General features: G+C 39.6%; 1 protein-coding gene across 1 annotated transcript; it reads left to right on the top strand.

Annotated features, from left to right (window-relative positions):
- Positions 1–32,912: 32,912 nt before the first annotated feature.
- Positions 32,913–35,669, top strand: USP26 (ubiquitin specific peptidase 26). The gene has a single exon (XM_005872844.1). It carries the CDS (start codon positions 32,913–32,915, stop codon positions 35,667–35,669), a length of 2,757 nt encoding a protein of 918 aa, XP_005872906.1.
- The last annotated feature ends 36,147 nt before the right edge of the window (positions 35,670–71,816 follow it).

The following is a 71,816-nucleotide window of genomic DNA, read 5'->3' as shown; positions in this document are numbered from 1 at the left end:
AAGTTAGGGGTGACCAAGCTGGTAGGGGGGGGGCTGTTGGGGGCAACCAGGCTGGCAGGCAGGTGAACAGTTAGGAGCCAGCGGTCCCGGATTGTGAGAGGGATGTCCAACTGCTGGTTTAGGCCCTCCCTATTCCTGGGATTGGGCCTAAACCGGCAGTCGGACATCCCTCGAGGGTGTCCTAGATTGGAGAGGGTGCAGGCTGGGCTGAGGGGACCCCCCCCATGCACGAATTTTGTGCACCAAGCCTCTAGTATATATATAAAAGCCTAAGCAACCATTACTACTGAGTGACCGGTTGACCAGTCACTATGATGCAAACTGACCACCAGGGGGCAGATGCTTAGTATGCTCCCACAGCCAACCTCCCAAGGCCAGCCAACTCCCCCCTAGTTCCTCCCCCTGCCAGCAAACCTCCTGCAGTCCCTCTCCCATCCCTCCCGCCCTGTTTGGCAGGTCCCGGCTGGCAGCCAGCAGGCCCCAACCGGCCCGGCCCCAATCAGGACTGGGCAAGATGGCCCTGATAGGCCCTGATTGCTGGCCAGGCCTAGGGACCCCACCCATAGACGAATTTCGTGCACCGGGCCTCTAGTGTTTAATAATTACATGTTTCTGATTTCTTTATAAGCATATAATTAGAAGATAGAAAGCAGTAAGTACTACAGTTGAGGTCTGGATCTGGATCTAATGCTTTAAATCAGCAGTCAGAAGTGTTACTATAAGGCATAGACAAAAGGGAGTGTCTTTCTTAGGCACATGCTTTCTAAGAATTTGGGGAAATCATTGAACAAGATAGGAAATAAATAGAACCATTAGATATACTTATTTCTTTAGATCCCATGAAGCAGGTTTGGACAACCATCACTCCTTCCTTCATGAACTCATCAAACAAGTATTGAGTTCTATTATATTAAGAGAATAGATTGGAGACATTTAATAAATCAATATTTAGCTTATGTACTCAAATGAGCAATGATAGTGAAGTACAAAGGTAACTCTGTGGATGAACTACCAGTTTGCTACTTAGAAATAGTTTCCAATCTCAGCTCTCCCACTAAAACCTACTACATTAGTTTAAATGTCATACACTGAAGATCATACTGCTTGTAGTAAAATACCAAATATCATTATCCCTTAATTGCAAGTTCTTTGACTGTCTTCATTTGAATTATCCTAGTTTTGAAGGAACTCTATGCAAATCAGCAATGTAATAAATGCTTGTATTACTAGTACTTTTTCAGAAAATTATTTCAAATCATTTTATGAGGTGATGTTAAAATAATCATATGACCAACTTGGCTGTCTGTCATTGGAACTTGTTCACAGACTGTCAAGAATGCTGAAAGGGTCTCTTGAAGGGGGTTGGGGAGGCTGTCCAAGATGACCTAAAAAGTCTCTTCTAGCTCAGGAGAATATGATTCAGTAAAAGGCTAAATTGGTGGTATATCAGATAGAAACCATCTGCAAAGGACATTTAAAGGGGTTTGGATTTTTTCTTAGAGCTTGATAAGGACCAAAATTCTTCTTGTCAAAGGTCACAGTTTACCTTCTTGTTTATGATCATCATTATTCATTTGTCACACAGTTTGAAAGAGAGTATTATGTTTAACTTCATGATGATATTGCTTTAAAATGTAATAATTTTTTCTTTATGTTCCATTTACAGAATGCTCTATCATACCTAACCCTGTGTTATTGAAGGGCAAAAGTAGGCAAGGACTTCACAGAGCTTCTATATACATGAATGCACATATTTTAAATGGCTGCACAAGGAGCTAAGGGAGCTGTGACAGTGCCTGTTTGTGGGGAATGTTCTTCCCCATCCAGTGCACGCACAGGTACTCATGCACATACACCGCAGGGTAATTATATGGCAACCTGTACTGTAGGCCATGAGTTCAATTTGCAGGGATACATTTTATTTGTTCTAAAGCAGTGGGTTCCTAACATTTTGGGGAGGAGATGTCATGCATCAATTTGATAAACTGTTGACATCATACCCCATCTTCTTGGGAAAATAAGCTTTTGCACATCTCCACAGAGTTATCATTTTTAGGAGTTCAAGAACTACTTTATATTACCCAGGCTAAAGAGATCCTGCTAATGGTATCTAAGCAATTCTTTCTTTATTTATTTGGTCTACCAGGTACTCTAGACCTGTGCTTGATGCAATTATTACATCTAGCATCAGTTCCATACAAATCGGCCACATGAGTTTGGGGCCATCCCTTGACCTCCTCAAGTCTGAATTTTCTGTAATATAAAATTAGAATTTTCTAATAGGATGGTCCTTAAAGTCGCTCATAGTGTTTTATTTACTCAGCCTTGTTCTTGGCACAGAGGGAATGCACAGTCCAGCAAGATAAGACAGTGACCAGAAGCAGTCAAAAACAAGAAACAGGGAACAAAGGCTCCTAGTAGGTCATTCAAAGCACAGACACTCAGGCAAAGAAACTGTCTCATTCATGTGAGGCTGCTGCAGCATCAAGTCTGCCTCCATATGTGGCACTTGATTTAGAATATAATTAATTATCATGTCATTAATTCTTTGGGCTATTGCATGGTTTTTTACTTTATCGATGGGTTGCGTTTAAACTTTTTAAAATTGAGTCCTTTTCAACTAAGTATTTAATGGGTCAAGTTATTGTTATTGGACTGCAGGAGGTCAGGGAGATGGTACCCTATGTGAGGAAGCTGAATGGAGTTTCACACAAACCATTTCAAGTAAATTACATTTTAAATGTTTATGTTATTACAGGCTACACTGAAAGCATTTCAAAAGCTCTTAGTAAATTTGTTCCTAGGCAGCTGTCTGTCTACTAGTTTGTTTATTTATTTATATATTTATTTACAAAGAGTTTTATTGGGTGTTTAGTTGTCATGCAAAAACTGCACATATTTGAAGCATGAATTTGATAAGTTTTGACATATCTACACTTGTAAAACCAAAATCAAGACAATGCCCCTTTGTAATCCTCATTCCTACTCCTTCCTGTCATCTCCCCTAACAATCTGCTTTCTGTCACTGTACATTAGTGTACATCTTCTAGAAATGTACATAATATATATGGGCTCAAACAGTAAATACTCATTTTTAAAATTATGGTAAAATATATGACACAGAATTTTACCATTTTAACCATTTTAAGTGTATAATTCGTGGCATTAAGTACATTCACAATGTTGTGCAACCATCACCACCATCCATCTTCAGAACTCTTTTCATCTTGCAAAACTGAAACTCTATATTCATTAAATAATAACTCACCATCTCCCACTTTCTACAGCCCTAGCAACCACCATTCTACTTTTTGTCTTTAAGATTTTAATTATTCTAAGTATCTCATATAAGTGGAATCAGACAATAATTGCATTTTTGTAATGGACTTCTGCTATGTCTGTATTTATTTAGCCTTCAAATATTCATTTGCTTATGTTGTGATGTGTGTTTTCGTTTTCATCCAGTACGATTTAATTTTATACTCAAGGTTTGTATAACTGAAGCTTTAAGTGTCAGGATGTCCAAATAAGTTCATTATATCTGATAGATTTTCTCCTTACAAGTAGAAATTCACCAACATCGAATAATGACATGTTAAATCTATTAAATTGAAAATATCTTTATACTCACCCCAGAGCTTAAATATATTAACCAATAATAACCAAATGCCACCCAAACACTCACAATTTTCTGAGAAGAAAAAATTAGCTGGTTTTAATATGTCTGGAAGATAAATTAGACCGTCAACATTCTGTCATTCATACAAGAAATTTATATAACACATTAGATCAACTGGAAAGTTAGAGTAATTAAATGTTATAGGGGAAAGAATTTTATTAGAAGAGCAACAAAGACACTGTTGACATGCTAGGAATGCTGACAAGACCATATCCTAAAGACCCACAAGAGTGTTAGGCTAAAGCATGTGAGGAATGAGCAGATTCCCTGGAATCCTTAGAATAATGAGGGAGAGCCCAAGGTATCTGTATTCAGAACAAGTGGGTGGCTAGGCCTAGACTATGCCAGCATACTGGAGAAGAAGAAGGGTATCATAAGGGCTTTACTTACTCCTTTTTATTTAAAATAAAACATTTTGAAGTAAATAATAGAAATGCTTTAACACATATGGATGGGCTTGTGATGAAGATCAAGAGACTTCTTTCCCATGTTTCTCCACCGCTCCTCCCTAATAACTGTTTTTAGTTCTTATGGCTATTTCACTGTGTACATATACTATATTTTATATTGTTTAAAGTATTACTAATAATAGTACATATGTCTCCTTTTCCTTCCATTAAACTCCCCCTGGCCTCCCCTACCCCCCGGCACATGCCTTCACTGCCCCCACCCCAGTGTCTGTGTCCATTGGTTATGCTTATACGCATGCATGCAAGTCCTTCAGTTGATCTCTTACCCCTACCCCACCCTCCCTTGCCTTCCTGCTAAATTTGACAGTCTGTTCAATGCTTCCTTGTTTCTGTATCTATTTTTGATCACCAGTTTATGATGTTCTTTATATTCCACAAATGAGTGAGATCATGTGATATTTATCTTTCTCTGACTGGCTTATTTTGCTTAGCATAATGCTCTCCAGTTCCATCCATGCTATTGCAAATGGTAAGAGTTCTTTCTTTTTTAGAACAGCGTAGTATTCTATCGTGTAGATATACCACAGTTTTCTAATCCACTCATCTGCTGATGGGCATTTAGGCTGTTTCTAAATCTTAACTATTGTAAATTGTGCTGCTATGAACATAGGGGTGCATATATCCTTTCTGATTGGTGTTTCTATTTTCTTGGGCTATATTCCTAGAAGTGGTATTACTGGGTCAAATAGTAATTCCATTTTTAATTTTTTGAGAAAATGCCATACTGTTTGCCACAGTGGCTGCACCAGTCTGCATTCCCAACAGCAGTGCAAGAGGGTTCCTATTTCTCCACATCTTCTAAAATGCTGGGTGAGTCATGATACTTCCTGCTAAAATGCAGTGCATGAGACTCAACTTATATAAGTAAGTCTGAGAAGTTTCTTAATTTCTTAGTCTCATATTGCTATCTGACCTGCCCTATAAGGAATATTAAAATAAGTTCTTCAGGAATAATGAAAATGATTTAAGTAGAAAATCAGATTTACATAAAAAAAGAAAGCGTATGAGAAAAGGAATAAATGAAGGTAAAGTAATTTTTAAAATTTTATTTATGTATTTAATAAGTAACTGTTCAAATAAAAGTAAAGAATATTACATGATTACAGATAAGGGAAACCATTGACAACAATGGAGTAAAGGATGGGAGTTTGGAATTGGGAATACTCTATAATAAAGTACTTACACTACTTGTGAAACAGCATGGTGTTATTACTAGTAGAAGGTGAAATTATCCCAGCAGGCGTGGCTTAGTAGTTGAGCATCGACCCATGCACCAAGAGGTCACTCGTTTCATAGCCCAGGACACATGCCCAGGTTTTAGGCTCCTTCCCCGGTAGGGTGCATGCAGGAGGCAGCCAATCAATGTTTCTATCTCTTCCTTTTTCCTCTATCTCTGAAAATCAATAAAAACATACTTTTTTTTTTAAAAAAAAAGAAGGTTAAATTAGATTGATTGTAAACACATATTGTAAACTCTAGGGGACTCGCTAAGTTTTCTTTTAAGCATTATTGATATGCAAAGAGAAGAAATAAAATCGAATCATATAAAATGCTCAATTAAAACCAGAGAAGGCAGAATAGAAGAGGAAGAAAAAAAAGAATAAGAACAGTGAATAGAAATCCATCTATATCAATACTTTAAATGTAAATGATCTAAATATATCAATTCAAAACATTTTCAGAGCGCATGAAAATGTGAGATCCAACTATATGTTTTCTATGAGACAGCCACTTCAAATATAAATATTCAATTAGTTCATAAGTAAAGGAATGGTGAAAGGTGCTAACACCAAACAAATGCCTCCCGCACTTGCTCTGACCAGGGTTCAAACCCACAACCCAAGCATGTGCCCTGACTGGGAATCGAACCCGCCACCTTCTGGTGTATGAGACAACGCTCCAACCACCTGAGCCACACAGGCCAGGGCGGTAATTATTCTCAGACTGAGTAGACTTAAGAACAAGAAAAATTATCAGGAATAAAAGGGAGTATTCCAGCCCAGCTGGTGTGGTTCAGTGGTTGAACATCGACCTATGAACCAGGAGGTCATGGTTTGATTCCTGGTCAGGGCACATGCCCAGTGTGGGGCATGCAGGAGACAGCCGATCAATGATTCTCTCTCATCATTGATGTTTCTCTCTCTTCCTCCCTCTCCCTTTATCTCTGATATCAATAAAAAATATTTTTTTAAAAGGGAGTATTCCAAAAAACAGGAGGAGTATTCCATAATGATAAAAAGGAGTCAGTTCTCCAAGAAGATATCACAATCCTTAACACGCTTGCACCTAACAACCATCTGTCATAGTATGTAAGGCAAAACTGATAGAACTTCAAGGAGAAATAGACAAATCCACTACTATAATTGATGGCTTCAATGTCCCTCTTTCATTAATTGATAGATCTAGCAGGTAGGAAATCAGTAAGGGTATAAGTTGACCGGAAAAATACCATCAGTCAATTTGACCTAACTGACATTTATAGATTACTCCATCCAACAACAGCAGAGTTCATATTCTCAAACTCACATGAAACATTCACCTATATAGATAACGCTCTTAACCATAAAAATCACCTAAACAAATTAAAATGAATAGAAATCATGTAAAGTATTTACTTGGGCCACATAAAATTTTTTAAAAAATCAGTAATAGAAAAATAGCTGGAAAGTCCCAAAATATTTGGAGATTAATCAACATATTTCCAAATAACACATGGATCAAAGAAGATGTCTCGAGTGAAATTAAAAATATATTTGAACTGAACAAAAAAGGAATACAACTTACCAGAATTGGTGGAGATGCAGCAGAAACAGTACTTAAAGGAAAAATTATAGCATTAAATGCATATATTAGAAAAGAAAAAAGATTTAATATCAATTAATCTAAGTGTACACCTTAAGAAACTAGAAAAAGAAGACTATTTTGAGCCTAAAGCAAACATAAGAAAAAATAGAGACAATAGAAATTAGAGAAGAAATCAGTGAAATTAAAAACAGGAAAATAATAGAGAAAAAAAATCAAGGAAACCAAAATCCAGTTCTCTGAAAAGTGCAATACTAGTAAAGTTAAGAAACAAGTAGCCAGAGTAATCAAGATAAAAAAGAGAAGCCACAAATTACTAATATCAGAAATAAAAGCAGAGTATCACTACTGATCCAAAGGGCATTAACTCTAAAAGTTTCTAAAATCAAGTTTATTTAAATTATAAACATTTAAATGAATCGTGATTAGGGGTTCACTGAAGGATACAGGCTTCTTTGCAGAGCCAAGGTCAAGCTCATGAAACGTCTCGGTAAGTTTAGGGATCAGTTTCCAGTCTGGTATGATTGCAATCGAAAGTGGGACAAAGATAACATAAAGCATGGCTTAGCCAGACCAGTGAATGCACTTGAAAGCTATATTTAATTGTCACTCACTAATATCGGGAACATGTTTGAATTAATATGGGTGTTCAAAAGAATTGAGGCAAAATTTATCGAGATTCAAACCAACTTGCCTTTTATTTTCCCTTAAGGGAAATGAGCCTTGGTGGTCAGTAAAAGGTAGAAGGATTGCATATAATCATAGCAATCATAATAGTGTCTAATAATTCAGTGCATCCCAAGTACAAAAAAGAAAATCACTTCTGGGTGTTTTTTAAAATTTACAATAAAAATGACTCACCTAATTCAAACCCTATGATTATATGCAATTTCAAATACCACATTCTCATTGCTAACCTCTGCCTCTGAGTCATTGGGCTGCTAGGCTAGTGCCTGATAAAAAGAAAGTCCTTATTTGTCTCTTCCTAGGAATCTCAGAAAATAAGTTAATATGGATCAGAAAGGAGTGAGGGTGAGGAATGGTAAGAGGTTCAGGCAGAAAGGAAAAAAAGGCCCAAACCAATTGCTACCACACCTTCCCTATTGGCAACAAGGGATGTGGAGAGAAGAGGTAGAAAATGGGAGTGTTCAGATATTTGGGAAGGAGAGCCTATGTGTCTACAGTTTCATGGCACCTGAATTCTACTGCCAGCATTCATTAGTTATACTCTAAAAATTGCTACCAAATATTACTGATTACTTTTCTTCTGCATGGACAATGTCTTTCATACATAGCTGAGGACCCCAATTACACCATAGTTGCTTATTAGATTCTGTTGATTATTCCCATGTACAGAGAACAGATCTTATCAGAAAAAAAAATCATGCTCACATCTCCAAAGGACACCACCTTTGCTATGGACTTAATTGTGTCCGCCACAAAAAAATTGATACGTTGAAGTCCCAACCCCCAATGTGACTGTATTTGATGATAGGGCTTTTAAGAAGGTAATACCTAATATATAAAAACCATGGGTCTGTCATGACCAGAGGCTCAACCAACCGCAAGTCAGTCCTGCAATCAGTGCTGGGTTGCTGTGGCGACCCAGCACTGACTGCTGCAGCTGCAGGCGCAGTGACCCAGCACTGACTGCTGAGGGGGCTGCAAATCAGGCCCAGAGAGAGGCCTGAAGAGAGAAGTAGGGTCTGATCCGTAGCTTCTGTGGCAACTGTTGATCAGCACTTGCCTCTCTCCTTCTCTCCACCTTCTCTCCAGCAGCCTTGCCTCCATTTCTCTCCAGGCCTCCACCGGGGCTGCTGATCAGCCCCGCCTTTCTGATCAGGCCCCATTGAAGGGCCAGAGATGCTGACTGGCATAGAAACTGACCAATCAGAACTAAATCTGGGTGAAGTGTGAGGAGCCAATGGCTGCCTAGGAGGCAGAGCTTTGACACTGACATAGAAACTGACCAATCAGAATCAAATCTGGGTCAACTGTGAGGAGTCAATGGCTGCCTAGGAGGCGGAGCTTTTGATGCTGACTGGCATAGGAACCAACCAATCAGAACCAAACCCAGGTGAACTGTGAGGAGCCAATGGCTGCCTAGGAGGCAGAGCTTTTGATGTTGACTGGCATAGAAACCGACCAATCAGAACCAAATTTTCCACCAGAGGAGGGCAATTGGGGGCGAGATCAGGCCTGCAGGGGAGGGCCGTTGGGGGCAACCAGACCAGCAGGGGAGGGCAGTTGGGGCCCATCAGGCTGGCAGGGGAGGGTAATTGGCGGTGACCAGGCCTGCAGGGGAGGGCAGTTGGAGGCCATCAGGCTGGCAAGGGAGTGCAGTTGGGGGTGACAAGGCTGGCAGGGGAGGGCATTTGGGGGCGACCAGGCCGTCAGGGGAGGGCAGTTGGGGGCCATCAGGCTGGCAGGGGATCAGTTAGGTGTTAATCAGGCTGGCAGGCAGAAGCAGTTAGGGGCAATCCGGCAGGCAGGCAGGCAGGCAAGCAGTTAGGAGCCAGCAGTCCTGGATTGTGAGAGGGATATCCGACTGCTGGCCTGATGGCCCCTGTGGGATCGGGCCTAAACCAGCAGTCATACATCCCCTGAGGGGTCCCAGATTGGAGAGGGTGCAGGCTGGGCAAGGGACACCACCACCCCACCCCAGTGCACAAATTTCGTGCACCGGGCCTCTAGTAGTTTAAATAAAGTCATAAGGGTGGGGTCCTAATCAGATAGGATTGGTGGCCTTATAAGAAGAGAAAAAGAAAGAGATATCTTTCTCTCTCTCTCTCTCTCTCTCTCTCTCTCTCTGTACACTCACCGTGAGGAAAGGCCTGTGAGAACACAGTGAGAGGGCAACCATCTGCAAGCCAGGAAGAGAGAGGTCTCACCAGAAGCCAAGCTGTGCTTCCAGAACTGTGAGAAAATAAATTTCTGGTTTTTAAGCCACCCAGTCTGTGGTATTTGTTATGGCAGCCTGAGCCTACTAAGACATCCTCCATTTGTCTTTCCCTAACCATGGAGGGGCTCAGTGGGAGCAATAGCTCGAGTATTGCCTACATGTAAAGCACAGATAAAGAAATTCTCTGTGTGGAAGTTTGGCATTTAAAATTGTTGAAAGAGCAATTCGGCTTGTCGCTTTGTGTTTTAATAGCAGAAAGGCATTTCACATAATAATTCAACTCCATGGCTGACTCTAATCTTGGTCTGCGGGTGGGGGTTTGCATTCTTTGTTGTGATTTACATCACTTGACACCTAATGTAATGACTTTCACTGCAAAGGCCATTGCTGCTTCTGTACAACTACAATCGCTCACTGGCAACATTCTGAGAGCTAGGGTACCCCTGATCCAGTCAAGAGACTAGTGCTATGTGTAATTAATTATATCCTTTCCCCCCAAATCTCACCAACTACTACACATCATTTCTTTTAAAAACTTAGTGCAAGTAGTATTTTTCCCATATCCCCTCCCCCTGTTCAGTAAATGCAAACTTGGCTATGCAAACAATCATTGAGACTTTAGGCTTTTTTTTTTTTTTGCATTTCCAAGTTTTCATAAGCATGTCTCTTGAAAATTTCAAATGCATTCTTTTAAGGATGTCATTAGTACCTGAGCTCCCCAACTAGCTACTGCTGTACTTGAGGGCCATCTTTGAAGCAGGAACTTTAGCCATCTGTATGTAAACACCAGCCATCTCTATGGTTGTCTTCTAGGACTGTAACAGATGTCTTGACTGATAAGTAGCACCTGTAATTTTGTTGTTAACATTGTAGTTCAATGACAGTTGCTAAGAACCAGTTATTCTGTGGGCTAGGTTGAATGGGGTAGAATGTGGGACTAGGACAGGGGTGGGCAAACTTTTTGACTCGAGGGCCACAATGGGTTCTTAAACTGGACCGGAGGGCCGGAACAAAAGCATGGATGGAGTGTTTGTGTGAACTAATATAAATTCAAAGTAAACATCATTACATAAAAGGGTACGGTTTTTTTTAGTTTTTTTTTTTTTAGTTTTATTCATTTCAAATGGGCCGGATCTGGCCCGCGGGCCATAGTTTGCCCACGGCTGGACTAGGATTTCAAGGGTAAGGTTTGATAGGATTATTTAGGTTATATCACTAGGCATTATTAACCAAATAATTTACCCAAATAGATGGTCTTTAATTCTTAAGTCATTCAGATTCTGAGTAATAAATTAAGAGAATAAGGTTCGTTATGGGCAGTAAGAAGGAAAAAGTGCGTCAGAAGTTTGGCAAAGAACAGAGTCTTAAAACCAGCTGCTGAGCCAGTAGTGCTTTCCAGTGAATTGTTAAGATGCTATTATTATGTTAAGATGTTCTCTGCTTTCCTATAAAGGTTTCTGATAGTATTTTCTGTTGGCCATTAAGACAGAGCAAGGCAAATCAGATAGCAATTGTGACTTGAATGCTCAGTGCTGTAAAACTATTATGTGAATCTATTTCAATTTAGGTATGGGAGATGATATGGTACCTCAGTGTTGTTTGCATCATTAAAACTCAGGAGGGAAAATGAAAAGAAAGTGAAAAAGGGAAGTGGAAAAAATTAATTTGGGCTATGAGACCAATGACACTCCCACCCGGTCAGCCCCACCTATAGTTCAAGAATTAAATGTTGTCACGAGAAGTCTAAATGAGTCACTACTTTTGAATCTCTGGAAGGTTTTAATCACTTGCCCACATGTAGGAAACATAGCCCCTGGAACGGACCCTAATTCTGTCTACTAGAAAACAGAAATGAGGATAAGAAGTTCTTGGAGTTTATCCAGCAGAGTTTAGTTACTAAAATAACAAATATCCTCATTACCCCAACTCTCTCCTCCACCCTAGCACAACTCCTTGGACTCTGGGACTTTGTGTTCATTCTCATCCCTGGAATGTTGCCTTTCCTTTCATTTAATGAATAGACTGGAAAGGAAGAGACTGTAATTAGGTAGGAGACTCTGCATTTAGGTAAGTACCTAGGTAGGAGCTTTGGGTTCTAGTCTTGGCTCAGAAACTTAAAACCTCTCTGACCTGAGTGTTCTTATCTGACAAACTTGGCTGTGAGGCTAAGGATCTTTTATGTCTCATCCACACCAAGAATTCTTAAGTTCTTGCATTTACCAACCTCAGAGAAGTTCACTGGCATGCAGATGGAGGTGAGATTTATTTACATTCAGAAAGGATCATTGACCTGGCTCCTGAATTTTCACATGAGATTAATCTTACTTTTTGCTTATCTCAAGTCTGAGTCTGTTTTATATCAGCACTAGAAAATAATAGCTCTCTACCCAGGAAACGAGATAACTACTAGGTAATAAAAGGGTTTCTGGAAACCGCCCCCCCTCCTCCCCATGTACAAGTATGATATAGAGTGTAACGGGAGTATTCACAGCTGGTGTTTTCCGAGCAACCCCTGTACTTTGGGCACTGAGTTCACTCATGTCCCCCAGGCTCATGAGCTCCAGAGGAAGCTTGTTCCTGCTTCAAGTCAGGACTCACAAATGACTTTTTTTTTTCATTTAAGGAGAAAAACACAACTCAACCTTTGCATCCACCTGGAGCATCTGCTTCACCATCCCTGTTTTCTCCTTTGCTGCTGCTAATGACAATATGATGTTTTATGTAATTAATGTATGCACTCTTGTTTACAAATGCCTGATTAAAAATAAGAAAATATTAGCCCTCTATATTTTTCTATGCATATTTTAAGAAGATGTGAGCCCATACTACATTCATGGTTAATGCTTTACTTTCTTAACATATCCATGTTATGGGCCTCTTACAGTGACCATATATTCTGAACCAAGTACTGTACACACATTAATGGAGATGCTTTCAATTGGAGGTGTCAGAAAGAAAGGCAATTCAAAGTAGCTTTTAAGCAAGAAAGAAAATGTATGGCATGTTACTGAGAAATCATGTGATGGCACTTAATTTCACATATAGTATTCTCTTTCATTCTATTTCACAGCTCAACTTTCTCTAGTTTTCTGAGTCTTGGCTCTTCTCTGACACAAAAATGCCCTTTCTATTTGGCAAGAGGAGGCAGTTACCGGTGCTCCCCTTTGTCCACATTGTAAGAAGAGATGCTTAGACTCAGGGTGATCTGATATTTCCCATATGGTTCTCATATGCATTCCCTGCACCAATCTTGGTGGACCGGGGTTATGGGTTACCATGATTGGCAAGCAGTGCTCTGATTGCCTGTCTACTGACAAATCAGTAATAGTTCATTACATCCTATTCCTGGTCTGCTCAGCTGAAATGCACAGGGCAGTCTCCCTGCTTTTCCTGGAAATTTTTGTATAAATAACCTCTGGGCTAGAATCACGTACTCTCTTTCCAACTTAAAATTATCCAAAGACAATCAAGTCAAAGTTCCCAGTGATATCTGTGGAGGGACTTCTTTCCCAAATCGTGAAATTCATTTTGTGATGTCTTTAACAGGAATCAACATCATTTTCCCCCCATATTTTTTGTAGTTGCAGACACATTCACTCCTTTTTCTTCACTTTAAAGTGAGCTCTTCAAGTGCTTCTGAAGCATAAACATTTAGACCTACTGTGTTCAATCGGTCACACATATGGCATCAGCTGCCACTTGTGATAATGAAAGTCATCTGCATTCCCTCCCATGTGTGTTATCTGAGCTCTCTAAGTACATAACCAATTGTCTAGTGCAGCGGTTCTCAACTTGTGGGTCGCGACCCCTTTGGGAGTCGAACGACCCTTTCACAGGGTCGCCTAAGACCATCGGAAAACACATATATAATTACATATTGTTTTTGTGATTAATCACTATGCTTTAATTATGTTAAATTTGTAAAAATGAAAATACATCCTGCATATCAGATATTTACATTATGATTCATAACAGTAGCAAAATTACAGTTATGAAGTAGCAACGAAAATAATTTTATGGTTGGGGGTCACCACAACATGAGGAACTGTATTAAAGGGTCGCGGCATTAGGAAGGTTGAGAACCACTGCTCTAGTGCAATCTCTCTTGAACTCAAACTCCGTCTTCATAGCATTTTTTTTTTCATCCTCCATCTCTGAGACCACACCTTGGTCCATCCTAGTGAGTTATAGCACCAAACTCTTCATCCAAAGGGGATATTAACTGCTCTTGCAACTTGTTCCATGCTTTCCCACTGCCTAACCCTTGTTAATGCTGATTACTCATTTCTACAATTTCATCTATTTTTACCACTCTATCATTGACTCAAAATCCCATCTATTTCATACTAAAAGCAAACTTGAATGTAAAATAGAGACAAGCTATATCAGGAAACCATTTACTGGAAATAACTCTAGTGGCTTAAATAAGCAGGAGTTTAATTATTTCATTTTTAACATAACACTATATCTTGGGCTGTCAAAATTTCTATTTAAAGCTTCTTCCTAACATGAATATGGACCTAGTGATTAAACCTAAATATCATTTAGGCATGTTTGATTATATGTAACAAAAAGTTTTGCTGTATACGATCCCAGTTATAAAGTCACATCATAAAAAAGTGTGTTGGTAGTAAATTCACTTCTTGTGTAAGTAGCTTCAGATCATTAAGGATCCATGCTCTTATGATCTGTCATTTTATTCTGCCATCTTTTTAAAAAAATATATTTTATTGATTTTTTACAGAGAGGAAGGGAGAGGGAGAGGGATACAGAGTTAGAAACATCGATTTCTGCTAGACATTTTCTATAAGCTTTCAGTCCTTTTCCTGAATAATCAGAGTTAAATTACGTCTGGCAATAGGATCTGGGTCTATGACTTTGACCACTTCTAAGACACATGTCTTAAGAGCTTATTAAGAGCTATATTTTCCTCAATACAAATTTCTTTGAGCTAATTCAGGGGTGGGCAAACTTTTTGACTCGAGGGCCACAATGGGTTCTTAAACTGGACCGGAGGGCCGGAACAAAAGCATGGATGGAGTGTTTGTGTGAACTAATATAAATTCAAAGTAAACATCATTACATAAAAGGGTACGGTCTTTTTTTTTTTTTTAGTTTTATTCATTTCAAACGGGCCGGATCCGGCCCGCGGGCCGTAGTTTGCCCACGGCTGAGTTAGGGCTTATTCTGCCATCTTGAACTTTTAGCTTTCTAATCGACTAATCTAAAACAACTTTTCCTCTTTCAACCTTTGGACTTAAACCTCAGGGTATTCAATATCCAGTGGTCCTGGGCTTCTGACTGCAAGTAACAAAGCAGAACTACATTAGCTTAGATAAATATGATGGTTACTGCAGTGGCTAAATAACATCTTCAAGGAACCATGTTCTTAAGAAATCTTCCCACTGTTCAATTCTTGCTTCTATTTCATATTCATACTTGTCTCCTGGAACTAATAAAGCTTTATTGCAGTGTTCATCTTCATATTGTTGTCTCATGAGCTAGGAAGGCTTCCTTATTCCAGCTGTCATATTTGTAGTCAAATGGTGAAAAGGGAAAGAGTGACTGTTGACTGGCAAAACAGATCTTATCAGGCATCTCTCTTCGTTATCAGGTTCACAAACTCAGTAGACTCCTGCTGCTATCTATTGACAGCTGTGTCAAACGTCCTCCACACTCTGGAAGTGCAGATGGAAAGGGAAATGTTGTGGATGCGAGTTGGGTTAGCCAACCTACCGTATGAGCCACATAGAATTAGATATCACAATAGAATTTCCAGAACTGGCAAGGTATTTAACTATGCCTATAACCACCATATTTATAGATCTAAGCTGTCCAATATGGTAGCTAATAGCTACTTGCAGCTATTGAAATTAAATTAAATGCAATTAAAATTTTGGTCCTCAGTCTCATTAGCTGTATTCAAGTGTTCAGTAGCCACATGTGGCTACCATATTAGACAGCACAGATATAGTACATTTCTATCTCTGCAGCAAGTTCTATTGCACAATGCTGTACTAGATGAAATAGGTTCAGTGAAGGGAAGAGGGTTAGTTCCCAGTTCTCAGAGTTGTCTAGTAGGGAAGCAGTCACCAGACACCTTGTCTTTTAATGTTAAGTAGAAGAGCATGGCTTTCTATGTATTTCTATCTTTCTCTTAATATTTCTTCTCATTTTCTTTTAGCCTGACCTGAGGACAATCCCATTGATTTTAGAGAGAGGGGGAGAGAGAGAGAGAGAGAAGAGAGAGAGAGAGAGAGAGAGAGAGAAGAGAACATCAGTTGGTAGCCTTCCATGCGTGCCCTGACAGGGAATCAAACCCGAGACTTAGGTATGTTCCCTGACCAGGAATTGAATCTGCAACCTTTCGGTGTACCGGAAGACTCTCCAACCAACTGAATCACACTGGTCAGGGCTTGCTTCTCATCTTCAAATAATTATACCTATATTTTGTTGTTCGTCTAGTACAGTGGTCAGCAAACTCATTAGTCAACAGAGCCAAATATCAACAGTATGTACTTCTTCAAAATAGACTCGCCCAGGCCGAAAACTGACTTCTGCGCATGGGCCACGAAGTTTCAATTGCACTGTACGCGCGCCCGCACGTGGTATTTTGTGGAAGAGCCACACTCAAGGGGCCAAAGAGCCACATGTGGTTCACGAGCCGCAGTTTGCCGACCATGGGTCACAGCTGTGGGCAAACTACGGCCCACGGGCCGGATCCGGCCCATTTGAAATGAATAAAACTAAAAAAAAAAAAAAGACCGTACCCTTTTATGTAATAATGTTTACTTTGAATTTATATTAGTTCACACAAACACTCCATCCATGCTTTTGTTCCAGCCCTCCGGTCAAGTTTAAGAACCCATTGTGGCCCTCGAGTCAAAAAGTTTGCCCACCCCTGTTTCTAGTATATCTGACTGGCAGAAAATGCTGACATGGGTAACCCAAGGTGTTTTTATTCATAATACATTAACATTTAACATTACAGTATGGCAAGGGCCTAAATGACCATCAGTTGGCAAGAATTGTGGTGACATTGAAGGAACACATTTTAACTTTAATTCTGCTTTACTTTCTGTGATGGCTAAAAGGCATTGCCTCTTTCAGAAGCTAGATGGTAAAATCGCTTGCTTCTGAGGCTTAAATGAGTGAATGAGGAATTGCTAAAGGCACACAATGTTGCATGCCCTCTAAAAAATGTTTTAGAAAGGCTAGGGTGGAAGAGAAAAGTGCAGAAGCAAGATGTTGTAAAAGTAACAAAGGGGAGATAGGCTATGATCACCTAGATTCTAGGTAATAGCTATGTATATATGGAAACACCTGGTTTAAACATATGTAAATAGCCTTGGGTAAGATGGGAGCTGGGGACAAAAGAAAAGGCATTAGTTACAAAAATATGGAATATTTGAAGTAATTAAGAAATAAGAGTAGCCATGCATTTGAATTTCTTTTTCTTTGTTGTTATCATTTATTTAACTGGGCTATTCTACACATTATAAATGGAATATGTCAAACTGATTGTTATATTATCTATTTAAAAGTATATGAGCACATTATCTGTTTTATCGCTGTCATTCCTGATTTCTTTTTTTTAATATATTGTTATTGATTTCAGAGAGAGGAAAGGAGAAGGAAAAAGATAAACAATGAAGAGAATCATTGATCAGCTGCCTCCTGCAACCTCATCCCCACCCCCACCCCCCACTGGGGATTGAACCGCAACCTAGACATGTGCCCTGACTGGGAATCAAACTGCAACCTCCTGGTTCATAGGTTGATGCTCAACTGCTGAGCCATACTGGCCGGGCTATCATTCTTGATTTCTTAATATAAATTAAGTTGGTTTGCCTATGCTGTCTCAATTAATCATCATTAATGACCGTGTGGCTATAGCCAGAGATGAAAGTATCTCAGAGGAGTAAACGTCTCCTTCTGGTAGCTGCCATCATCTCTAACCCCCTTTTTATAATGAAACAAAAAAAAAACAACAAAAAACCGTAGCACTGAAAATCAATTACTTGGCAGCAAACCACTGTAGTGCATTAGTTAGGACATGCCTAGTATTCTTGAGCACAGCCTCATTTTTTCCATACCAAAGAAATTCTACTTTTCCCATAACTCATTCTGCTGGTTCATTCAGCTTCTGTTCATGTTTTTCCAGCCCTCAGCAAGGAAGTAAATAGCCAGCATAAGCATCTATAAGTTGAGAACTTATTGGTTCCTTCTAGATATGTGCTTTGTTTGTTTTCACATATCCAGAAGACATAAATGGAAATCCCCATTGTGCCTTAGAAAAATTCCACCTAGAATCTGAGTTCAGGGCTTAGCCATTAGGATGTGTGCTTTGACAGTATGTATATTGTCATTTCTCCATGGGCTTATTTTCTTCATTTGAAAACGAGGAGCTTGGACAAGTATTTTGTGGCACAAATTTCATGATTCTCTATGGGAAATATCCCTCTCCCTCAGTGTTTGGAAATTGCTAAATATGTCATCCCTCAGCATAAATGAAAAAAATGCACTGGAAATTACTGAAAACAGCTGCAGTAGAAAATGCCTAATACAACTCATAGTCTCTGTCAGTGAGAAAATTGCAAGTTCCCAAGGAAATTCTCATGAATTCTGACCTTTGTCAGGAGACACTCAGTAAATCAATGTATTATTGATGGACCTGCTGTCATGAATCTATTTTTCTTTCCTTCTCTATACTTATATTGTGTCTGACATGCCCGGCTGATGCCTGCACAGTTACCCTACAGCTTCTCAGAGAAGCAAGCATAGTAGGTGGGTCCCCAAATTCCACAGGTGTTTAGCTTATTGAGCACAAACAAGTAGACTCTAAGGAAAAGAAAGCAGCAATTCCACTGTCGTGTTGGCTTTAAATTAGCCCCTGCACTAGGGTGTGTGGGCCCTGTTACATGTGCTCTCGTGTGTCCAGTCAAAGGCATGGAAAAGTGAAAAATGCATAAAAGTATAATTATGAAATAGGGACATAAAAACAATCAAATCCAAATCCCTTTCAGTGGCTTCAAATTCAACCTCAAAGTAAGAACTCTTTTTTACAATTACCTTATGCCTGCCGAATCCAAACCAACCCATTACTTCACCCCATGAATTCATTATTTGATTTAATATTCATAGAATGGGCATGTGGAATACTGGCTCCCCAAAATATCACTGGGACAACATGTTGCCAAGAAAAAGCTTTCTGAGTTTACAGCTTACCACTGGAAGGGAGAACTCCATATCAACAGAATCTAATAGTTTTAGGAGAGGATGGGGAAGCCTGGGATATTGAGATTTCGAGGATTTCCCAGTGGGAAGTGGGGACTTGATTAGGATTGGTTAAGATCATGAGATGAAATGGGTTTGAACAAGTAGGCATGGCAGGACAGAGATTTGGAGGCAAGAAGTTCAAAAGTCTAAGGGTATAAACTGTCAGTGGATGCTTTCTATTGAAGAGTTACTGGAATAAACAGTAAAACTATTTGCAACTTGGATATTGGTGGGCAAGGGTCTTTGCAAATGGTAAAGTCATACTGATGACAATGGAGGAATAGTAGACGCATGTTGAAGTAGACAGTAAGCGCCCTGGCCGGTGTGGCTCAGTGGATGGAGCGTCAGCCTGCGAACTGAAGGGTCCCAGGTTCAGTTCCGGCCAGGGGCGTGTACCTTGGTTGTGGGCGCATCCCCAGTGGGGGGTGTGCAGGAGGCAGCTGAATCGATGTTTCGCTCATTGATGTTTCTAACTCTCTATCCCTCTCCCTTCCTCTCTGTAAAAAAACATCAATAAAATATATAAAAAAGTAGACAGTAAGCTGTGTAGGGTATATGATTTTGGTTCTCAGTACCTATGTACTGGTTTGCCTATGCTGTCTCAATTAATCATCATTAATGACCTTGTGGCTATAGCCAGAGATGAAATGTGTCCTGCTGCTCTTCAGGTGCTATGTATTTTAAATTTCACAGAGATGAGAAACAAGAATTGAGGGGAGAGGGATAGCACTAGGCTGGGAGAATGATGAAGAACTTCATGAAGGAGGTAACATTTGAGATAGGCCCTGGTCATTGGTATTAAGTTTAGAGCAGCGGTTCTCAACCTGTGGGTCGCGACCCCTTTGGGAGTCGAACGACCCTTTCACGGGTCGCCTAAGACCATCGGAAAACACATATATAATTACATATTGTTTTTGTGATTAATCACTATGCTTTAATTATGTTCAATTTGTAACAATGAAAATACATCCTGCATATCAGATATTTACATTACGATTCATAACAGTAGCAAAATTACAGTTATGAAGTAGCAACGAAAATAATTTTATGGTTGGGGAAACCATAAAATGGTTCCACAACATGAGGAACTGTATTAAAGGGTTGCGGCATTAGGAAAGTTGAGAACCACTGGTTTAGAGAGTCTAAATGGTAACCTAGTATTTCTTTTTAAAGACTACTTGGCTAGTCATTGCTTCCTTTCTTCTTTGAGTGTTCATTCAAGGCAAGTGAAGACTCCCATTTTGCCATAGTTCCTGGAGGGAAAATGGAAGCAGGGTCCTTGGATGAGGTTCAGCACATATTTTTTAAGGTTCCTGGGCCCTCTGAAGCAAAGTGGCATGTTTCCTTGTCTATGCTTTTTTCTAAATGTAGCTCAAAACTTGAGACAGAGCTTTTTAGATCCCTGCCTTCTTTACTTTGCTATGGCCTCTATTAGCAGCACCACATAAAAGTCTCCAAAATATCAGCAGGGGGAGCAGAGGCGTGTGGTGGTTTGTTCGACTCTGAGGGACTCTGTTGAAGGATGCAAGTCCAAGCAGCTGCTCATTTTCTCATTTGAGCTTTGTGAGTTCCTTTTCTTATCAAGATGACCAAGCTGAAAGCAGAACCCTGTTTTTTGTCAAGTGGTAGATTAGAGACCTCAGAAGCAGGAGCTGGAAAGCTCCAGACAACTGTGGAAGCACTGACTTTCTTTGATTTTCTCTCTCTCTCTCTCTCTCTCTCTCTCTCTCTCTCTCCCTCTCTCCCTCTCTCTCTCCCTCCCTCCCTCCCTCCTTCTCTCTTTCTCTCTCTCTCTCTCTCACATACATACTTCTTCACACTATTATTTTAATGGCAGCAAAGGGGGAAAAGATGTAGTATGCAGAATGAAGGACCACTTAAGTAGGAAGATGAGTGAGAATTACTTTTTAGGGGTTAGAGGTATGATTTAAGTTTTGAGAATCTGTTCTTACGGCTATTTCAAGACCAGTTTTAAAAAACACAATGAACAAATTAAGGCAACTTTGTATTTCTTCTGGTCAGGGAACTGATCCTTCAGATAAGACAGATTGGTATTTTGAAGGCATAATAAGGGATTTTCATTTGTGGCATTTAATACATTTTCCAGTTAATTTTTTTCAAAAGTGGGTAAAGTTCCCTCACAGCTCTTACTAAGCTGTGTCATATATCTTTAACCAAGCTGAAGATGCATTGAATTGCTGCCCTCCTTACCTTGGAAAGGAAAATGCTATAGCTCCCCCTTGTGCTGTTTGAGACCAAAAACATCCAATTTATCCACAGCCACAGAATTCACTCCTTTAGTGTTCTCAAAGTATCTCCTCAAAACTTTTTTGGGGACTGGAATTTTGCTATAGAGGAAAGTGCCGGGGATTCAGCTAATCTTTTATAACTTATCCCTTATTTCACATTCTCCTACTATGTATCTGAAATCCTCTTTCTTGGAAGGTCACTCTTTTCTGGCAAACAGTTCCTTTGGGATGATTTTCTTCACAAAGTTATAGTCTTATTATCTTCCACTTAGTATATGAAATCTTGTACCATTTCCTCTCCAAACAGGGGAATGGAACTTGTGTTCACTATTGCCTCATCTTGCCCTCTCATGGGAACCACTTCATTCTGTATCATGACTTCTCAGTTTAAAAAGACACCAGTTTCTTTGCTTGTCCACCTCCAGAGTAAACATGTCAAGTTCCCCCAAGTCTCTCACACTCTAGTACATGAGTTTGGACTTAAACATGTTGGCTACTCAATAAGTATGTAGACAGGGTGTGAGATGCAATCACACATCTCTTTTTGAAACAATACCCCAATCTCAACCCCACAGTTGACTTGAACATAGGAGCAGGGGAAATGCCACGGTGCTCCCTAATGAATTTTCTTACTTCAAATAATCTTTGAAAGCAATCAATAGTTTTCACATGTGTAGCTATTTTTATATAATGTGGTTCTAGTTCCTGATTTGGCACCTTTACCAATACCTCAAGATAAAGGGAAAAGTCTAATTTTATAGGTCATTTTTTAAATTATGTAAATTAAATGCCGATTGTCATGAAGATTTACAGTTTTGCAATTATATCTATAGGACAAAACCTTAATAAAATGGCTTCATTAACTTCGTATGCATTTTAAATGCGATAGATAGTAGTCTTCACCTATTCAGTCTCCTGTCTTTTTTAAAAAATATATCTTATTGATTTTTTACAGAGAGGAAGGGAGAGGGATAGAAAGTTAGAAACATCGATGAGAGAGAAATATCAATCAGCTGCCTCCTGCACACCCCCTACTGGGGATGGACCCGCAACCGAGGTACATGCCCTTGACTGGAATCGAACCTGGGACCCTTCAGTCTGCTCTATCCACTGAGCCAAACCAGTTAGAGCCAGTCTCCTGTCTTATATAACCTGGTCTGTGTGTCATGTTCAGTTTGATGTTCCAGTAAAAGTTCCATCCCATTTAATTTCACCATTTCCTGTCCTGACATCCATTATTTTAAATTTTTGGACAGTATTTTCTTAAGGAAAGTTAGAATTCTTTGGGCCCAACCATTGAAGAACTCCTACTTGTCCAACTTTATGATTTCCTTGACAAAGGAAAGTTTCACTCTACACAGACTGAAAACAAACTCATTGTTTTCTGATATCTATGAAGTTTGTGGTTGGACCATATGAAGCAGCAATGCAAGGTAGCACAGGCTAAGTGACAGCCTTATAAAAAGGAATGCTTTGTGAATTCTGAGGCAGGGAAAATCGGGCCTGGCAATCTTCTGAATGATGCAGTATTAAAGGAAGGGTAGAACTAAGACAGAAGTAGGGAGATTATTAGGAAATTCCATGTAGAGAGAAATTGCTACAAGAGTCCAGCAAATATCTGGTCTCTTAAATAACACTAGTTGAATTTTACTTAATATGATTTTCCATGTATTGCCATTTTTTTGTATATTTGTTTTACAACCTATCTGAGGTCAGAAATATTTTATTGCTTCATCTTCAGATCTTGTTCATAGTCAGTCGCAATAATTGACTAGGTATAATCAAATATTTTGGTTATCAAGTGAATAAACAAATAAATGCAATACTTAGCAGAAAGTGTGGAAAAAATATTTGGAGGGTTGCAATTTGAGAAAAAGGAACTGATTTCCACAAAGCCTCATTTATCATGATTTGAATGTAACAAGTATGCACTTTCTCATGAGAGATCACTCTTTATTAATGAAATCATTTTTAACTTCTGGAAAATAATTTGCATTCTGGTCTCTTAATCAACTATGTCTTATTAATAGTACTAACAAAACAATTTTTAAAAAATGAAAAACAAACCAAAAAAAGCTATGCCAAAACTGTCTCTCAGAAAAGGCTCAAAGCTTAAATAACTCCTGGGAACAATTTGCTAGCCTGGAGAATTCTTCTCATTTTGGTCAGGGCCTCCTATGGAGAGATTTATGTGCAATGTATGTCAAGAGGCAAAGTAATGGCATTGCCCTGCTATACAATGACTCGGACATTTGCTGAGTGCAGAAATGCACCTTTAAACCAGAGAAAGACGCAGAGTCTGCCCTGATCCAATCATTTGGAAAAGCCATGCGCACTGAAGCTGGGACCAAACATAATGACAGGATTTAATTGCTAATGCTCTAGAGGCAATGCACCTCTTTATGTGTTGACCTTTGACCCAGACTTGGGAGAGTGAAAACAGAGAGTGGATGGTTTCCCTTCCCCCTCCTCCATCTGATCATGCCTGTCTCTAATCCTGTCTACATACTCGTAACATTCAACTTTTCACTCTCATTCTTATTAGTTACTTCCAGCTTTGTAGCCAGGGTGAGAATGAATAGAACATAAGTGAAGGTAGCAGGAGAATTGGAGAAGGAAGTGTACACGCAGTGGACAGATGCTTAGAAGCAGGGAGCAGAATTATAACTATTGAAATGAGAGCTGAACTCCTGGTAACCTGATTCTTCTACCCCACCCACCCTAATATTTCATGAGATTTAGGCCTTTCCATCTTTCTGTTCTCTGTTCCCATTTTACCCTTTCCAGTCCATATTTATAATCACTCCCTTCTCTACACCTTCATCTCCCTTTCTCTTCTTACTTGGTTATTTATGAATGGCAAAATCTCAAAGTTAAATTCAAGGCTCCGCCTATTGCACATCTGTACCATGGTAGCTGGGCAGTTGAATGTAGTTGGAGAAAAAACACACAAATACTCTGATTGGTCTCACTGTAAATTCATAACCACTAACCACAGTTGATCTTTTGTGCTACTCAGCAAAGCTACTGTTCCATTCACTCTCCTGCTTTTTTACAAAACTTTCACACCTTCTTTCTCTTCAAATTTCTGGACTGTTCTCTAGACACACTGGCCTGCTTTCTGCTTCTAACATGCGAAGCACACTTCCAACTGAGAGCCTTTTTATTCATTCTTCCTCCTGCCTGGAGCACTCTGCACCTATCTGTTTGCTCCTTCACTTTCTTTAAGACCCTGCTATGTCATCATTATCATTTAGACCTTCCCAGACCATTTTATATAAGGCAGCAAGCCTATTCCCACTACCACCAGCATATCCTCTTCCCCTTTCTGTTTTCTTTAGCAGTTACCACCATCTGTCATTCTATATATTTTATGTGTGTATAATTTCTATTTCACTGCTAGAATGAAAAGGTTTCTTTCTTTTTCTTTCTTTTTAATTTTATCTTTATTGTTGAACATATTACAAATGTCCCTCTTTTTCCCCCATTAACACTCCACCCCACTCTTGCTTCCCTCCCACACTATTGTCTGTGTCCACGGGTTATGCATATATGCACACAAGTTCTTTGGTTGATCTCTTCTTGCCCCTCCCCCATTCTCCCACCCCCGCCTTCCCTCTGAGATTCATCAGTCTGTTGCATGACTCTGTGTCTCTTCATCTATTTTGTTTGTCAGTTTATTTTGTTCATTAGATTCCACATATAAGTGAGATTATGTGATACCTTTTTCTGAGTGGCTTATTTCCCTTAGCATAATACTCTCCAGGTCCCTCCATGCTGTCTCAAAGGGTAAGAGTTCCTTCTTTTTTTACAGCTGCATAGTATAGAATGAAAGTTTTATGAGAGCAAATATTTTTCCTTTCTTTTTATTCTTCTATACTTAAGCTTAACACAATGCTTGCCAGTATGCCATACATATTTGTTTAGGGAATGAATAGATAGATGAATGCCTGTTGGGGTTTCAGAATCCACTCTTTACATTTGCCAAACCCAGCATATTCAGCTACTCACCCTCTAATATTTTTATATGGTTACTGCCATTTCCAAGCCCAAATTTAATACACGTCATCTAATTGGTGAATAAAATATCTTTTATTTGGACTGTCTTGGGAAATCCAATGTGGGTTTTTTTTCAAGTCATATATCTTTTATCTGAAGGATCAAAAACATTTACAACTTGAATAAACAGTATTGAGATTTGGTCTGAATAAAAATCACATATTGTTAGTATATTCTACATAGAATCATACTTATTGAATGGAGTCCTCAAAGGAAGCATAGATGATTATTTTCCAGTTAGTTTAATGGGCTCTGATAGTAGAATTGGCTTATCCAACGTCACTATGTTTATTTGAAAATAAGTGTTATTGTGTACCTGTTAGAATGGCTACCATTAATAAAGCAACAAAAAGTGTTGGTGAGGATGTAGAGAAAAGGGAACCCCTATACACTATTGGTGGGAATGCAGACTGGTGCAGCCACTGTGGAAAACGATATGGATTTTCCTTTAAAAATTAAAAATGGAACTGCCTTTTGACCTAGCAATCTGGGTATATATCCCCCAAGAACTTGGAAACACCAATCATAAAGAATATATGCACCCCTATGTTCATAGAAGCACTATTTACAATAGCCAAAATCTAGAAAAAGCCCAAGTGCCTATTAGGAGGTGGGTGGATAAAAAAAGTTGTGATACATCTACATAATAGACTACTATGCAGCTGTAAAAAATATGGAACTCCTTTTGCGATAGCGTGGATAGACCTGGTGATTATTATGCTAAGAAAAATAAGCCAGACAAAGAAAGATAAATACCAAATGATCTCACTTATATGTGGAAAATAATGAACAAAATAAACTGACAAGCAAAATAGAACCAGAGGCATGGATGCATGGAACAGACTGACAGAAGTCAGAAGGGAGGAGGATGCGCGGGGGGCCTGGATGAAAGAAGGTGAAGAGATTAGCCAAAGAACATATGCATGGCCCATGGACACAGATACCAGTGTGGTGATGGCCAGAGGGAGGGAGTGGGGCATGGGTAGAGGTTGGTAAAGGGGGGCAAACATGGGGGACATCTGTAATTGTGTCAACAATAGAAAAATAAAAATAAATGTTAGTTGAAGTTGTTTGGTTTTTCAGAGCTCTTCCTTATGATTATTGGGGATACCCAGAAATTATTGGAAACTTCTACAGTAATTATATGACCCAGTCTTTTCTACTTACTGCCTACAAAGACTTACACACTATCTCATTGGTCCTTCATCATTTCTATCCAGGGAGGTTTGCTTGGGTAACTGAGTAGAAATCTCTCACCACATGTTGGATGTGTCTTTGTTCTTCTCGCATGTTTCAAACAGAAATCCTTGATTTTATATGCGATCACAGTTATAATCAGATGTCAGTGGGAGACATCTAACCTAGAGATGTTACTTTTTCATAATCACTGAGCCTAAAGAGCCTTCTAGGGTTTATTTATCTACCTTCAAATGTTCTGCTTTTGCAATGAATGCCTTGGGAGTGAGAAATGCATGTTCAGAATTAAAAGGTATATTCTCATTGGTTCTCAAGTGTTTCTTACTCTTGAAAGCACGAAATGGTGGGAAATACAAATACAGGTTACAGAGGGTAAATACTCCAAAAACCTGAAAAGTTCTCATTAAGTGATCTTAATATAGAATTAATATCCTGGGTTTCTGGGTTCTTGGGCTGTTAAGCATTCTTCCCAAGGGCCAATTTCTCATTTGCTCTATAAATATGAGGCCAAGCCTCATCATTTTGCAGAGTTGAGGTAGGTCTGAGAAATCTCACTCCAGGAGATCTTCTCTTTTACAAAACACTTCTCCCACCCTGGGTATGGGTCAAGTTCCAGAAAATGGCAGTGAAAGGACATTTCCCCATATCCTTTGTCCCCACTGGGAGCAAGGCCCTTTTTTATTGTGATGTTTACACTTGATATTTAGAGTCTAATGTTGTTTAGGTACAGTAAGTGCTCATATCCTTTGTGTCCCTGAGAGCACTGGCCACAATACCCTGCATGGAGCAGACACTCAGGAAATCGTAATACACAGCACAGAGCAGATTTTCAGCAAATACTAAATGACCAAGAAGATTAATGTAAAGTGAATTAGTAAGTTAACAGTGAAGCAGACAATTCATACTAGGAGTTTTTATCCTTACAGCCAGCTTATTGACACTGTACGTCATGGCTCCAGATTTCATAGGAGTAGTGCAGCTTTATGAGTTTCTGGCTATGTTTTGAGATCAGCAGCTAGCCCAGTGTGTTGCACTAGTAGTAGATCAGTAAAATATAATGGACTGAGTTTATACGTAAAATGAAAGAAAGGCACTTTGGCTTTCATAACTTTTAAAAAATGTTTTTGGAATTAATTTTAGAGAGAAGAAGAGAGAGAGAGAAGAGGGAGAGAGAGGGAGAGGGAGAAGGAGAGAGGGAGAGAGAGGGAGAGGAAGAGGGAGAGAGGGAGAGAGAGGGAGAGGAAGAGGGAGAGAGATGGAGAGAGGGAAAGAGAGACATCAGTGTGAGATAAAAACATCCATAAGCTGCCTCCTACACTGGGGATCGAACCGGCAACCCAGGTATGTGCCCCAACTGGCAATCAAATCCACCACCTTTTGATGCATGGGCCAACACTCCAACCAACTTAGCCACACTGGCCTGGGCTGACTTTTGAATATAGCTGCCATCCATATATTTTTAATTTGATGTGGTAGTGGCAAGGGAGGAGGAATATCACTACTGCTGAAGTTTATAGTCACATAGTGCTCTTCAGTGGAGTCTTAGAGAACTGATACATTTTAGTTCAAAACCTTCTTAAAAAGAGCAATCAAAGGAAGCCCCCAAAGCTTTTGGGTGATGAGGCAGAATCAAGCAGGTGATTTAAGCTTAAAATGTGCTAGGAAAAGTGAGCAGTGGTTAGATCCCTCAGCTGTGCATCAGCAAGATGTTTCTTTTCTTTTTTTAAAATATATTTTATTGATATTTTACAGAGAGGAAGGGAGAGGGATAGAGAGTTAGAAACATCGATGAAAGAGAAACATAGATCAGCTGCCTCCTGCACACTCCCCACTGGGGATGTGCCCGCAACCAAGGTACATGCTCTTGACCGGAATCGAACCTGGGACCCTTGAGTCCGCAGGCCGACGCTCTATCCACTGAGCCAAACAGGCCAGGGCCAGCAAGATGTTTCTTAATCTTAATGCTCAGTGGGCTCAAGGAAGTCTCCTTTATTCTGGAATGGAATGTAAGCAGGTTGAACTGTGAAGAATGAATGATGAACAGAAACATCATTGTTTGATACATGTGTCTCTTAAATGTGTTTTTGAAGGCAGGGAATGGAAATGTCAAGAGGGTCTGAGATTATTTCAGCTATCATTAGAAATTACAATTCTTGATAAATACAGATCAGTTGTGATTAAAAAATTTGAATGCAGACTGGAAGCGGTTCTGGGGTTACATGTTCATTTTCTCAAATGGTCAAAATTAGAACAATTAATACTTTTTTGTGTGTGGAGAAGAAATAGTTTAAACTATTACTAAGCATTAAAGTAGGACAGTGAGAACTATATATAAATAATCCAGATTTCTTGAATTTGCAGTTTTGCTTGAATGTTTTTTCAGCCCCATTTCCACCATGATAAATATGATTGTCTTCTCACTTTGATTCATGTACACTTTTGTATAGGGATGGGTGCAATTCCTACTTCCCTGAACATAGCTTAATAGATAAAATATTTGATAAAACAAAAATTTCATTAATTGATTCCATGAATTTTTAGTTTTTGATAATTTGGACAGGGACTAAGCAGAAGTTTTCTTTGGTATTACTCATAAAAACCAGATTTGCTGAGCAAGTTAATAACATAGACAAGATTTACGAAGAATATTTAACTATGTAGGAGGAAACATAACTTCTAATCAATTATTGGTAACATGCTTTCTGATATAAGCATTTGTTGTGCTAGGTGCCAACCTATTTATTAACTCAGATTGGTTCACTACTTAGTTATCCAGAAATTTTTAATTTTGAGTGATTAAGTCAGTGATGGCGAACCTATGACAAGCGTGTCAGAGGTGACACGCGAACTCATTTTTTGGTTGATTTTTCTTTGTTAAATGGCATTTAAATATAAAAAATAAATATCAAAAATACAAGTGTTTTACTATGGTTGCAAATATCAAAAAATTCCTATATGTGACACGGCACCAGAGTTAAGTTAGGGTTTTTCAAAATGCTGACATGCCAAGCTCAAAAGGTTCGCCATCACTGGATTAAGTATCTGAACCTCCCCCATTGGTTTGAGTATAGGGATTTAGCTCAGGTTATATGGGCCCTGTGGCAGAGCTAGCTGTAGGAACCTCTCTAATCTATATATGATGGGCAAGAAATTGTTACTTATACTTATTTTTGTCAATGAACCAGATACTCTAGAGTTGACCATGGTGTCTGTGGGATATTAGTCACTAATATAACTTTTGGAGTCACTAGGGTGTCCTATAGAGGGCTAAGTGTGGAAGAAGAAGGCAGTGGGGGGCATTGATTTTGATACCTCATAGCCTAAATTTTTGAAGGATCTCTAAACAATGTCTTTTTAACGTATGTGTTCAGTGCTCAATACAAGTGGGCTTATTTTTGTGGCCTTTGGAAGGAGCCATTGTATTTTAGGGAGAAATATTCATCACCAACAGGGTGATGTATTGGTTGTTAGGGACAGCAGTATATCTGAAGTCCATTTTCATATCTTCCTAGAAAATTCAGGGCTTTGGAAATAATTCCTTTACTTACTTAGTACTCAAAAGTCTATCCTTGTCTTGAACACCTTGTCACATATGTTTTTGGAAAGCTGGGATATTTGGCTGAAAGTTTTCTGTATTTTTTTTACCATGTTGAACATTTGACAAGCAGAGTTAGTTACTCATTGTGGGGCCTTTTTTTTAACCTTTTCTGGAACACTTAGTGGTTCTTCCTTGACTTTTTACATGTAGGATGTGGTGATCTTAGTCCAGTGTCATGGTGCTGTTCCTCATAATCTGATTGGACTTTCTCTTTCCTTACATCAGTGACTTGCTGTCTTACTGTTTCCTTTTACTTACTTTCTGTTAGGGTGATGTTAGGGACCCCATCAGATACTGAGCAGAATTGTCAGATTCATCGGGCTTGTCCTGAAGCAGGCAGTGTACATGGAAATGTTAATATGCAAAGAATTGAGGTTACAGATTTATCACTTAGTGGGACTAATGACATGTTGGTAAGGGGAAGATGAGTGGTGTGTTTGCAAAGCCTAAGAACTTGTTTGGAGAGTTCTTGGACTGAGATTAGAATGCTTCAAGTTCTCATGCCCGAAATGACCCAATTCAGGGAAATTTGATACACCCAACTTGTTGGCATATATGTCTCACTGGTGGTTTGAAGGGAAGGCAACTGGGGAGTAGAGAAATGGTATTACTTCAAGAAATTGACCTACTCTAGCTTGCAGAAGGTGAATACCAGGCACTTTATGTTAGTTGCCAAATGTAATCAATTGGTGGAGAATGTGGAAGCAATTCTGGCCAATCAGAAGAAGAACAATGCTAGACTCTGATTATGAAAATGGTTACTTTACAGTTGAATTCCATGTTGTCTGGAGCACAAAACAGATCTCACACTTACTTGCCCAGGTTCTGGGTAAAATGCCTTGTATTTACTTGTCCATGGATGGCTAAGTATGTTCTGATGGTGTTCACATAATAATTTATGGAAAAGAGATTATGAGACCTAAGGCCTGCTGGAAGTTGTTTCATATGATTTTCCCATTTGCTTATGTTTGTGGTCCAGGTATACTATAAGGCTTCTTGACAGTACTTCTCAGCCCAGCTGATCCTTGGAATCTACTGGTGATTCTACTTTAGACAGGTAAATATGAACATACTTGCAGGTATGAGAAAAGCAGGACCAAAGATCCTGGAGATGGTCTGCTGAGTACATATTTCACCCATGTTGAGCACAACCAGTTTACTTCTAGGCCATACAGTGATGCATTAAGGAACAGAAAGTAGAAATATGTTAATTAGGACTTAGCAAGAAATTTATGGATGTCTGAGTGCTGACTTGGTTTTGCCCCTGTTATAAAGGCCAAAAGGATACCAGGCCATTGACTTCTTTCCTTTTTTAACCTGGGGAATTCTTCACTCTACATGGATTATACTGACCTTGAAACTTTGGACATACCTCCATAGTAACAGTGAAGGCAACATTTGAGCCAATAGGAAATTCTCCACTCATCACATCCTGTTTTTATAAATCTTTTATACTTGTGTTTGCTTATTCAGTAGTAAAGCATAGTAAACACAATCTTGAACTGATTCTTGGTCATCATTTTACTTTCAAAATTGTGATGAGTTTTTCATGGTCTTGCTCAGCATGACTTCAAAATTTTAATTACCCGGCACTTATCATGAAAATGTGGATATTTTAGACCATACCAGGTCATCTTAGCATGTGGGAGCTAGAGATAGCCTGTTCTTTAAAACCTGCTTTAAGCAGTGATAGTTTAGGATCCCACATGGGGTAGAATGTGTAGACTTTCCCCAGTTCCATGTGAAAGAAAGGAACATAACTGCATTTGGAAGGAGGTAGACTGATTAACTATTAGTGGTCAATGTATAAAGTCCTCTAGATTTCTGGATATCAAGAGATATATGCCCTGGCCAGTGTGGCTTAATTGCTTGGAGTGTCATCCAGTAAACTGAAAGGTTTTGGGTTTGATTACTGGTAAGGGCACGTACCTAGATTGCAGGTCTGATCCCCTGTCAGGGCATATATGAGAGACAGCCATCTCATCTCATCTCATTTCATCTCTCTCTCTCTCTCTCTCTCTCTCTCTCTCTCCATTCCTTTCTCTCTAAAATCAATAAACCTATCCTTGGGTGAGGATTGAAAATAAAATAGATATTCATCTGTTATTGGGTTGAGGGCCACATAGTGCCTCCCACTTTCTTATTCACTTATTGTGGTTACCCTGTGGGGTCATTCTATGACAGGAGGATTAATATATTATATGCATACACTTGAGACACTGTTCATTATGCTTTTCACCTATGTATTGAAAGCCTTCCAAGTGTTTAATTATGTCAGTTGAAGTGGGGAAATTAATACAGAATTAATTTAGTATTGCAGTGGAAAAGAGATTTAGTGTATAGGAGTAGAGTTGAATTCTAGCCAAACATTTCTCTGATAGCTTAAATAATTTTTTCTCAATTGTTTTTCAGAAGTGACCTTACTTTGGGAATCAAGACTCTGCCCTCATGCAACTGTGGACAGCTCTTGAAGGATATTAGTTTTATCACTAAAGATGTGGGTATCCAGAACCTGAAGAGACTCTAGTATAAAACCAGCACTAGAAATAGAATTACTCTGTATAGAGAACTAAGGTACCATTGCTTTAGTGTTGTCTCCAGAGGTGAATTCAAAACAATTTGGAACTTCAAGTTTGTCAATAATTCAGGATACATATATTTTATCTATAAGGAAAACATGGCTGCTATAATAGTACATGGTTTTGTTCAAATATGGGACATGGATACTGGGATGTCTAAATTGAAAGAAGCATTTATTGAAACAGTGGAAAGAAAGAAGAAAGCTAAATTGGTGATTCATTTCAGCACTGGAGAATATACAACTTTTGAGCTAGGTAATAATATTAAAAACATAGTCTTTAGATCCTATGGAGAAAATCAGAATTACCTGCATTTAACTTTCCAAAATAATAACTTCTTGTTTATTAGAAAATTATCCTCTAGAGACGCTAAAAATTTGACAATGTTCTTAGATAGAGTCCATCAAAATAATCTTCAATCACCCTTGAGAACTGATATGGGTGGAAGTGTCTTCTCCAGAACAAAAACACAGAAGAAAATCAATAAAACTTTATTTGACAAAATCTATCAGAAGTTAGTAAGTGGATTTTTTGAGCTAAGAGAAGGAAGTGGAACACCTGACCTTCAGAAGTTGCTTTTGGATACATCAAAATTATCACTGCTTACTTTCAACGAGTTACTAAAAGAGGGATCGAAGAAGAGGAAAAGGATGGCATCATCTGATTCAGATATATATGGGAAATTTCAGGAAGAGAATAAATCTGTAAGAAACAAGAAATCCAAGACAAATCCCTTGAAGTATGTAACTGATGATGAGAAGGAAGAAATGTGGTTGAAAGAGTTAAAAGAAAGTAAGAAATTGGATTATTTATTCGAGACCAATCCTACTGGAAACCCTTACCTAGATGGCACTTATTTTCTTCAAACTCTCGCTGAGAAAATATATATGATACTTCTATTGAAATCATTATGTAATGAGGATGATCCAGAGTGGGAGAGACTCAAGATGACCTTTGACTTTTACCCAGAGAAACTATGTCAAGGCCTCCCCAATTTGGGAAACACCTGTTACATGAATGCAGTTTTACAGTCCCTATTTTCTATTCCAACTTTTGCTTATGATTTACTCTATCAGGGTTTCCCATGGAGTGAAATCCCCCTTGATGCTCTTAGCTTGTGCCTGTCACATTTGCTTGTTTTGAAAGACATTTATAGCATAAAAACCAAGGAGAGATTACTTATCAATATTAAAAATGCCATTTCAACAGTTGCAGAGATGTTCTCTGACAACACACAGAATGATGCTCATGAGTTTTTAGGTCACTGTTTAGATCAGATGAAAGGCAACATGGAAAATTTAAATACAATTTGGAAGACTAAAATTGAATCTGAGGAAGAAAATTCACCCCAACAGTTTTTTGCTGACAATGCCGTCACCAAAAGGCTTGTTTGTCCTGTCACCACTAATTTTGAGGTTGAGTTGCTGCACTCTATTACTTGTAAAGCCTGTGGTCAGGTTGTTCTCAAGACAGAAGTTAATAATTATCTCTCCATCAACCTTCCCCAAGGAAAAAAAACACATCCTTTGTCTATTCAATCTACTTTTGATCTTTTCTTTGGAGCAGAAGAGCTTGAGTATAAATGTGGGAAGTGTAACCACAAGACTTCTGTTTCAACGCACAAATTCAGTAGGCTACCCAGGGTCCTCATTATTCATCTGAAACGCTATAGCTTTAATAAGTTCTGGTCGTTAAGGAAGGATGACCAGGAAGTCATTATTTCTAAATATTTGAAGGTGTCTTCTCATTGCACTGAAAGTACCAAACCACCTTTTCCCTTAAACAAAAATGTACATATTAGGGATTTCCATTTGTTAAAATTCTTTCATAAGATTAATTTTGAAATCCTTAAGTCATTGACACCTTCAACAAAATTGACCTCAAAATCCAAGGATTGCTTGGCTCCACACATTGAATCAGACAAAGAGTCTGAACCACAAAAGGACCAGATTTTTGGGTTAAGCAAAGAACAGAAGAAAAACAACCTGGGAAAACACTCTAAACTGACTACAGCAGAGTCCCTCTTGGTAAACTCAGGATATGGCACAGCCATTGAAAAAGAGCTATTAGTTCCAGGCTTAATGAGGAATCTGGAAAATACCAACCTTTCTGTGGTCCATGAAGATGAAGGTAAACCCACCAGTGGCCCAGACACATCTGCAGAAGTTCATCTTCAAGAAGTCCCTAGAAATCCAAAACGAAAGAAATATGAGAAAGCCAGTATGTTTGCAGCTGTTGATAGTGTCACGGAGACTACTGAAGATTTTTCTGAAGATGAGAAAAACAAAATTTCAGAAGAGTTCTCAAATGTGCCTGGACAGACTCCACAGTGTGAAAAGCTGAAAATCTATGAAGAAGCCCTTTGGCAGGCACTGCTTCAAAGCCTTCCGAAGACAGATGCCCAGTGCCACACAGATAACCTTACAAAACCTACAGAATTAAGTCTCCAGGAGGCCAATGAGAATTCCCACAGTGCATCGGGTTCCAATAAAAACCTGGGACACAAAGACTTTTTAGCTAAGAAGAAGAAGACAGAAGCTAAAGCCAAGAAACCAAATCCCAAGATAAGAGATCAGTATGCTTATCGGCTCATTGGTGTTATTAGCCATCTTGGTAATACCCTAAATTCAGGCCATTATATCAGTGATGCCTATGACTTTGAGAGGAAAGTCTGGTTCAATTATAATGATATGCAGGTATCAAGTATCCAGGAAGTTTTGATGCGGGAGGCTAGGCTTCGCACTGGGTACATCTTCTTTTACATGCACAATAAGATTTTTGAAGAGCTGTTAGGAAAGGAAGAGAACTCCCAGCCTCATAGCACAAAGGCAGGGGAAAACCATCAGAAAGAATAAGAAGGACAAACTCCTAGATGCACAAATCTGCTTGACTGCCTCACTAGCTACCACTTCTTCCATGGAAAGAAAATTCTGAGCTTTAGCTGAAGATGCAGAGGCAGTTAGCATCTAGGACCAAAGTTCAGGCAGAAACACTTATGGCAAATCTCCATTCTAACCCTCATATAGACACCTCAATCCCACAGTTCCAGTTGCTAAACATCCTTTCCTGCTAGTAGACTAGAATTGTGCTTTTCATATTCTAATGCAGTGGATTCCAACAGCAGTCCTTGAACCAACAGCATCAAGAGCATGGAGGAACTTGCTGAAATGAAAATTCTTATTCTGTTATAAAACTACTTATTCAGAACCTCTGGGGGATGGGATGGGTAGCAATTTCATGTTGAGAAAGTAGGACAACCACCACTGTAGTGTGTACAGTATATTGGTGTTCTTTGATGTATATTTGAAATGTTTATATTTGTAATGAGGTTTGACTACATCTTTTGTTTATTATATTCATGTATGTATTTTCTTTGGAAACCTGTTAATATCAAAACACACACACAAAATTACTCTTCTGCTGATCATACTTAGCAATTTAATAGAAAAGTAGATTCTGGATTCCTGGCAAAACAAGATAAAACAGTTGTTGAGGTCCTAGCAATAAAAAAGTAGTTGTTGGGATCCTGGCAATAAATAAAGAGGGAAAATTATGAATCCTTTTGGGCATATGTAGATGAGACTGAACACCAAGTCAAGTCTCCAAATTGTTTGCTAAAGACCTCCTTTTCCTCTATGCCAAAGGGGCTATATATCACTAAGCTTAAATCTTGAGGATGGAGAAGTTGATCCGCCCTCAAGAAATTGACCAACTTTTCCTGTTTGTCTGCTAGCAAGTTGTTCTTGGTTAACTGATCCCACTTTGCCATTTTGGTCTTCTTAGAGGGATGCTTGCATTGCCTCAAAGAAACATTGATTACCAGAACTTTAACTGAAGCTTTGAACAATCCTCTTCATTTAACACTATAATACTAGTTCCATATTTCTCTTACTTCTCTGCACCTTATAACATGGTGGCCTTATTCCTTCAATGAGCAAGGAGTAAATGCTTTATTTTAATAAAAAATGTTTTTATTTCAGAGAGAGGAAGGGAGAGGGAGCAAGAAATAGAAACATCGCCAGACATCAATACATGCTTTAAAATGGATTTGTAGGATTTGAAAGTCTTACTTGTGACTGATTTGATACATTGTCAGAAATGTGCACCTGCATATGATCTGCTTCTGGGTAAAAGTCTCATGGATCCTGGGTTGGCCATATTCTGTTAGAGTTCCCTGTGATTCCGAGATTTAATAATTCTGATATTAAGCATGTACCATCTCTGTAACCCAGACATTCCCTGCCTTTCAGGCAGTGAATCTTTAACAACTTGTACCTTAGTTATGAACAAAATAATTGTACTAAGGGGCTATCTCACATCACACTGAGGGATTGAATTTTGGTCCTACCTTTAAAAACATGGGTATCCCTCCTTGCGTATGGGATATGGTCTTTGTAAGAGCTTGTTGATGTTTCTAATCACAAAGGCCTTTAAAGGGATGAACTGAAATTTAATGGTGTGAGAAAGTTAGAAAATGCCCTCTGAGGGAACACCAGATTCCAAAGTTTAGGAATTCTACTGTTCAGGGCATGTATCTAGAAGGTATGAATGGGACATTAAGATTGATGAGGTAAATAGGAGTTTCCTAGATTGAATTAATCACTCTCATGGAAGAAGGTGTTGTAGACACAATAATGAGAGATTTGTTCAACCTGTGTAGTACTTCAGCAGCTGGACTGGTTGAAGGATAAGACTGAAGTTATACTTAGAGGAGGAGAGTGACAGTTTTGTTTCTCAAATTTAAGCTTTTGACTTCTCTAGAATAGTTAAATCTGAGCCCAGTTACATAGACATCAAAGTAGGAGTTTTGGTAAGAGTGAGGAAAAAGTCATTTTGTTTTGAAAGGAAAATGAAGATGTCAATATTTTTAAGAGATTTAAATTTTTTGGTGTGGTGTATAGAGTACTATACAGACTGAACATGCCGCTCTTCAGTGTGTAGCACTTCTAATGTAGGGCAAATCAAAAGATGACGAAGATGGTTGGGATACCCATGAGAGGGAGGATCTGTCCTGGACAGATGGCTTGGATGGAATTCATCATTGCCCTGTGAGAAGAAATTCTGACTGTATAATACAATGAGTGGCTATATACTATTTACTGGTTTTATTGTTGTTTCAAATAAAAGATTAAAATAATTCAATGACTCAGTGGTTGTTATTTATTGTGGATTTTAATTGTTCTCTAATTTACAGATCAGGTTTCTAAGTGATCCATCGCTATAAAAACTTTCTTTGTCATTCAATGTATTAGTTTTCGGTTGCCTCTGTAACAAATTACAACAAACTGAATGGCTTAAAACAATATAAGCTTATCTTCTTATAGTTCTGGAGGTCAGGACTTCCAGATGGATGTTACTGGGTTAAAATCAAGATATTGGAAGGGCTACAATCCTTCTGAGTTCTCTAATGAGACCATCTATTTCCTCACCTTTCCCAGCTTTTAGAAACTGTCATCATTCATAGCTTCATTTCTCCACCATCATAGCCAGTAATGTCAGGATGAGTCCTCACACTGCTATCTCTGATTCTCCCTCTTCTGCCTTCCTCTTCCACTTTTAAGAACCACAGTGAGAGTTGGTTCACCCACATAATCCAGGATAATCTTTAATCTGCTATGTGGATAGCAATAAGAACCAGTAGATGGTTTTAGGGGAAGATAGCTCAGACAGGTTCACACCAGGACCGTGGTCCAGATGGTTTTAGGGGAAGATAGTTCAGATAGGTTCACACCAGGACCATGGTCCAGAATATCACTCTCTAGTGTCTACATCCATCCTCTACCAATCTGGTCAGACTTCCACTCCCCATGTTGACCCTAACAGTAAAAATGTTTCAAAAGAGAAGTCTTAGCAAAATATGTTTCTGTAGCCTAGCAGAGTGCATTATTTCCCCCACTAAAAGTTCCAGTGGCTGGAAAGCAGCAGTGGGATTGTGACCTCCAGGTAACCCTGTTTGCCACTTCAATTCAGAGGCAATGCATGAGTGGTACAAGGGGATTCACACCTAGTGCCAGGCACTGGGCATCACTTTGCTAGGCAGCAACAGCACTGTGTCCATGCAGGACGAGGCCTCCCCCCCATTGCAAGATAGAGTTCTAGCTTAAGTAATCTACTCATAAAAAGATGTTATACCTGAGATACAGGTAACTCTTTCAAACTTAATGTGTGTACATATATCCTATATAATAAAACCCTAATATGCAAATCGACCAAATGGCGGAACAACCGGCAGAATGACAGGTTGCTATGACATACACTGACCACCAAGGGGCAGATGCTCAACACAGGAGCTGAACCCTGGTGGTCAGGCACTCCCACAGGGGGAGCACAACTCAGTCAGAAGCCAGGCTCACAGCTGGCGAGCACAGTGGTGGGGACAGGAACCTCTCCCGCCTCTGCTGCAGGCGGGTGGTAAGGAGCGATGAGTCCCAGACTGCAAGAGGGCACAGGCTGGGCTGATGGACCCCCCCCCACCCCCCTCCAGTGCAAGGATTTCATGCACCAGGCCTCTAATATACATCTATATGTCTACTAGTATTTATGAATAGAGAGATTTATTTAAGGAATTGGCTATGCAATTTAGGACTGGTAAGTCTGAATTCTGTATTGCAGGTCTGCCAACTAGAAACTCAGGCAGGAATCAATGTTACAGTCTTGAGTCTGAAATCCATAGGGAAAGCTGACAGACTGAACACTGCTGCAGTCTTAAGGCAGAATTTCTTATTTGGGAAACTTAAAATTTGCTCTTAAGGCCTTCAACTAAATGAATAAGGCCCAACCACACTATCAAGAGTAACATTTACTTAAATTTGACTGACTATAAATGTTATTCACATCTACAAAATACATCCACAGCAACACATATTGTTTGATTAAATAACTGGGGACTATAGCTCACCAAGAAGACACATAAAACTAAACATCACATGTGTTACGTAAGTCCTCAAACTCAGCGAGCCTTAAGAAAAGCAAGGGTGAGTTTCCAAGATGTCAGGAGAGCAGGTGGAAGTTACACTCATCCCTTGTCAGGACAAAACCAGAATTACAACTACATTATAGAACAATCAACTCGAATAATCAACTGAAGTCTAGCTGTACAGAAGTTTTGTGATCAGGACTTACAGAAGAAGCCACATCTGGACTACCTGATGAAATTCTACTGGTCTCATGCTGATGACTCCCTGAGACCCTGCCCTATCACAAGGGCCCATAGGCTCAGGTAAGTGGCAGCTGGCCTTGATGTACCTTGAGAATTTCGCTGAGTATCCCCAGACCCATCACTGTAGCTGAAAGTTAATCTCTATCAACCTGGTGAACATCACTTGCCCCTACCTAGTAACTCACCGAGAACCTACATCATACAACTAGCATAGCTTTTTCAGTGGCTGAGACTACCATGAGCTGGTAGGCATAAGCTGATCTCAGGGTGCCTTGGGCTTTTACTGACCTGCTGCCAGGGTTAGTACTTGTGGAAGCTGCTCTTGGTATGCAGCTTGGCCCTCCCCGACACATCCAGGCCCAGCAGAGGTAGCCACAAACTGTGGATTGTTTTGTAGCTCCTAACAGGTATCCCAGGACCAGTCACAGGCAGTGTCTGACATTGATCTGCACCAGAGACCCTCCCAACAGCCCTCAGAACCAACAAACTCAGTGGCAAGCTTCATACTACATTATAGCATGAGGCAATTAGCTCCATAAGCAGTACAACAATAGGCACCAGAATCTGCTGGAGCAAATTCCACTTTGTGTGGTCAGCACCTGCATGGCAGCTCACACACTGTTGTTGAGGTCAATCATGGTTATAAAGATGCTCAAGGCACTTGGGGAAAAAGTGGATGAACTCAGTAAAAACATAACTGAGGAGATAGTCAGTATAAAAAATGACATATACTTTTATCTGACAAAATAGACCTCAAAGTGAAGGCCATAACAAGAGATAAGTAAGGCCACTTCATAATACTAAAGGGAGCAATTCAACAAGAGAATATAACTCTGATAAACATATATGCACCCAATACAGGAGGACCCAAATACATAAAAAAAACTTCTGGAAGATATTAAGGGAGAGATCGACAGCAATATAGTTATAGTAGGGGACTTTAATACCCCCATTGACATCACTGGATAAATCCTCTAAACAAAAAATCAGCAGAGAAACATAAATCCTAAATGACTCACTAAATCAGATGGAATTAATTGACATCTTCAGAACATTTCACCCAAATCTATAGAATATACATTCTTCTCAAGTGCACACAAGGCATTTTCAAAGATAGACCACATATTGGGACATAGGCAAAGTCTCTTCAAATTCAAGAAGATAGAAATTATATCAAGCATCTTCTCAGATCACAATGGCATAAAGTTAGAAATCAACTACAATGAAAAAAAATCAAACACTTGGTGGCTAAATAGCATGCTATTAAACAATGACTGGGTTACCAATGAGATCAAAGAAGAAATAAAAAGCATACTGGTAACAAATGACAATGAAAACACAACAATCCAAAATTTATGGGACACAGTGAAAGCAGTCCTGAGAGGGAAGTTCATAGCTCTGCCAGCATGTCAAACTCACAGCCTACCTCAAAAAAATAAGAAAAAATGGTAATAAATTATTTAACTCTACAACTTAAAGAATTAGAAAGAGAGCAAGAAGAAAAGCCCAGAGTGAGCAGAAGGAAGGAAATAATAAAGATTAGAGTGGTAATAATAATAAAGACAAAAAAACCCAAAACAATACAAAAGATCAATAAAACCAAGAGCTGGTTCTTTAAAAGGATAAACAAAATTGATGAACCTCTAGCCAGGCTCACCAAGAAACAAAGGGAGAGGACCCAAATAAACAAAATCAGAAATGAAAGAGGTGAAATAACAAATGATCCCACAGAAATACAAAGGATTATTAAAAAAAATACTATGAACAACTCTACTCCAACAAACTGGACAATCCAGACCAAATGGACATATTCTTAGAAAAATACAAGCTTCTAAAACTCAATCAGGAAGTATAAAAAAAACCTGAATAGGCCAATAGTTCCTGATGAAATTGAAGCAGTAGTCAAAAATCTTCCAGCAAACAAAAGCCCTGATCTGGATGGCTTTATGGAGGAGTTCTACCAAACATTCAAAGAACTAAAACCTATCCTCCTCAGACTATTCCAAAAAATTCAAGAAGGCACACTTCCAAGCTATTTCTATGAAGCCAGCATTACCTTAATTCTTAAATCAGATAAAGACACCACAAAGAAAGAGAACTGCAGGCCAATATCCCTGATGAACATAGATGCTAAAATCCTCAACAAAATTCTAGCAAATCAGATCCAACATTACAAGAGGAAGATCATACACCATGACCAAGTGGGATTTATTCCTGGAATGCAAAGAGGGTACAATATCTGCAAGTCAATAAATGTATACATCACATAAACATATTTAGAGACAAAAATCACATAATCATATCAATAAATGCAGAAAAAGCATTTGACAAAATCCAACACAATTTCGTGATAAAAACTCTTAGCAAAGTGGGAATAGAGAGATCATACCTCAACATAATAAAAGATTTATATGACAAACCTATAGCCAACATCATACTCAATGGGCAAAATTAAAACCATTTCTGCTAAGAACAGGAACAAGACAGAGATGCCCACATTCACCACTCCTGTGTGTCATAGTACTAGAAGTACTAGCCATAGTGATCAGACAAGAAGAAAAAATAAAAGGCATCCAAATTGGAAAAGAAAAAATAAAACTTATTATTTGCAGATGACATGATATTGTGCATAGAAAACCCTTAAGACTCCATCAAAAAACTACTAGGCTTAAAAGAATTAATTCAGCAATGTAGCAAGATATAAAATTAACACCCAGAAATTTATGGCTTTTTTATGCACCAATAATGAACTCATAGAAAGAGAAACTAAAAAACAATCCCATTTACCATTGCAACAAAAAAATTAAGATACCTAGGAATAAACTTAACTAAACATTAAAAAACCTGTACTCAGAAAACTACAGGACATTGAAAAAAGAGACAGAGGAAGACATAACAGATGGAAGAACATACCGTATTCATGGATTGGTAGAATAAACATCATTAAAATATTCATCCTACCCAAATAAATTTATAAATTTATAATTTTATCAATTCAATGCAGTCCCCATTAAAATACCAACAGCATATTTCACAGACCTAGAACAAACTCTCCAACTATTCATCTGGAATAAATAAAGACCCTGAATAGTCACAGCAATCCTGAGAAAGAAGAACAAAGTTGGGGGATCACAATGCCAGATATCAAGGTATATTACAAAGCTACTATTCTCAAAACTGCCTGGTACTGGCACAAGAACAGGCCAGAGAACCCAGACATTGACCCAAACCATTATGCTCAATTAATATTTGACAAAGGATGCAAGAGCATACAATGGAGTCAAGGCAGTCTCTTCAATAAATGGTGTTGGGGAAATTGGTCAGATACATGCAGAAAAAAAATGAAACTAGATCACAAACTTACACCATACACAAAAATAAACTCAAAATGGATAAAGGACTTAAATGTAAGACGGGAAACAATAAAAATATTAAAAGAAACCATAGGCAGCAAAATATCATACATACATCATAGCAATAATTTTACCGATACAGCTCCTAGGGCAATGGAAACTAAGGAGAAAATAAACAAATTACTACATCAAAAGAAAAAGCTTCTGCACAGGAAAAAAAAACCGTCAACAAAACAACAAGAAAGCCCACTGCATGGGAGATCATATTTGCCAATGCTATCTCTGATAAGGGTTTAATCTACAAAATTTACAGAGAACTCATACAACTTAACAAAAGGAAGATAAATAATCCAATCAAAAATGGGAAAACAACATAGGTAGACACTTTTTGAAAGAGGACATACAGAAGGCCAGGAGACATATGAAAACATGCTCAAACTCACTAATCATCTGAGAGATGCAAGTCAAAACAACAATGAAGTACCATCTCACACCTGTCAGAATGGCTATCATCAACAAATCAACAAACAACAAGTGCTGGAGAGGATGTGGAGAAAAAGGAACCCTCATGCACTGCAGGTAAGAATGTAGACTGGTGCAGCCACTGTGAAAAACAGTATGAAGTTTCCTCAAAAAGTTAAAACTATTACTTCCATTTGACCCAGTAATCCCACTTCTAGAAATATATCCCAAGAAATCAGAAACATCAATCAGAAAAGATATATGCACCCCTATATTCATAGCAGCACAATTTACAATAGCTAAGATTTGGAAACAGCCTAAGTGCCCATCAGCAGATGAGTGGATTAGAAAACTGTGGTACATCTACACAATGGAATACTACGCTGCTATAAAAAAGAAGGAACTGTTACCATTTGCAACAGCATGGATGGACCTGGAAAGCATTATGCTAAGTGAAATAAGCCAGTTGGAGAAAGATAAATATCACATGATCTCACTCATATGTGGGATATAATGAACAACATAAACTTATGTACAAAAATAGATACAGAGACAAAGAAACACCAATGCACAAAGTTCCAAACAAGATGAACCCAAGGAGGCTTACACCAAGACACATCATAATAAAAATAACAAAAGACTAGCCCTAATCAGTTTTGCTCAGTGGATAGAGCATCGGTCTGTGGATTGAAGGGTCCCAGGTTCGATTCCAGTCAAGGGCATGTACCTTTGTTGTGGGCACATCCCCAATGGGGGTGTGCAGGAGGCAGCTGATCGATGTTTCTCTCTCATCGATGTTTCTAACTCTCTATCCTTCTCCCTTGCTCTCTGTAAAAAATCAATAAAATATATATTAAAAAAAAAGAAAGGAAGTGTCTTCCTCAACACCATTTCTTAGGTGTTAATGTATAAAAAAAAGTTAAAGACAAAGAGCAAATCTTAATATCAGCAACAGAAAGGTAGTTAGTTACCTACAGGGGAGTTCCCATAAGACTGTCAGCTGACTACTCAACAGAAACATTTCAGGCCAGAAGGGGCTGGCACAGAACATTAAAAGTGATGAAAATCAAGGACCTACAACCAAGACAGCTCTACTCAGCAGTGATAGCATTTAAATATGAAAAGAAATGAAGAGCTTCCCAGACCAAAAAAAACTAAAGGCGTTTATCACCACCAAACCAACATTGCTAGAAATGGTAAGGAGACTTAAGAAGAAGGCAGAAAAAAAAAACATAGTTATAAAGAAAAAATGGTGTCCTTGCTAGTGTGGCTCAGTTGGTTGGGCATCATCTCATGCACCAATAGGTTGATGGTTTGATTCCCATTCAGCCACATGCCCAAATTATGGGCTTGATCCCTGGTAGGGGCATGCAGGAGGCAGCCAATTGATGTTTCACTCTCACATTGATGTTCTCTCTCTCTCTCTCCCTTTTATGCCAGTTTGTTCAGTGGCACAAGGAGACCAAAATGTCCAAGTAGCATGCCCAGCATCCAGTTCAGTCAAATATTTATGTGGCCCCAGGTGGAAGCATTCCTCCCTTGGAAACTAGTAGAGCTAAAAATTTCTGGAATTGGAAGTGAAGATATAGGAAGTTTGTTAGTAGGTGTAATAGCGAGAGAAGCCATTCCTATTTCAACCCCTTGATTCCTGAACCCATGTAGTCTAAGTATGGAGACAGAGTATCACATGATCAGTGATTTATAGCATAAATAGCATCCTATGAAACTGAATCCTAACCTAGCAAGGTGTTTTCTCCCAATTGGCCCCATAACTGAGTCTTCAGTAATTCATTCCACCTTTCTATTCGGCCAGATACTTGTGGGTAATGGTGGATGCTGTAAGATCAGTTATTTCCATGGTATGAGGTCTTTGCTACACTCCCATGCTGGGAGATGAGTTCCCTGATGAGATGCAAGGTTGTGTGGAATGCCATGATGATCAGGCATTCTGTGAGTCCATGGATGGTGGTGCTGGCAGAAGCATTTATTAGAGAAGATAAACCCATACTCAGAATATTTACCTATTTCAGTGAGAACAAATATTTGCTCTTTCTATCCTGGAAGAAGTCCAGTGCAATCAACCTGGTCTGTCAAGAAATGTTGCCATATCCGGGGCTCAGTGTTGATCTGTGCCATCAGTTGGTTACACACAGAGCTGTAGTTACAGTCAGGTCAACCTTTCTAAGGGGAAGTCTATGTTGTTTTACCCATGCACAGCCTTCATCCCTACAAACTCCTTGAACAAGCAGTGAAGTGGCTGGAGAAAAAAGCTGACTAACATTCACAGAGTGCATCATTTTTGTCAACCTGATTTCTTCACATTTTATGCCCATTTGGAATCATCTTACCCAGACATTGTCACATCCACAGCGCTGACCCACTGCACAACTGCCAGAAACAGGGAGAGCCCCTTTCCTTCTGCAATGTTTCTCTACCGCCCTCTACTGGCAAAGCTCAACATTGTGCCCACTGTGAAGGAGAAATGTTTAAATGAATTATATCTGTTACAGCAGAGCTTGTATGTGGAGTTAAGAAACAGTCCTATCTACTAAAGATGGAATAGGCAAATTGACCACCACTTCGCGACAAAGATGGCGGCGCCCATAGCCACAAGATGGTGGTGTCCAGTCCCCTCAGCACCACCAGAGCCCCCCAGACCTTTAAGCCCTCGCTGCGGGGGCGAGGGTCAAGCAGTGCCCCAGTCTCCGCGGCTAGCAGACAGCAGGGTGCTGCTTGCCCCCTGAGCAGACATCAGGGCCCCTGCAGTGAGCAGACAGCAGGGCCTGCGGTGGAGTTGAGCAGGCAGGTCCACAGAGAGCAGAGAACCATGGGGAGAGGGCCTAAGCCATCAGTAGGACATCCCCTGAGGGCCCCCAGATTGAAGAGGGTGCTGGTCGGGCTGAGGGACCCCCCCCCCGCATGAATTTCGTGCACCGGGCCTCTAGTCTACTATATAATCTACTACACAATAGAGGAATATGCAAATTAGCTGGGACACCATAACGTCACAACCGAACAGCAGGGACCTGAGGCTGCATGGCGCCTGGGTGAGGCAAGGGACCTCGGGCCTCGCCACCCACCACGGGGCTTGACAGGGGACCTTAGGCTGTGCCCCCTGCCGGTAGGGCTTGACGGGGGACCTCAGGCCACTCCCCCAGCCCAGTGGGGCTTGACAGGGAACCTCAGACCATGCCCTCCACCCCAGCACCGAGCCGGGGGACCTCAGGTCATGCCCCCCACCTGTCGGGGCTTGTTGGAGGACCTCAGGCCACACCCCCCACCTGGTGGGGCTTGTCAGAAGACCTCAGGTCATGCCCCCTGCCTGGCGGGGCTTGACATGTGACCTCAGGCTGCGCCCCCCTACCACAGCAGGGCTTGATGGGGGACCTCAGGTCATGCCCTTTGCCCCAGAACCAGGCCGGGGAACCTCAGGCTGTGCCCTCTGCCTGGAGGGGCTTGACAGGTGACCTCAGGCCATGCCCCCCACCTGGCTGTGCCCTTTGCCCCAGCACCGGGCCTGGGGACCTCAGGCCATGCCCCCTGCCCAGTGGGGCTTGACAGGTGGCCTCAGGCCGTGCCCCCCCTGCCCCGGTGCCAGGCGAGGAGACCTCAGGCCCTGGGACCTCAGGCCACACTCCCCGCCTGGTGGGGCTTGGTGGAGACCTCAGGCTGTGTCCTCCTACCCCGGCGGGGCTTGATGGGGGACTTCAGGCCATGCCGCCCCCCGCCCCAGTGCCAGGCTGGGGGACCTCGGGCACCAGCACCGGGCCGGGGGACATCAGGCCATGCCCCCTGCCCGGCGGGGCTTGACAGGTGACCTCAGGCTGTGCCCCCCTACCCCAGCAGGGCTTGATGGGGGACCTCAGGCCGTGCCCTTTGCCCCAGCACCAGGCCAGGGACCTCAGGCCGTGCCCCCTGCCCAGTGAGGCTTGATGGAGACCTCAGGCTGTGCCCTCTTACCCTGGCAGGGCTTGATGGGGGACTTCAGGTCATGCTGCCCCCCGCCCCAGTGCCAGGCTGGAGGACTTCAGGCCATGCCTCCCACCCCAGCACTGAGCTGGGGGGCCTGAGACCATGCCCCCCACCTGGCGCTGGGCTGGGGGACCTGAGGCTGCTCCTCCCGCCCAGAGGGGCTTGATGCAGGTGGGACCAGTTGGGTCTGGGTCTCACCCAATAGGTGTGGGGCTGGCCGGGTCTGGGTCTCCCGCATTTTTGAAGCACATGTGGGTGGTGGGCAGGGACTTGACTCTAGGTCCCAGACTCTGACATGAGGGAGATTTTCATATACATTTTACTAATTTTCTTTCATCTCTGACACTTCTATTATAGAGAAAGGGCAAATAGCAATATTAAAATATTTCCTCTAGCCCTAACCAGTTTGGCTCAGTGGATAGAGTGTCGGCCAGACTGAAGAAGGGTCACAGGTTCGATTCCGGTCAAGGGCATGTACCTTGGTTGCAGGCACATCCTCAGTTGGGGTGTGCAGGAGGCAGCTGATTGATGTTTCTCTCTCATCGATGTTTCTAACTCTCTATCCCTCTCCCTTTCTCTCTGTAAAAGAATCAATAAAATATATATTAAAAAAATATTTCCTCTAATTAATTCCCTTTTAATGTGCACAAATTTTGTGCACTTGGCCACTAGTCTATAATAATAAAAGCGTAATATGCTAATTAGTAGACCGGACAGCTGAACAACCTTCCAGACGAAGCTGGGGATGCAAGGGCTGAGCCCCTTGCACGGATTTTGTGCATCGGGCCTCTAGTACATCAATAATTGGCACAGATTCCTCACTTTAGTATCATCAGGCCTCTGTTTATTTGGATTATAATCCTTTGTGATTGTTGAGCTAGTAAAATTTTGAGCTTCAATTTTCTGAATACTGTAACATAGCTCCAAAGGTATATTCCCCAACCCTGAATCCATTTGTAATATTAAGGGCTTAATAATTGTATGTTTTCTGCAACATATTTCCAAATACCTGGAAGTAAATAAGTTCCTTCAGGGGCTTACCTAGGCCTTGATCATCTTGCCTAACCTTAATATTAGTCTTGCCTAAAATCTTTACATACCCTACAGAACACTTGCTTCACTTAAAAATTATAAATCAGGCTATACATTCATTCCACAGTCATGCTTCCTCCAGAATGACAATTCAGATAGTTCATCTGAAAACCTAAGGCTTTAAAGTTCTACTGAAGAAAGGAAGTGAGAATTTTTATACTAACATGCCACTCCCTTCTTTTTCTTAATCCTCACCCGAGGAAATTTTTTCCATTGAATTTTAGAAAGAGTAGAAGGGAGGAAGGGCAACGAGTACGGGAAGGAGGGAGAGAGAGAGAGAGAGAGAGAAGAGAGAGAGAGAGAGAGAGAGAGAGAGATGAGAGAGCCACATGGATTGGTTGCCTCCCACATGTGCCCTGACCCAGGGCCAGAAATTGAACCTGCAACCTAGGTACATGCTCTTGACTAGGAATAAAACCTCTGACGCTTTGGTGCATGAGCCGATGCTCTAACCACTGAGAAGCACTGGCTAGGGCAATACTACTCCCTTTTGCTTACAGTCTTTTGGTGCAGAGGAGGTTAACTGATTTGCATTAGGAAAAAATAGTTGGTGGTAATGAAAGTATCAGCAACTGGTCCTATGTAACAATGACTTTCTAAACCTTATATTCTACTGCTATTACAGAGTATTGAGCATCATGGCAACAAGCATCTTCTTAGGTAGCTCAGTCCATCAGTAGTTCCTCTGGTACATAGTGGGTATTCTTGTGCATAATTAATGTCCTTTTATCAGGGTATCCCCAGAGAGTCTAGGGAAGCAGCAAAATGAACATAGAATTGTCCCTGATTCCCATAATCCTCTGTAAGGTTTTGAAGCAGATATTTTTGCACTCTGCCCAATCAAAAATGTAAGCCCATTGTTCTTAAGCCCCTCTATGCAGAAGCTTACTTCATGGGTACCATTACATAATGGACCACTTTTGCTTTGGATTAATTCTTCTCTTCTTTCATAAGCTACCTTAATGTCTACTCTCACCTCACTCATTATCCAATGCCTCTGCATTTATTAGTAACCTCCATTCAGCATTATCTCCAAGACTGCCTTTCCCCATAATATCACATTCTAATGGCCTCTCACTCGTTTTTGCTTCTCTCTCCCTCCTCTTAACCATCTCTCCTAGCCTATGAAAACTTTCTTTTTCTTATCAGGCTGGTCTGCCCCAAGTGTGGTAATAGCAACTTCATTATCAAGATGAATCCTTACTTACTAAAGCTCCACTCCCCTCTCACTGGTGACAGTTGAGGTCTTGTAGTGAGGAGATGGAAACTGGATTCTGAATTCACTCCTACATTTTCCACCATGTAATGGTTAACACTCTGGACCCTGAAATCACTCCTGCATCTGCTAGGTATAAAGCATATTTTATTTAGTCATATTGGCCACTTGCATTTTGCTTTAATGGCCACATATATTTTTCTACTTCGGATCATATTCATAACTGTGAGGGAGAATTCGAAGTTCAGCAGAGAGAAGTACAAGTAGGAAATGAAGTTTGCTAAGCAGAGACTATGCTTTAGCAATAATTATGACCATTGTTGAAAGTGATTATCTTCTCTATAGGATTTTCAGTTGAATCTTTTAGAAGCTTCTAATTTTCTTTCTGCCCTTTTCATTTTACAAGCAATTATCTAGAAGTACAACTGAAGTGCCAGGGATCTGAACCATTATTCTCAAAATTGACAACTATGAAGTCTAAAGAATAAAATGTGAAAATTGTTAATAACTTTTATATGCTGTCTCTATGGGTTTTGTTCTTGTTTGTGTTAGGTTGCCCAGTTTCTAGAAAGAAAAAAAATAAGCTACCATGTTTGTACTCATTGTAAACCACCATAATAACCAATTTTTTCATAAGTTGAATTTAATCACTAATAGAAATCTTCCCTTTGTCTGTAACTTTATCCAAAACTGGTTGAGATTATAGTCAGAAGAGTCATCACAGATTTTTACTTGCATAAGGGGTAAATTATGAAGCTGATTTACCTTTATCAAGGTATTTGTTATTTAAGCCTCAGTTTCCTAATCTGTCCTGGGATAATAATGGTGATTAAATTAAATAACCTGTGTGAAAATACCATGTATACTAGTACTCTTAACTGTTAAGTGCTAAACATGGAGGCACCAGTACTTTATGGTAATCTGATGGTTACAAAACCAAATTTAAGAGTCATGTGGAATAACCAAATAGCATAAGACATTTCTTTCCCAAGTTGCTGATATCTTAAAATTCTAAAGCTCTTGATTCCCAAGGAAAGCTAGGAGTCAAAATTAATGTTTTCCAGTTTGTTAAATAATTACTAATTCTAAAACAAAAAATACATTTCCCATTGTCCCTCTTTCCTATTCTTCCCTGAGTTACACTCCTCCTTCCCATTTCCAACATTTCCAAGACCATTTCTTTTTGCTTTTTTTGTTCTTGTTAATCCTTGACTGAGGATATTTTTGCATTGATTTGTAGGGTGAGTGGAAGAGAGAGGGAAAGACAAAAAGAAACATCGCTTGTGCCGGGAAGGAGTCTGCAACCAAGGTATGTGCCCATGACCAGAATCAAACCGAGGACCCTTTGGTCTGCAAGCTGACTCTCTATCCACTGAGAAAAACCAGCCAGGGCTCCAAGACCATTTCTATATGGAGTCACAGGCAGTTTCTAAGCAAGTTGAGTCTGGATTTCTGTGAAGTCTAGATAGGGCATATCCAGTGGTGTGCTGGAGCCAGTTCCTACTAGTACCAGATGTTTATCCACATTCCTTCCCAAGACACAGTTAGTGATATCCATTGGTAGCTTAAATTGGCCATGGTGGGATTGTTTACTCCACAGGAAATGGCAAACACTACAAATCAGGTATTTTCTTTTTGCCTGTCAGAGAGCCCATTGCTAAACATTTCCCAGCACACATATCCCTTTTGGGTTCTTATCTGCTTAGAGAGCCATTGATTCTCTTCCTGAACCAAATAAGAGTATATTTGGCTGCATATAACAAAAAAACCAATTGAACAATATTGTAACCCTCTCTGTCTCATAGCAGGTATCACTGAGGGACCTTCAGCTTTGCCTTTGTTAGCATGTTGGCCTGGTGGTTCCTCCTTTTAATCCAGGTATTGTATCCCCAGACAATACATTTTGCACATAGCCACCAATAGCTGCAGGAGGTCCTGGCAAATATGTTTTTAGCTTTTTAACCTTTGCAATAGAGAAAAACAAAAGAAAAGGTGGATGGGATTGGACTTGGGGGGGTGGTAATCAGCCCCAAATCATTCATGATTATTTGTCCCCTAATTTAGCAAGATTCCAAGTCAGTACAAAGAATGAGTTAAAGCATAAAATGGGCAGATGATTTTATTTGCTTCTTCTAGAAACCATTGTCCCAAATTGGTTCCATACCTTTATTTCCTTTAATACCATTTTCTATTAGATGGCATTAGCTACACGTAATGATTTTGTTCCACATTTGTGACTGGGGATGTGAGTCTTTGTAGAGGTTATCATGGAGCCACTAGACTTGCCTATGTCACTCACATCCAGATGCTTTTATAACCCTTTGTGGGACCCTTGGTCTGAGGTCTCCTGTCAACAGTCATCTGGTCTGCAGTTCTAGCCAGATGGTGACGAGTCTGGTGAGACATGGCTCCAGAGCCTCTGACCCCTTCTTTCTGAGTCCACCTTCCAGTACACACCGTGCAGAATTTGTTTGGTTTCCTGCTTTCCAGAGGAAAGCAAGTGTGAGAAAGCACTTATTACTCATGAAGGCCAGCGTTTGAGGTTGCTTTCCAAGCAGATTATAATTAATAGATTTATCATGGAAATATTCAAACACACAAAAGTTGAAAAGTAATACAAAGAAACATTTTTAAACTAATTTAAAAATGTTTTTATTGATTGATTTGAGAAAGAGGATGGGAGAGAGTGAGAGGGGTAAACATAGATTTGTTCTTCCAAACAAATTTAGATTTGTTCATTCATTGGTTGCTTCTTGTATGTGCCCTGACCGGGGATCAAACCTGCAACCTTGGCATATTGGGATGATGCTCTAACCAACTGAGCTGTCCAGCCAGGGCCGAAGACACTTTTGCGTTCCCATCATCTACACTTTTATTTTTTTAGTATATTTTTTATTGATTTCACAGAGGAAAGGAGAGGGAGAGAGAGAGAAAAATCAATGATGAGAGAGCATCATTGATTGCCTGCCTCCTGCACGCCCCACACTGAGGATAAAGCCCACAACCTGAGCATGTGCCCTGACTGGGAATGTAACCATGACTTCTTGGTTCATAGGTCAACACTCAACCACTGAGCCATGCCAGCAAAGCTGTTCCCATCATCTATATATGATATGTATCAACCCATGGTCAATTAGGTTTGATCTCTCCCCGTTACTTGTTCCTACCACCATGGGATTATTTTGAAGCAAAATCCAAACATCGTAACATTTCACTCAAACATTTGTGAATATCTACAGAGAGTTCTTTTCATAAGAGGGAGCAGAAACCTTTATAAATGGTTTTCAATGAATATGCAATTTATAGTGAGTAGCTGACTAAGGAAGAAATGTTTTCCTTCTTTGTAGGAGTAGGGAGGGTGGAGGTACAGAAAAAAGAGTGGTAACAGGTTCTTCCTCTAATATTTTATAGAAGGCATTGTCCTTTCTTTTTATCATACATATTTGTCATCTCGATTATAAATTCTGTTAGGAGACAGAGTGCTTATCTTATTCATGTTGTAACTTCAACTTTGCAAGAAGGTTTGGTTGTTTTGCAGAAATTCCAGGCCTGCGACATTTCTTGCTTATTCAGTTTTTCTATGGTGTTAGACTCATAAATAGTTTAGTTTCACTTATCTGTTTGTTATATACCAGTGTTTCAAAATGGTGTTAGTTCCTGGGCTTCAGTATTGGAAAGTGAATTGTAAGTATGAAATCCTTATTTTTAATTCTAACTTTGTATTCTGCCTCTTTACCAGACTATCATAGATTTAAGTATATGGTACTAACTTCCCTTCTTTATGAAGAAAAAAGTCAATATATTGCTAGTGGTGTTTTTCCAGATGAAGCAAATGAATTAAATCAGCTTTTACTTTATTATGAAGTTTATTTTGAACAGTAAATGGGGGTCATGAGACCCCAAGAACTGGGTGTCTTCTGAAGAAATATAATGACCTGGTTTCATTTGAGGTGAAACAGCTCCCACCAAAGTCACTTTGTTCTCTATGACCTAATCCATAACTGGGGGCTGTGCTGGTGACGTCTAGCATTTGCCTTCCTTCCAGGAAGCTTGTGATAAAGTAGGCTAATTGACAAGTAAAGTATCATATGCTATTGAGCGCTAGAATCATACTTCATATTTTACAAACTGCTTTTTCATTATTTATTCCTCACAACCTACCTATGAGATCTTCTGGCTGTCGTATCTCCCATATTGTGGCTGAAATATGACTAACCTATATTCATAAATGCTTCAGGAAGCTGCGATGAATATAGGTATTTGCTGACATACAAACACCTAGTATTCAAAATGGTCAGCCTATTCTCCCCTTGGGAGTGGGGGATGCAGCTCCTCTAGAGAGTGGGAAATAATTCCATTTTCCTGTGTGTACAGCAGTCTCTGGGACTGCAGGCATGGGCGTTAAGAATGAGAGCAGTGAGGGTGTGTGGTTATACTTTTATTTCTGCTCAACAGAGGATTCCTAGTTCCATAAACACATCGTTTATCTAGGGCTTCTGCACTCAGACAAATGCACAAATGGCCATGTACCCAAGATGCCGTTTTGCTTGGACTTCAGTAGGGTCTATCATGGCATTTGTGATTTAGAGTACACTACACTCTTTACAAACCTGGAACCCTGAGTTCATTGAGCCATAGAAGCTGCCCACATGAGGGAAGGACATTTGGTGCTTTTGCAGCATGCATGCTTGGAATGGTTATTTGTTTTGAGTAGCTCCTTTTTTCTTTGTCTCATGCTACTTATGTTGATACTTAATCACATTCTCCCCAAAAGGAGTTTCTAGAATAGAATAGTCTTTAGGTAAGGTCTGATTTGGTAACACAGTGAACAGATTAAGAGCCTCTGTCTACCATGTCTGACAAGATGATCATAACTGGGAAATAGAATTTTATTTAGAACCTTTTGTGCGTGGTATGAGTCAGGTGCTATCTCAACAGACCAAGGTTGCCATGGCTTCAGACTGCTTGTAGTGCATCATGTATTCTTTCCATTAATCCAGCATTTCCTGCTAGTTGGTGCTTACAGATAAGCACAGCTATACTGAAATGTCAAACTAAACAAGGACAGGAAGATAGAAATCTATTAACATTACATATATACAATATATTTATGCAAATATGAATTCTCTATTGATTCGGTCTCAGTTAAATACAAATTAGTGCTATTAAGTTTCAGAAGGTAAAAGATCTGCTGCCAGAGGGTCATATCTAAAAATAAATAAATTTTGAATTGATATTTCTTTCTAATGATGTTATTGATTACACAAGCCATGTGAATTTTTTGAGAGGCAGAATTTACAGAGAAAGTGCACCAGATTAGATATCAGGAGAGTTGGACTCCACTCAGATCTATTTCTGATATTGATTAGGTAGTGGGTCCTTTGTCAGGCCACCCAACCCCTCTGGACTTGTTTGCTCACATGTCGATAAGGGTGTTGAACTAGACTGACTTCACTGTTTTGTTTGTTTGTTTGTTTGTAGCATTAAGACTTTTCTGCTTGACTGGTGTGGCTCAGTGGTTGACCTATGAACCAGGAGGTCACAGTTCCGACTTTCAGTCAAGGCATATGTTCGGGTTGTGGGCTCAATCCCCAGTGTGGGGTGTGCAGGAGGCAGCTGAGCAATGATTCCCTCTCATCATTGATGTTTCTACCTCTCTCTCCCTCTCCTTCCTTTCTTAAATCAATAAAAAAATATATTTAAAAAAAAAGACTTTTCTGCTCTATCCCAAAAGGGGATAGACATTAACAGGCCAGCTAGTTACACATATGGTTTACTTCCAGAAAGCAGGCAGAGGATCTTATCTCAAAGGGTGGCACTGGAACCTGTTCCTTCCGATTTTTTTCTTTGTCTCCCAGCAACTCATCTCTATTTGTGTACCAGTTTTCTGCTCAAGATATGCACATGCCAATCTTAGATCAAGTGCCTTAACAACAGTTGTATTCCAGGCTTTTCCATGTTTTGCAGCTCTTCCCTATTTCCCATCTAATAACCCAACTTTGTCCAGATATCACTGAAACTCTTACTCAGACTTACCATTTGAAAGCTGATTAGTTGACTGTGGCCTGGGTTACTAAGAACAGCCTGTCCGTGGCTTTGATACCAGTTCACATATGTAGGTGTTTGTTTTTTTATTGCCAGCATCGCTTTATTGAAGCTAGTAATAGGGATGGTTTATGTTCTTTGAAAACAAAACTACTTGCAAGTCTTTCCTAGTAAGAACTTATGTGACACTTCTTTTCTAGAGGCATGAATCATAGTAACTACCTTTCTTAAAGGTACTTCATAAAACTAGAAAAGCCCAGTCAAGATAGGGGTTTAAAACATTATCTGTTTCATGATTAGGGTTGTACAGATATACCAGTAGTTTGATTTTACTCAACTTTAAACTCTTCAAAGAAGAGAATGAATGGATGATCAGATGGTACCAAAAACAGTATTATGTACATAAGAAATGGCATCCTACTTGTTCTTGAAAGGAAGCAGGTACTCCAGGTTCAGGTTGCTCCAGATTAGGGCACGAGGACTTGCTGTTGGTATCTGAGATGTGCTCCACGTCTAGAGATGAGAATAAACCCATTGGCATTGCCTAGGCCAGAGCCTAAATCAGAAGTTAGGCAGATAGACAGTGCATCCATGATAAAAATATGAAGGGACCCATCCAAAGTACAAAATTCAGATAATTAACATCTGGGATTGATAGCCAAATCAGAGCAACAAGAATCGGGTTGAACTGTGGATGGGGTGGCATGTTATATAGGCACCTAGCTGGCTCAGATATCTATATAATAAAAGCCTATGCAAACGTTATGGTGGAACAACCAGAACGACTGGTTGCTATGATGTGCACTGACCACCACCAGGGGGCAGACGCTCAATGCAGGAGCTGCCCCCTGGTGGTCAATGCACTCCCACAGGGGGAGCGCCACTCAGCCAGAAGCTGGGCTCACAGCTGGCGAAAGCCTCTCCCGCCTCTGCAGTAGCGCTAAGGAGCAGCAAGGAGGCAGGCGGTAAGGAGCAATGGGTCCCAGACTGCGAGAGGGATGTCCACCTGCTGGCTTAGGCCTGATCCCTGGGTGTCTTGGACTGCAAGAGGGTACAGACCGGGCTGAGTGATCCCCCTCCCACCCCAGTGCACAAATATCGTGCACCGGGCTTCTAGTCTATTATAAAATAGTTGTTTAATTGCTTTGAATAAATAGGGTGAATGGAGTACTCCATTTAGTTGTATTATTACTGTGCAGTTGGCAGCACTTTTGCAATCATCAGTACATTTATGTGCTTACCAACTTTCCCTCTTCCTAGAGAGATGGGAGGGACTAAGGGGATACATATAGAGGCACTAGGGTTAGGAAGAAACATTCTCTCTCCTAACTGTGGAGGAGAGGAAAGAATGTCATTCTGATGCTTTTCTGTAAAATAAGTTGGCCAGGTCTCTTTCAAATCAGATTATGTGGCATGTACAGCAAAGCACTTCAGAGTAAGAGAATAATTGAGATTTATGGGAAAAGGAGAATGGGAGGAGTGGATGACAGGAATATAATAATTTAGGTTTCAAAAATATCTGAAGGGTAAAAAAGAGAAGGTGACGTACCAGGGACTGGAGAGAGGTTGGAGTTATTTTCAAGGCTGGTAAAATGCTTTGATTGCCTTCAACATTAGAAATGACTTCGCTTCTGAAATAACAAACTTGTTGGTACTTCTTGGGCTCTAGCTGCTTGCAGCCATCCTTTAATAGTTGCAGTTACATCAATTTCAGTACAGCCAAGAAAAGGAAAACTTAACTTTGCGGTTAGGATTGAAGCAAATCTATATCTAAAGTTACCAAAAAAGTGTTTAAGGAATATGAAATGAAAACAGGAATTTGCAGAACAGCTAGTATTGGATGATCTCATTGTAATAAAAACTAGTATATGTGTAGAAAACAATCTGGAAAAGAAGACAGTAATATAACAACAACTCATTTCTGGGGGATTTTTTTACTTCCTACTGTCTTCATTTTGTGGTAGCGTGACATTGTATAACCATTGTGAAATCATATTGGTACTATTTGGAAATCAACTTGGCTAAATTTAGGATCCTTAATATTTAAAAGTATTGAAAAATTCCAAAATTTGAAAGAAATTTAAAATACCGAAGTTCAGCTATAAAATAGTTCATGTTCTTTCTTTTGAACACATCAGCTGAAGTTTTTACAATCAGTCACTCTGCTTTAAATTTAGGCCTTTAATTTTTTATCAGCAATATTTTCATATTCTCTGGGGTGATAGCTTGCATCAGCATGTAATGTAAATGTTGGGAAGTTGGCATATGGTATTTATTCCAAGCAAAGAATTTGGATACCATGCATATAACCAGCAATAAAGATTTATTGGAAGAGGATTTAAAAAATCACTCTTTTTGTGTTTTCTTATTTTATTTTATTTCAAGGAAGAGGATTTATACACAGTTCCTAAAATTTATCATATTTAGAAATATAGAAATGTATTGATTATACAGTTTCTAGATCTTGGGCTCTTATTCTGGAGTTTATACCATATGTGCAATTGTTTGTATTTTTGAAATTTCTGGGTTGAAGTTCTTTTCATATCTATCTGGCTGTCAAGGAATATAAGACCCAAAGCACATTTAGAATCATTTATGTGGAGAGATTTTGAGGTTCCTCCAAATATTTTTTATATTTGTTGTAATCTTGTTCTTTGATATAATCTAAAGCATAATAGAAAAAAACAAGTTACTGCATATTAAGCATTTGTCTAAATTTACCCTGGCTTCCTGACACCTGGAACAAAAGCCACCATGATTAGGAGGTTAAGCAGAAGCCAAGGGTGCTCCCTTTGCCCTTGAAATGCAAGCACAGGTCCTACATCTAAAGTGGGCAGTTTGGCCTGGCCAGTGTGGCTCCATGGTTGAGAGTGGAGCTATGAACTAAGAGGTCATGGTTCAATTCTCGGTCAGGGTACCTCAGGTTGTGGGCTCGATCCTCAGTGGGGGGCATACAGTAGGCAGGTGATCAATGATTCTTTCTCATCATTAATGTTTCTATCTCTCCTTCTCCTTTCCTCTCTGAAATAAATAAAAATATATATATATTTTAAAAAGAGTTGTAAAGTGGGCAGTGTGACCATTATGCTATTGTATGTTGGTTATCTACTAGTATTTATTTCGATGGTCCTTCTTAGAGGAGGCCAATTTTCTTCTTTGTCAGACTGCCTATACTGGTGGGCTGCCTGTGGGGAGGAGGGGCACCTGGATATCTCTAGATTCCTGAGCTAATTTCAGGGTGCTTGTGTCAATAATTAGAAGGAAAGAATTATAAGTGGGATCCCCCATGATTTTGATATATAATTTGTTATTCCATTAACTCTTATCTACTCATGAACTACTTTAGATTTATCTCAAACCTTTACCTGGCTGATGAAATGACTTTGGCATAATTTCATGGGATTCTGCTATGCAGGATTTATTGTATTTGTGCATTTTATTGAATTGTGGCCTAATACAAACATCACTGAAGTCCTTAGTGTTTTGTAGGATGCCTGATGTGGGGTAATTTCATTAATTTCCCTGTATGTGTGATATATAAACATATATGAGACACATAATGGCAATTTGAATGATCTCCTCTAGATGCTTCTGGATTTGGGTTTGTCACTAGCCATCCAGCATAGTGTCCCCATAGTGTGTGCCCCTCTTCCCAGAAATTCCCTGAAATTTTGTTATAGGTGGGTGAGGATTTTGTAAGGTAGTGAAGGATTAGGTGAACAGATGGCTAGTGACAATTAACCTGACTCCATTTCAGCCCATTGTGCTTACTCCAGTAGCACAGCCCTCTCAGCCCATTGTGCTTACTCCAGTAGCACAGCATAAAAACTAGTGACTGCAGCCAGGGAAGCCACCTAATATTTTGGATTTGGGTTACATATATTGGCTCTTCTTTTAATTAATATTTACTTCTTATTAATTTGTTGCCTCTTATCAACTTGAAATATTGATAAGATCTGTACTGCTTCTTATCAACTTAAGCAGAGACCAGCAGTGGCCTGATGCCCATGAGATTCGCTGATTTTCTCAATCTCCTTTACTCAATCAGCCTTTTAGAATGCTGGAAAGGCACTCCTACCAGCCTACACTCACCTATGTACCATCCAGCATAGTGTCCCCATAGTGTGTGCCCCTCTTCCCAGAAATTCCCTGAAATTTTGTTATAGGTGGGTGAGGATTTTGTAAGGTAGTGAAGGATTAGGTGAACAGATGGCTAGTGACAATTAACCTGACTCCATTTCAGAATCCCTCAAGCTTGTAATGAGAGTCTGGTAATGAATCTTTGTCACAGTTCAGATAAGTTTACAATGCCCAGTTTCACTGACTCCCAGAACACAGGAAAAGTTGGCCAAGTCTATGGTGTTTTCTCATGACCTGACTCTGTATGACAGTTATGTGAGTTAAGGTAACCATAGTCTAAGAAAGCCTGGGGCACACTGAGACAGGAATTGCTGCTGCTGGTATTTCCATGCACTGTCAACTTCCACAGATCAAGAAGTTTGTGTCTTTGTTTTCCATGAGAGCAAGGAGTTTTGGAATTGGAGAAAGCTTTAAGAATATGAATGACTTCAAGGAATAGAGTAATAATTATTCCCATTTATTGAGGGCTTTTTTTTGGCACCAGCTCTGTGCTGGTTATTATTTGTAGTATATCACTTTATCATTATATTACTGTTGGTAAAAGACATCATCATCTGAAGTCAGATCCTTTGAGGTTCCAAATTAAGATATGATTCTGACGTGGAGCCCATGTGTGACTAATAAGGACTCCATGCCCTGAATGACTAGTTTCCACTTATTCTAAAAATAAGGTGATGTTTCAGTAGAGAAGGCCTGTACCTCTGGGCCATTTTAGAGCTGAAGGCAATGAATGCCAGGGCAGCTGCTCTTCACCACCACAGAGCTGAGCAGTTTCCTTGAGTTCCTCACCTCTCTACCTTTTACTCTACTCTTAGGCTACACTCAGTCAGGTGTCCCAAATTTTGAAAATATATTTTGTCATCACAAGTCATTTTACCTTAGACCTTATTCCCAAGTATCTGATTAGAGTAAGTTTCTTAAAAAATTAATGGCATTAACATGTGATTGAGTATAAGAATAAATACTCCATTTTAGGAAAGTGTGAAGTTGACCCAAAGGATTAAATTTAATTATGGATCATCAGATAGCAGGGAAAGCCAGCAGAAAGATACTGGAGTGCATCCCTGTGAGTATCTATGTGTGTGCTTCTCCATGACCTGTCTGAGCACCCATCATTATTTCTTAAAGGCAGGTCTATACAGAAGAAAAGCAGACATTGATAGAAACGAACAAACAAATAAACACATCTTTGAGTTGAAATTTAATAAGTGGAGGTTGAGCACACTAACAAAAGTGGGATTCACTGGAGGAGATCTACTAACTACGGAGACATTCAGTACAGTTTAGATTATTACCAGGACAAAGAAGAACACATATTCCTCCAAGTTTCCCTGTCCACACTGTTGAGTATTTTCCTCATGCTACAGACGGTGTCCAGAAGACCTGCCAAACTTACCCCCACCTTTCTGAGGCCTGGTAAAATGAGACCAAGAGTGAAGCTAAAGACATTCTAGTGAAAATCCTAAACTCATGTTCCCTACTCTCATGGCCATAAAGCCTTTTTAGTGACTGATGCGCTCAATGATAAGCAGTCAGCATCCATTATCTCCCTTCATGCTTGCAGTAATCTAAGGAGCTAGACACTATGTTATTTCTCAGAGAAGTTAAGCTATTTTCTTAAGGAGGCACAGCTAGTAAATTTCAGAGCCAAGATGGTGTGTAGATGTGTCTGATTATATAGTTTGTGTGCTCTTACCCACATAGCACCCTAGGTTGTCGTGGGACTTATTGGGGGCAGGGAGATGGAGGAAGTTTTGAACATTATTTTTTAAAATCATGGTAATTAATGAGATTTTGAAAATAAAAAAGAGAAATCCACTTCATTTTTAAAAATTCTAAACACAAATGCTTTTAATAATTTGTTGTATTTCTCATCTGGTCCTTTCTTTACAGTTATATTTAAGTATTTACATATGTATTTTCATAAGCTCTATTGTATATGCAATTTTTCTGGTTTTACTTGACGTATCATAGCATTTTCTGTTATTTATTTTTGTAATCTGAATTTTTCATTTCTGTCAAAAAATAGCACTGATTTCTTTCTGATTATAAAAGTGTTTTTTCCCTACTAAAGAGAACTTGAAATTCAGAAGATCACAAAGAAGATAATAACGGATGAACTCTAATTTCACCATGCAAAGAGAACAACTTTAATGGCTTTTTCATTTTTAAGACACTTTAAATATGTTGATATATTTCTTTTCAATCTTGTTTTTCTGTACATATGCATATATTTTTCTTTCAAAAAATTATAATCGGCCCTAACTGGTTTGGCTCAATGGATGGAGCGTCGGCCTGCGGACTGAAAGGTCCCATGTTCGATTCCAGTTGGGGGCATGTACCTTGGTGATGTTTCTCTCTCTTCGATGTTTCTAACTCTCTATCCCTCTCCCTTCCTCTCTGTAAAAAATCAATAAAATATATTTTTTTAAAAATTATAATCATAATGTACACACAATTTTTGATGATTCTTTTTAGTTAAAATATTATAAACAGTTTCCTATGTCATTAAAACACCATTTTTAATGCTGTGCGACACCATAGCATATAAAGAACCATAATTTATTTAACTTATTATCAAATTTTGAACTTTTAGTTTTGTTACAGTTTTTTTTACGTACTATTTTAAAAAGTACTTTTTCAAATAAGCCTTTTTTTCCAAGTTTCTGATTATTACCTTAGGACAAGGTCCTAGACAGTGAAGTACTGGGCCAAAGAGTATGAACTCTGGGAAGATACTTAATACATATTTGCTAAATTACTTTCAGGAATGGTTGTATCAACTTATTTTCCTATCAGAGTGATATAAATGTGTCTGTACATTTTAATGACTACATACATTGATAAGATGTACAATAGGTCATTTAAGCATTTCTCTACTAGTTCCAATCCATTCCTGTTATAAATAAGGCTTCCAGGAAAATCTTTGTTTGTTTGTTTAAATATATTTGTATTGATTTTAGAGAGAAAGGGAAAGGGAGAGAGAGATAGAAACATCAATGATGAGAATCATCGATTGGCTGCCTCCTGCACACCCCCAGTGGGTATGATTGAGCCTGCAATCCAGGCATGTGCCCTTGACCGGAATCAAACCTGGGACCCTTTAGTCTGCATGTCAATGCTCTATCCACTGAGCAAAACCGGCTTGGGCCCATGAACATCTTTGAAGCATGGCTTTGGAGAACCCACATCTGAGTTGAATACTTTTTTCATCTACTAGTTGTGTGTGACCTTGCACATTTGAGCCTTAGTTTCTTCATCAGTAAATTGTAGAAATAATGGGTGTCTCAAAGCCTGTGATATGAATTGACTGACTCATCATTAATTCAGTAAAAATGTCACGTCATTGCTCTTTGTCTGCACTTTTACTTTTTTGTGTTTCCTCTATTTAATAAAAAATTTGATCTATAATCTGTTTCCATGATCACTAAGTTTTTTTTCAGTTCTGAGTTTCTATAAGTTAAAATGGAGAAAGTTGCAGCAATCCCAGGCAAAATCAACTCACTAATATTTTCTTACTCTGTTTTAGCTATCAGAGTACATTTTAGAGGATTTCTTAAAAGGCAGAGGGCAAATAAAATAAGTGGATTAATTTACTGTATTATGTGAAATAATTTCCTTTTTATTTTGCTGCACTCCAAGGTAAGGAATAGAAAGTAATCAAAGCAGAAACTTTTAACATAACAAAGATAAGTTGTCATTTACTAAAATGTTAATGTCTTTGTAAAACTTCCATCTTGTCTTCTTTAGTTACTTTCCCCAAAATTGATTTTAAATAGAATGCATAAAAAGCCAATACTTTGGCCATAACTGGTTTCGCTCAGTGGATAGAGCATCAGCCTGTGGGCTGAAGGGTCCTGGGTTCAATTCTGGTTAAGGGCACATGCCTGCATTGCGGGATCGATCCCCAGTGGGGGGCGTGCAGGAGGCAGCCGATCAATGATTCTCTCTCATAATTGATGTTTCTCTCTCTCTCTCTCTCTCTCTCTCTCTCCCCCTTCCTCTCTGAAATCAATAAAAATATGTTTTTTTAAGAAGCCAATACTTTGCCTGTGTAGGCTAAATATGCATTACACATTGAATGTCCATGTAGAATTCAACAGAAGCCTAGGAAGTGGGGAGTGTTCTCTTAACTAGATGGTCTTGGGAGGCCCAGGAAACACAGACCTGCTTCCACAAAGAGTCTAATCCCTTTTCTTGGCCTCCTGTTAGAGGGCACTTGCTGGTGTTCTTTTGCCTCTGAACCCAAGGAAGTATAAGACTTATTTATCCCAATGTGTCCCAGACCCTGCTATGCATCCATATCACCTGGGCTGTGTGTGTGTGTGTGTGTGTGTGTGTGTGTGTGTGTGTGTATACAGATCCTCAGGCCCAACTGCCCAGATATTTATATCTGGTGTAGGACCTGCAAGTCAACATTACAACAAGCTTTCTAGGTGATTCTGATGCAACAGTTCCACAGACCAGCACTTGGCAGCCATTGACGAACCACAAATTGTGCAGATGGGGAAAGTGAGGCCAAGAAAGGCTGATGATTTTGTTCAAGGTCACACAGTTGTGTTTCCAGTGAGAATTAAAACAATTCTTTGTTTCTTTCAATTTGATAATGAGTGAGGTAGCTACAGAATAGTCAAACCTTGCTGTGGAGATGCAACCAGAAGCACTGCCTTCCAGGAGAGGGAGAGACCAATCCAGGAAAAGTTTTTGGATGGGGGTGGAGGAAGAAGCAAAATGTTTAACATTTCACTTTGGCATTATCTGAAAATAAAGTTTTAACTAATTTTGCTTATTTGGATGACTGGCCTAAATTCCATTTTGGCCAGCTTTTCCCACCCCACTTTGAATTTCACAGGTTTTATATACTGCTATGGCTCAGAGAACCTTTTGACAATAAGTATTTGGTGTTACTCATCATCAATGGGGCATTTATTAAAATGACATGATGACTAAATGCCATATGGTATCCCGAATTAGATTCTGGAATAGGAAAAAGGACAGTGGTAAGGCAATGAAATCTGAATGTCTGTAATATAATTAAGAGTAATTTGCCAATGTTAATTTCCTAGTTTTGACAAATGTACCACTGATATGTAAAATGCTTACTTTAGGGCAAGTAGATGACAGGTGTACAACAACACTGCAACTTCTCTGTAAATATAAAATGATTGCAAATTAAAAGATTTGTTTAAAAAATAGGTTTGGGTAAAAACACCAGAGCAGCCAATGAAGCAAAGACAAATTGCTAATCAAAGTACTGATTTCCTCTCACACTGAAAAATCCATTAGGGAGAGGACTACTTGATTTGTATAAGAAAGTTACTTAGAAGAAAAAGTCTGTTATATCCAAGAAGATAACCTGGCTGAGTTAGGGAAGAGATTGCTTTAATTTCAACAGAATCAAATGGTGATTTTTCTTCTTTGATGGCACATTCTGTTTGTGCAATTTTCACTAAGATAATTGTTTTCCATTTAAGTAATCAACAAAAACTGGCATAACCTCATAATGGTGTTTATATACAGTAGGTTAAAATGAATAAATAGCTTAAGCTGAAATATAACTATGTTACTTATATGCTTTCTGTAACAGCAAATATTTTTAAAGTAATATTTTGTAAGGCTAGTCATCTTCATTGGGTTGCATTGGCCTACTTGGAAGAGGTGCCTGCACTCCATGTTGTAGTATGTGAAGGGGCTCAAAGATCTTCAAACCTTATGTCCCTTTCCCACCTTCATGTTATACAGTGCCTAAGGCATCCCCATAGTTCATCCCTTCATTCAATAAGCATTTACTCAGTAAACTAATAATAGCGCTACTAGTAAAACCTAAGGAATAATTATTATAGACCAGGGGCTTTTCATAGATTTATTTAATTATCATAATGACCACATGAAGCAAGGATGAGTTATAATCTTAATTCTACCCAGGAGGAAACTAAGGCTCAGACTGTTTAAGAGACTTGTTCAAGGTCACACAAGAGAGATGTGTTTGAGCTGGATGTTGATCCTGATTCTATCTGACTCTCTTAAATTTAGATCATAATGGTAAAATGCTTGCCACTACAGTGTACCATGCCACAGGGACAGAGGGCAAGTGGTGAAGGGGGAATTTTGTCTGTGTGACAGTAAGAATGGGGAGCAACCGACAGCATGGTTGGCTGGAGTCATAGATTTGAGAGTCAGCCACAGGGTTATAGTCATCCAAATCATGGGGAAAGAAGAATCTGAGTGGGAGGAGAAAAAAGGGGAGGACAGCCTTGAAGATGCTCACATGTAGGTGACAAGAGATGGAGAAGTTTGTTAGTGGAGGCCAGGAGATATAAATATTGGGAATATTAAGTGGGAAGAGAATTGTAAGCAGTCATCAAATGATTCCAAGAGGTCAGATGTGACTGAGAATTAAGTGGCATTTAATAATGAGATGTTCATTTGTGTCAGTATAATTGGGGCATCATATCCAGACTCAGGAATAAAGAGTCAGGGAGTGGTGAGGAAGGAGAGGGAGCAAAGGTAGAGTGTATTTCCTATCAGTTTTGTGAGAGAGGAAGTGTGGTGCCATATAGATTTTTTTGAAGTTGAGAAGCTCTGAGGGGTAGGGAATCTACTGTTGAGTGAGAAAGGAGTGATATGCCAGAAGAAAGAGGATCATTGATGCCAAATAACCAGATAATGTGGGGCAGGGCAGGATCAAGGGCACAATAAACGAAGGAAGAAAGAAGCGATTATTCCATTTGGGACTGGGAATATCTGGAAAAATGTGCCCAATGGAGCTGTCCTTGCCTGACTGACCATTCCTCCCCCTTCCTGTTGTGTGCTCCCTTCTGTCTCCTGGTTTCTGCATAAGACATGTGGGCTCAGAATTGTCCCTGAGGTCTGGAGTAGTGTGCACTCTCAGCAGCTGAGGCAGCCTGTTTACCTGGGGGCTGTTTCAGTGGGTAGAGTCAAAGACAAATTTCCTCTTGGTCATCATTCAGGGCCTATTTCAGAGCAGCAGGTACGATTTCACCAAGGACTTCTGCTTTAAATCTTTTACAATGTCACAAAATTACATTATCCCACCGGTCATCAGATTACTTTAACATCATAATGACAGTTGCATACCCACATATATGTCACTATTCACTTAGGATAATCAGTTTTAATGACACTTGTTTCAGTTTCTCTAATAAATCATGTGCTTTTATGAGATAATGAAGGAGAAGCATCTAATTTTGATCTAAGACAAATGGAAAATGAATGCATGTGTTTTAAATGTATTTTGTTGGCTCACTATGTCCATTACTTAAAGGGGAAAGAATATCTCCTGACTTATCTTTCAAAACTAAATGAGGCAAAAGTACAATGGATTTTGAATACCAAAGCATTAGCTGTAATGTAGTGTAAACAAATGATAAACATGACTCCCCTTTAGTAACTTTTGCACAAATCTCAATTGAATAGAAATCATTGGTTGTGAACAGCATGTGTGATATTCTCCCAAAGTGCTAAGGAAGGAAATCTGAACACTACACATTCTCTTTGTAGGAGCAGAATCAAATTCTGAGACTGCTATTTTGACTGTAGAAAATAGAATAGCAATTTTTTTCATCTGACAAATATACATTTCGTTCCTACTATGTGCCAAGCAATGTACAGAAACGGATAACACATTTTCTGCTCTTGAGCAGATGGCATGTTCTAGTTGATGAAGCAGGCATGTATATGAATAGTTCATTCACTGGAGTGGGCTAGGTGCCAGAATAAAGGCAATTACAAGGCGAAATGTGAACATTGAGGAGGAAGTATTATCTGTGGGTGTATGTGTGTGTATGCCTCTCTGCCTCTGTGTGTGTGTGTGTGTGTGTGTGTGTGTGTGTGTGTTTAGAGTGGTGGGATTGGTCAGAGAATCTCAGAGATGGTGTGGTAGTGGTGTTTGAACTAGGTCCATACTGATGAATTTGAATCCCCCAGGAAAAAAGAGAAAGAAGGACATCTCCCAATCTTTCCGCATTTATATATTGTTCTCACTGCCCTCGGATTTTTTCTCTAAAACTAAATCCGAACTTAGGGTGGCATAGGAAGGTCTTTAAAATATGATTGGAGGCTTCCTTTGGGACTCTCATACTCTTGATCTCATACTCTTTGTTTCACTGAATTTCTCTTACTATTTCCAGAACACAAGCTTGCACAGTTCCTTTCCTTTGCATACTCCCACCATCTGCAACACTGTTTTTAGTTTAGCAAGGTGACCTTTGCCAATCCTGTATCCAGAGCAAGAAAGAAGACCTTAGCAGCAACCCACAAAGCTCTCTGGAACTGCTATTATTTCCCTCGGTGCAGATACATTGGTGAGCTCAGTGAACATAGCCCTTTCTCTGTCTTCTGACTGACCTGACGGGATATGTTCCTGCTGCCCAGGTCTTTTCCATGGAGCGATAGCTACTAAACATGTACTCACTTCCATCTGTAGAAATTTTTAATTCCTTTGTCTCCAGACATCCAACACCAACCACTTCGGAGTAACTGAGATAGAATAACATTTTACTCTGGTCTCATTACAGGGAGGCGTATGATCATTTTCCTGTTAAAGTTTCTCCAAACCTTAAACCCTACATCTGTGTCTTTCTTTATCAAAGGTGCCTTCAAATAATTAAGGCAACATTTGGCTTTTGTTAATCTTGACTATTAAGCCTTTCCTGATTGAGTGCAAACCTTTGGACTAAGGCCTATTGTCCCATTCATTTCAACTATAATTCTAGATGCCTAATTATGTCTTCCTCTGGCTTTCCTGCAGTAGAATTCCAGCAAAATATGTTAATTGTTATGGAATTGATATGATGGGCCTAGAAGAAGAAGGCTGGAATAAAACCTTTTGAAGGAATATTATTCCCTATCATAACAGATTTGACTACTATTAAAATTTAGTATGCAATGGTCCCCACAATTGAACAAATTACATAAATTCTTATATCAACATCAGGCATCATTTAGAAGAGATATGGAGAAACATTTTCTGTTTCTAAGTGTCAAAACCATTTCTCATCCATCAGGTAGTAATTTTTCTATTTTCTTTTCACAAATTTAGTATATTGTCAGTGCTATTGAAGTCATAATTGATTTTGCAGATATGAAACCATGGGACGCCAAAGAACCTTCATTAGAAGATAAAACTTAAAAACATAATAAGACACCACTTCCCCAAGAACCACAAGATCAATAGATGGCTGCAGCACACGGAGCTGAAGCATACATTTACAACATACTCTTGGCCTCAGATGAGTGCCAGCTGGCAGTGAAGTAGGTCTTAAGTGACCATCAAGGGCTCAAATGGGTTGTTTAGTAAAAAACATGGTGCTTTCAATTAAATGTCAAGGACAATTACATGGAAAACATCAGAGCATCAGAAGTAGAGCAGAAAAATTACATTTCACTAACCTAACACTCCCATCCTTTGGAGAAACTTAGTTGTTCCAGGAAAGCTTGAATTTCCAAATTTATGAAATGGCACAATAAAAGGGCTTTGGAGGAAATGTCACTTTCCAGAAAATATGTGAGTGGTTTAAGGTCATGAAAGTGTGAAATGGCAGGACTCTTCTGTGTGTGTGTGTGTGTGTGTGTGTGTGTGTGTGTGTGTGTGTGTGTTTAAAGCTCTTAGCCAACATCTATAACTCTGTTGAAATTCTTTAACCTGTCCACCATTCCATGGTAAAAAAAAAAAAGGAAGAAGCAGAAGCAGAAGCAGAAGCAGAAGCAGAAGCAGAAGCAGAAGAAGAAGAAGAAGAAGAAGAAGAAGCAGGCCTGGAGTCAGCAATATTCTAAATCAGAGACTGAGGAAGAATGGTCCGAGGGTCAAATCCAGTCCCTGACCTTTCTTTGTATGGATCCACAGCTAAAAATCTCTTTACATCTTTAAAAAGCTGTAAAAAGAAGGAAAATAAAAGAGGGAGGAGGAGGAGGAAAAGAAAAGAAATAATCCAACAATCATGTCCCTTAACTGTAGAATTGACAAAACCTTTCTTTGCCACTTTCTTTTTTAATCCTCACCGGAGGATATGTTTTTATTGATATTAGAGACAGAGGAAGGGGGAGAGAGAGAGAGAGAGAGAGAGAGAGAGAGAGAGAGAGAGAGAGAGAGAGATCTGAGAAAGAGACATTAATCTGTTGCCTCTTGAAAGCTCCCCGACTGGGAATTGAACCCACAATTTAGGTATATGCCCTGACTGGGAATCAAACCCATGACCTTTCAGTTTATATCATGACACTCCAACCACTGAGCTACACTGACCAAGGCTGCCATTTTCATTGGCTCTGTTTCTCTTTTCCCCAGTCTCATCAACCATTGATTATTGGCAAAGTGCCTAGGAGCTATGACAAATTCAGGCTGCAGTCCTTGGGCATCATGCAAATAACTGTGGTCTCCTGGTTGTTTGGAAAGCCCAGTGTTCACATTCTGAATTCATTCTAGATGTGTTGGGCTAGACCCAGAATAATCCTTGTTCATAGGTAGAGCTGTTGAGGAATCTTGAAAAGAGGCTGTACAGATGTAGGGCCCATAGGTTTGTCCACTACCCTCAGAGAAACCAAGAATTGGGTTCTTACCATGACCAGTCCAAGGCCAGTCAAGATAAATGTAAGAAGAAAAAAAAGCTTGTCTTTTGAGTTCCTCTGCCCACCTTTTAGGGACCCTCATCTTTTCTCTTCCATACCCTTGAACCAGATACCCTAAAAATCACCTGAAATTACTGAGCCATATTTCCCAAACTCTTTCAGGGAATACTAGATCAATGAGATATTAATAGGCATTTTGTGAGCAATGCACTCACTGACAAGTATGTTTGGGAAACTCTTTATAATGTGCTATATCCCTCTATGGGAAATGTATAATATCAATCAGCACTAAAGAGTCTAAGAAGACTTGCCATTACAACTACATATTTATTTTGTCTAACTCAGCTTTCTCCTACATTAATTTGACCATGGAGCACTGCTTTTCAAGTAATATCTGATAATGTATTATGAAATTACTATCCCATGGAGTTTAGCTATGGATTAAGAGAAACTCCCTAAAGGATATGCAACCATTTTGAAGCCACTTGGACATTTCATGGTTAGTTGGCACCTTCTAGTAGATTTGTGATTTCATTTGTATCATCTGGCCAGGAGTGTAGCTTTCTTATTTCTCTATAACTGATCTCAACCTGCTTGTGAGGCATTGTGGTGTTAGGTAATTAATTACTCATTTGCTTCTGCATTTCAAATAAGTCCATTCAAAATTCCATATCAGGGCTGCTCTCAACTCTCAAGAATTTTCTCCCACACCCCTCTTTTCCTCTTTTTTCTTCTTTTCTTTTCTTTTTTCTTTTTTCATGTCCCCTCTTTTCTTTTTTCATGTCTTCTACTTCCTCCTCCTTCTTTTCCTCCCTCCTTCCTCCTCCTCCACTTTTTCCTCCTCTTTCCTCCTTTCTCTTCTCCTTCCCACTTCTTTCCCCCCTCTTCTGTCTCCTCTTAAGGAATGTGCTGTCTTTCAGGAAGCACCACCCCTGTACTTTACCATGTTACATGCCAGAGCAGAGTGTCATTGTGAGAC

Source organism: Myotis brandtii, unplaced genomic scaffold (assembly GCF_000412655.1).
Source record: "Myotis brandtii unplaced genomic scaffold, ASM41265v1 scaffold393, whole genome shotgun sequence".
Lineage (NCBI taxonomy): Eukaryota > Metazoa > Chordata > Mammalia > Chiroptera > Vespertilionidae > Myotis > Myotis brandtii.
This window is presented reverse-complemented; position numbering and strand designations above follow the sequence as displayed.

Coding starts and splice junctions, on each gene's coding strand:
- USP26 (XM_005872844.1), top strand. CDS start 32,913: ATGGCTGCTATAATAGTACATGGTTTTGTTCAAATATGGGACATGGAT.